General features: G+C 41.0%; 2 protein-coding genes across 2 annotated transcripts in view; both read right to left on the bottom strand.

Moving 5' to 3' along the window:
- Window positions 1-4,628: 4,628 nt before the first annotated feature.
- LOC140725556 (uncharacterized) lies at window positions 4,629-36,731 on the bottom strand. Its single transcript, XM_073041170.1, has 3 exons — window positions 36,635-36,731; window positions 19,787-22,391; window positions 4,629-4,768 (listed from the first exon to the last, which is right to left on the bottom strand). Exons 2-3 carry the CDS (start codon window positions 22,385-22,387, stop codon window positions 4,691-4,693), a joined length of 2,679 nt encoding a protein of 892 aa, XP_072897271.1. The 5' UTR covers window positions 22,388-22,391; window positions 36,635-36,731; the 3' UTR covers window positions 4,629-4,690.
- A 26,017-nt stretch (window positions 36,732-62,748) lies between these two features.
- The window catches only part of LOC140725557 (uncharacterized), a 9,880-nt gene continuing 539 nt past the window's right edge, over window positions 62,749-72,089 (bottom strand). Inside the window, exon 2 of the mRNA XM_073041171.1 lies at window positions 62,749-64,725. Within this exon, the coding sequence (XP_072897272.1) occupies window positions 63,117-64,721 (1,605 nt within the window). The 5' untranslated portion in view covers window positions 64,722-64,725 and the 3' untranslated portion in view covers window positions 62,749-63,116. The remainder of the gene's footprint in view (window positions 64,726-72,089) is intronic.

The raw sequence follows: 72,089 nt of genomic DNA on the forward strand, positions 1-72,089 counted from the left end.
ACAGCCTCACAAACCCAAATACATCACATCGTTATACCCTTAAGATCAAAGGGAATAGCAATACAATGTCAATAGCTGAAATGACATTGTTTACATCTATATCTTGGGTTGACATTTTTTCCTTTGAATTATGTATCTACAATGAGAGACACCTCTGTATGAGTAAACACCTTTGCTGGGAGAAACATAATTAGCACAGATAGTCTAAAATATTTCTGATCACAGAGATCCAAACACCCAAAATGGATGTGGTCAGGACTGTCCCTCAGTACACAAAAACTATAGATGGCCTATATTGCGACCATGTTTGAAATGCTAAGTGACATCAGTCTGGTATGCCAACTTGAACTCAGGTCACAGTGGTGCAAATTATATAGCCATATTCCTGGTTTGATGCAGACGAATTAACACAACCCAATTCCCTTATCGTTTGGCTCATGTATATGCAACAATCTCATCGTCACCATTTTGCAAACCATATCTCAGACTGCTGGCTTCGAACTTCATGCTTTCAATTTGCAATAAAAACTGAAGACTAACTGCGAGCTTCCTGAACATATTTGTATCTATAATAAGAACTGAAGCTTGGTTCTTGTTTTAATTAACATCTGATATATTCACATAATTCCAAAATACTCCCTTCTCTTGTCCCCTGGAGCAAAATCTATCCCAAGAAGACAAAACTTCAAAGATAATCTACTTAAGTAGGGCAGTAAAAATGCCCTTCCCTTCAGATACCTTTGCCAATTACTAACCTATCATATCCCTATGTGCATCCACATCTACACTACCAGCCTGAATAACTATCCTCAAGACTAAGCAGAAACGGCAATAAAGTTTTCCAAAAATTTGATCACATCCTCTTCTTAAACATGTTTGTCTCCTCGACTTCAACCAGTCTTTAAAATGCAGTTTTATCATTTGTGTGTTCGGCCTTGCTGGCCAGTTGCAGCTTAATCTCGCCCTTATCTTCACTCATTCAATATTTGATAGCTAAAACTCAGCAGTGGCTATCAGTAGTTATTCTGTGTCAGGGACGCCAGCAAGGTAAATTTGTTTCTGGTTCGCAGGCAATAGTTCACATGACATGAAACTGTCAGTATAATCTGACAACAACTCCCTCAGTCCCTTTGATTGAACAGCAAGAGGGTTTGAAATGGTCTGTATTAACTATAAGAACCTCACCCCAGTGGCACCCCCTCCTGGACTGCCCCTTCGATTGCTGGTCCAACTACTGCAAGGATCCGGCTCATTGGTGTTCACTGCCATTCAGGCTGAAGTGGCTGCCTTCAGCTGCTGTTTCTTCCCTTACTCTGTGTCCCTTGCTTTTGAAGTTGTGGAACTTGATGTCTCTGCCATAACTTGGAGCCCTTCCCATCCATTTTCCCATTACCTTTCCATTCTTATCTATATAACTAATCACCTATGTCCCAGAACCAGACTTCATTACAAAGTGCAGTTACAGTTATACTTTACTGTGCCATTCAGGGCTCACTGACATGATCACTGCATGTCTTCTTCATTCACGTTCCTACTCCTTCACCCGCAAGTCTGCTTCCATCAGGAATGGTCATGTGATGTACTTAGGTTCTCCGTAATGACTGTCAATGGGTGGACTTGATCCCTTGTTCTGTCTGTGAGGGCAACAAGAAGGTGAGTTATACAGTTTAACCTGAGTCCAGTGTTTCTACTGACAGGTGTCAGACATAGGTGTCAATTGTCACGAGCACCACCAGTGGGTCTGTCCACCTGGGAGTGAACCCTGCCGTTTCAGGCAGTTCCCTTACCGTGACTTGGTCACCCGTCTGTGGGAGGATTTTCTTCTCTCCCTCTGGCTCTCTCTGATCAGCAATGTATCTCTGCTGTTTTGCTCTGCTAAACCTGGTTACAATGGTCCTTCACATCTCTACATAATCTTACTAAATTTTCTCCAGTAGTTTCTTCCTCTACACTTTCATGTTGCCTCATGTTCCTTTCCTCTCCGTGCCCCGTGACTTGCAAACTCATTCCCTTTCTGATCCTTACTCTCCTCTTCCTGATGTGTCTCTACTTTAATTGCAGCTATCTTTGCAGGCATCCGCACTGCTTTTAACAGTTCTTCACTGTGTTTGGTCCCTACACTTGGCGAGTCCCTGGCATTATCCAATCTCCTATCTCATCTTGAGGCTGCTGTCTCTCTGTGGGCGATGTTAGCTCTGTTGATCATGTTCACTGTCACTGACTTGTCTGTGTTATTTCTCCCTTTCCTGAGTCTATGTACCTACCTTACTCAGTGTGTCTACCCTCGGACAATACCCGTATTGTTTGGACACACCCAAAAATCTCCAGGAAGCTGCACTTTCTCAATCTCAAGCACCCGGGGCTGACTTCTGTCTACTCTCATGGTTTCACCTCCTCCGCTGATAATGTAAATCGCCTCTCCAGTCGTGGGCAAGGTGGATCAGTTATCAAAGCTGATGACCCTCTGTTCACTAGCATATCATATTACTGGCCTCCTAATAAACCTCTTGTATGCATCCATGAATGGCTACTACTGACTATGGAGACTCCTACCTGTCATTTGTCTGACCTGGTTACTGTCCTGCCTAGCTCTAGGATCTAATAGGCAGTCAGATTGGGCAGAGAGGGCATCCCTGTGGTTTCTGCCTGTTTTGGTGGGTGTCTGTCACACATTCTTTCTTTTTAGAATACTGCCTCCATTTGTGGCCTGATAGGCCACAGTTTCACCTTTCGTCATCTGTTCTGACAATCCCTGGCTAGGTGGCTGGCACACAAGGCAAGTCTTCTGTGACATTGCAACAGCTACATCCACTTTACGACTTCTCTTCCCCCTCCGCTGATCTATCTCTCCAGCCCATTATGCTATCTCAGGGTTAGTCAATTCCACTGGCATCCCCAAGTCTAAAACTTTCTGGTGACCTGAGCTCAGACCAACCTTCAGCAATTTCAGGAAGACTAGATCATCCCTCCCTGGATTGTCCAACACTGAGTATTCCTCATATGGTCGAAATTTACACTTTGCTCAGTCTATGGCAGGCTCATCAGCTCTCTGAACCACTGACATTATCATTCTCCAATTACTCTCACCTCCCCCCCAGTGGCCTCCTCACTTCTCCCTTAAAGAAGTCATATCTCTCCTCATTAAAGGCATTCCCGCTAATTGCCTATGTACCATCCTGCACTCCCTGGGCCATACTGTCCCACACGTTTCTCAAACATTTTGTTTTCACCAACACGCATATATCTTTTGAGTGCTTCTGGTGAATTGCAATCATTTCTTCAGCTTATGCCAGAGTTCTGAATTCCCGCAAATGCCTTGAAGCGAGGGCAGCTCTGATGAAATGCTCTGCTTTTCCCTGGAGGAAGGGCTTCTGGATGGCGGTAATCAGCGTTAAGGCCTAGCTGGAGTCATCAGGATTCTCAGCCTACTATTGCCTGAACTCAATAGGTGCCATCCCAACAATACACCGGGGAACAACCTCTCCCTCAAATATTTCCACACTACTTCCCATACTAAGCAAAATATACAGGATCGATAAAAATTAAACAGTACATACTTAAAACCATAGAGTATGTACTCTGTAATCTTCCACTTCTGTGCCACTGAACTCATTATGCCTGTTGTGTTCACTTTCATATAAAAATCTGTTACTCCAGTTTCAAACTTATTCTTAAAACACACAAACAAGTATATTATTATACAGATTCACGGACATATATGTATGCACCCTTGTGTCCCAAACAGTTAGTCAGTAAACATCTTTCACAGTTGTTGGCCCTGTTTCACACAAGCGCGTGCACAGACACACACACTCTCTCTCTCTCTCTCCCCCCCCCCCCCACACATTTTTATGTCTATGATGCACCATCAATAACTCACGCCGAGACTTAGGAAGTGAGATATCGGCTTTTATTGACTGAAGAACAACACTACATCCTGGGGAAAATGAGCGAGAGCAGCAGGCCACAGTCGCCTTTATACAGGGGTCTGTGGGAGGAGCCACAGGGGTAGTCAGCAGGGTCTTGGGAGGAGCCACAGGAGCAGTCAGACAGGTATATCTAGTTCACCACAGTCTATCAGTTCAACTCTCTGCTGTGTCCTTCAATGCTTTGTGATCTTATGGTCTTTGACTTGAATATATCTAAGCATGGGTGCTACTCTTAAAAATACTCACCACCTTAGACTGTACGAGTCACTGGCCACACGATGGTTCAAATAACTTAGCCCATGTTGCCTTGATTTGATGCAGCCAATAAACACAACTCCATTGCCTTAAAGTTTGGCTTATGCATATGCAAATGTATTATGGCCAACATTTTGCAAACCACATCTTAGTCTGAGAAGTTTTAACTTCAATTTATTGCTTGCATTTTACAAAAAAAAACTGAAGAGTTGAAACATTTCAAGGGAATAAAATGCTAATAAAAAGGTAAGGTATAGATAAACAAAATAGGGTAAAATGAAGTGGATTCAATTCAAAAATTAATACCACGTCAATTCCAAAGTCCTTTGTAGGTGTCAGTTCTCTGATCTTCCATTAAACCAGAGCACCATCCAGTGGCCAACAGCAGCCAGCATTAAACTTAGTGAAAAGACTTTATTCCTGGACAGAGTTTCAGTGGAATGGTAAACAGCACTGAAGCAATGTTTTTTTCTACAAACGTTAGCATGTTACTGAATTACATCCATTTACACTAAATTACAAAGCTCCATTAAAATATGATATAAAAACAGAAAAAGCTGGAAGTTCAGCTGGTTTGGTAAAATCTGTGGAGAGAGAAAGAGAGTTAACGTTTCAGTTTACTGACCTCTAGTGTGAAAATGTCTTGGGTTGTTTGTATCATTTCAACAGACTTAAGCATGTGAATCATAACTGCCATTTTTTCTTTGCACAAGTTAAACATCAGCAAGCAATCTTTTTCATCAAACATAATCTGAAACAAAAATCTAAAGAGAGCAGAGAGATGTTTTTAACACACACAAAATGCTGGAGGAACTCAGCAGGCCAGCCAGCATCTATGATACAGAGTACAGTTGACATTTCGGGCTGAGACCCTTCAGCAGGTCTGGCCCAATACAGTGACCGTACTCTTTTCCATAGATGCTGCCTGGCCTGCTGAGTTCCTCGGCATTTTGTGTGCGTGTTGTTTGGATTTCCAGCATCTGCAGATTATCTCTTGTTTGTGACAGGAAGATGCTTTTTTCTGGCTCCAGTGGACAACCAGTAACTCAGTCGCATACTCATCTCTGCCGAGTCCTTTTCTGCTACATAGGATGGATTGTGAATCCATAAAAATACATGTTGTCCAATGCTGATTACTGGTGATTAAATTTAATCTTTGAATCATTGCCTCCATAGACTAGATAATTGTTGAAACAGCTATAAAGTGTAATAAAGATAACAACGGAACACTTGTATTATAAAAACAGATTTTACAAATAAAGGGATGTGTTGCGACAAATTATCACAAGATACAAGGGTCTGTTTGATGATTATTGCTGGTATGAAATTTACTGGCATTAGTGTAATGCAAGGTTAATCCTGAGTGTATGTTTGTGGTCCTTTGCCACTGTAATCCATCCATTTCAAGGTTTGACATTTTGTATGTTTAGAGTTGATCACTGTTGTAACATGTGGTTATCTGAGTTGCTGTTGCCTTTCTGTTGGCTTGAACCGGTCTGGCCATTCCCCTCTGACCTCGCTCATTAACAAGGCATTTTCGTCCACAGAGCTACCGCCCACTGGATGTCTTTTTTTGCTTTTCGCAAACTACTGTGCATGAAACTCCCAGGAGATCAGCAATTTCAGAGAAATTCAAGTTGACTTTGGCATCAACAAAATCACTTAGATCACATTTCTTTCCGATTCTGATGTCTGGTCTGAACAACAACCGAACCTGTTGATCATGTCTGCATGTTTACATGCAATGAGTTGCTGCCTCATGATTAGCTGATTAGATATTTGCATTAACGAGGTATGCCTAATAAATTGGCCACTGATTGATCTAAATATTCACTGAGGTTCAATTCTCTGAAAAAATATGATTTGAATTTAGAGCAATCTTCAAAATTAGTATTGCATCTGTGGATTAAAACTGATATGTTTTGTGACAGAGGTGTTGCAGAAGATGAGACTAGTGACATTGGACTTTTAATGTGCAAATCTTGTTGCTGGAGATGCCACTCCACTTTTTATAGAACATCAATAATTTCCAGAACTGACTTTCAGCAGAAGGAAGTGCGGTTTTGTTGTATTAAGAAGAGTTGAAATTGTGCCACGCCTTCCATAATAACCTCTGATCTTTCTTTGCAGACAATGAAGTTCTTCATTGTAAGGTAAGAAATGCATCAAACAATTTGATCAAGGCAACTTGCAAAGTAACACTGTGCAAACCTTGGTGATGATTAGTAGCTCGGCACAAAATAATGTTGTAAGTTTTCTCACATCCTACTGGGGGTAAATAAGGCTGCAGATTAACATTTCATCCAAAAGACCAGGAATTGTAGGAAGAAGAATCAAGGATGTGATTAGCAAGGGACCCGTGAGGGAATGAAGCATCTACAAAATCCACGGCTCTAGCAACATCAGCAAGTGAGTTGGAAGAAAATGCTCGAGTAGACATATTTAAAGGTACATTATTCCAATTCCTTGTTTTTTTCATCATTTAAAGAGGATTTTTTGCAATTGAATGAAAGAAATGGGCACCTTTAGAAGTGACTGTGGCTGCTCAAACAACTTCCAAAGTCCGCAGGAGGTGATGAAAGTAATATAGACACTTCTCCCTACAACATCTGCTCCTCTGTAGTCACACTACATTGGGCCTGGGATGTCCAAGGCAAACATATATCCTGTAGTGAATAAAGAATAACATAGACAGTGCAGCAGATGTTCACTAAGTATTTTCCTGGGATGAAGGGGCTGATGTGTGATGAAAGTTTGAGTAGGGTGAGCCAATGTTCACTGAAGGATGGAAGACTTGGAGGTGATATTACTGAATAATGTGAGGAAAATTTAGAGTCTGTATGGTCAGAGGACGTTCTCCTAGTAGAAGATGTAATTTTGGAATAAAGAGTTGTCCGTTTCAGATGAGATGAGGAGCATTGGCTAAAAGTAGCTTGAAGTCTTCTTCCAGCAATTCCAGCATAATGGAGGCTGGTGGGGTGGAAGGTCATTACTAGGCAACCTCATTATTGCTCTGTCCCAAAGGAGAGGGGCTAAGAGCAAAGGAGAATAAAAGGAATGAGATGTGGTCAAGAGCATTAGTTAACAATGGTAAAAAGGAAGCCATGTGGCCTTCTCTACTCTCATAGTGATTCTCAGTGGAAGCTTGAGGAATTACTCTCATAGTGATTCCCAGTGGAAGCTTGAGGAATATCAACTCAACTTCAGTTAGTGCACATGGACTTAATAATGAACTGTAACATTCAGTAAGTTGAACTGGCAATTTCTCAGTCTGTATCATTCATCTGTCAGTGGTATTGGCTTAAGTTCTTTTTTTTCTGTCTCTGAGAGTGAGGGACTTGCCCAACCTGACCTGCTGGGCTTATCCTTCCATTCTGCATTTCACAATTTCTGCATTCTTTGCTCTTGCTCTCTAACTGCTCCCATTCCCTCATTAACCAGTTTATATCTTATTCTCATGGTCACCCCCGTTTCACCCTATCAGAGACAATCCCTCCTTCCCTCATCTGTTTTGTAGCTCTTTAATCTTCTATTGTCTTCTTCAATCCTGATGAAGGAACTCCAAACTGAACCCTAGACTCTGTTTCTCTTCCCATGGATGTAGCCTGACCTGCTGAGTATTTCCAGCACTTTTATTTCTGTTTAAGTGATCCAGAGTTGTTGCTCCACCGTAAGCGTCAACTATTCTGAAACGGTCTCATGAAAGATCCCAAATGTATCTTGCATCAATTAGGCTGCCAGAAGTTTCATCTGCTGTCCTGAAATCAATAAGCAGTTGGCAGACACTGAAAGAATATTAGCAACTTAAAGAGCATCTTCCAGCATCTTGTCTTAACCCATGAAGTAGTTATCCAAACCATAGTCAAGATTCTGCAAATGTCTTTGTGACAAAAATAATCAGAACAGTTAATGAGGGCCATTCAGAATGAATAGAAGCAGCTCCATTGTATTTTTTTTACAGCACGGTCATTTCAGAGCTGAGAAGGATCTTTATGCAAGAAACTTCTACCGATACTTTTGATGGCCAATGCAAAGAACTTCACTGACAGGGAATGTGTCCACTTCTTCAAAGGGGTGCAGTGAAGCAAGTGGCAATTTGCATCTTTTGACTGTTTAATATAGGTAGAATTCTATGTGTTTGAGAGGAAAGCGATGTTGATAATTTTTTGAGAGATGAGGTTCTTTTAAAGGAAGCTGTGATTGTTTGCTTATCAACTCCCTCTAGTGGTTGAATTGCATCACAGAATCAAAATGGCAGTTTACCCTAAAGCACATGCTGGACTGCTAATCTGTAAGTGGTGTTTCCATTGAAAAGACAATGGCTTTATATTATGGCGTTTTATGTGTGTGTCAGAAATACAAGTGGTTCCTATGAAGATGACAACAAAGTATTTAGATTTTCACATTGAAGGAAGGAACAAGTTGTTGTCAACTGGAAACTACATAGGGGTTTGGAAATGTTGTAGAGCCAGTGAAGCTGGCCATTGTAACTCCTGATAATAGTGTGAAATAGTTGAGTCTAAAACTGGATCCATTGACCTGCTTTCATGAACTAATATATCTATTTTATTTTATAATATTTCATGAACTAATAAAAGTGTTCCATCTGCTCACATCATTTCTGGGTAAAAGCTCACCCAGTAGGAAATTGGCCAAGGCATTTCTGAGCACAATTCAACAATGTAGTATTCCTCCTTTATCCATGGGTATTAACATCAAAGCTTGTGTACCGCACATTTCCACCCCTAGTAACCTTAATCAGAGCTTTTTGGTGCAATTTATGACCTTTGTTGAACAGTCACAAAAAATGTAAACACATGCAACGTTGAGATCTCTGAAGAGGTGTTCAAAGTAGATTTAATGTCTAAGTACATATATCGGGTAGATGGAGCTCATCAGCCTGGGAAGGCAGTCCATCTAAGAGAGGGAAAACTCTGATTTCAACCTCCGCTGCCTTGTGGCTATACCCACTCATGGGAAAGGCTTCAGGAGTAAACCCTGAGGACAAATCCGGAGCTGGAGTCCCTAAAGGCAGTCTAACGTTGCCTTCAACCTCATTCTGGCAATGCCTGCGACGACACCGGTGCCAAGCTGTATCAGCCCTTACCCTTCCCTTGGACAACATCGGTGGCGTGGAGAGAGGAGACTTGCTGCATGGGCAACTGCCGGTCTTCCATACAACCTTGCCCAGGCCTGCGCCCTGGAGAGACTGAAGCAAGACTTTCCAGGCGCAGATCCGTGGTCTCGAGAGACTAACAGATGCCATCCATATGTCACCATATACAATGCTGAGATTTGTTTTCTTTCTGCATACTTAGTAAGTCCAATCACTCTCACAGAACCAAGGGAAGACTGCAGCAATAGGCTGGACAACCAGTGTGCAAAAGACAGCAAACTGAAAATACCAAAAGAAAGATGAAAGAAATAATAATAATAAATAAATAAGCAAGAAATATCAAGAACATGAGATGAAGAGTCTCATGCTTTGAGCAGCACACAGTTGAAGATCAGAAGCCTGAGAAGACGTAGTTCACTCATTTTCACCAACTGAATAGAAAAGGCAGTGACTTGCGGCAGTTTGCAGATTTGAGCAGCAGCCAATCAGCATTCGGGATTGAATGGCAAGAACAAATTAAAGTAAGGCAGGGGCAAGCAAGTAGTTAATGTCGGAGTGGGCAGAGTTGGAGTGGGAATATTGATGTTTTAGCTCTTCGAGGCTTCAGCGAGGAGAGGCTTCAGTGAGAGAAGGCATAAAAGTCGTAGGTAGATTGCCCCTCCCCCCCCCCCCCCCCACACACACACACACACACACACACACACACACACACACACACACACACACACACACACACACACACACACACACACAGAGTTTATCGTTCTTCCTTCTTTGTATTTGCTCAGTTAGAACAGTAGAGATGTCAGGCAGGAACGTGGAATGCCCCTCTTGTGGGATATTGGAAGGCAGGGCAATCTCCAGTGTCCCTGACAACCACACCTGCGGGAAGTGCATCCAGTTGCAGCTTCTAACACTCTGTGACAAGGAATTGGAGTGGGAAACATTCAGGAGACTGAAGGGGCGATAGATAGGACATATAGAGAGGAAATTACACCCAAGGTGCAGGACAAAGGAAACTAGGTGACATTCAGGAAGGGGAAAGGTGTTAGACAGCCACTGCAGAGTACCCCTGTGGCCACCCCCCTCAACAACAGGTATACCACTTTAGATGCTGTTGGGGGTGGTTGTCCTAGCAGAGGAAAGTCACAGCAATCAAACCCCTGGCACAAAGTCTGACTCTGTGACTCAGAAGGGAAGGGGGGAGAAGAGGCACACTGCAGTGATAGAGGACTTGTTAGTTAGGGGAACAGAAAGGAGGTTCTGTGGACAGCAATGTATTGCATCGAGTCCTCAGCATTTTTAAGTGGGAGGGTGAACAGCAGGAGGTCATGGTCTACATTAATACCAATGACATAGGGAGGATGAGCAGCAAGGTGTTGCAAAATGAGTTCAGGGAGTCAGGTGTTAAGTTAAAGGACTCGTCCTTCATGGTTGTTGTCTCAGGATTGCTACCTGTGCCACATACTAGTGAGGCCAGAAATAGAAAGATTATACTGTTTAACACCTGACTAAGGAGTTGGTGCAGGAGCAAGAGCGTAAGATTTTTGGATCATTGAGCTCTCTTCCAAGGAAGGTGGGACCTGAACAGAAGAGACTGTTTGCACCTGAACTGAAGGGAACTAATATCCGAGCAGGAAGGTTTGCTAATGCTGCACAGTGGGGTTTAAACTAGAGCTGCAGGTAGATGGGAACCAGAATGCCAATACAGTGGAGAGGCTGTGGGATCAGATGTTGGCAGGGCCTCAGACAAAATCAGGAACCAAAAGGTTGAGCATGGTGCGACTATTGTCCTGAGCTGCCTATATTGCAATGCACAAGTATTGTAGGAAAGGCGGATAAGCTCAGGGCATGGATCAACACTTGAAATGATGATGTTGTATCCATTAGTGAGACTTGGTTGAAGGAAGGGCAGGACTGGCAGCTCAATATTCTGGGGTTCAGTTGTTTTATTCATGGCAGAGCAAGAGAGATTAAAGGAGGAGGGGTGCTGTTACTAGTCAGGAACAATGTCAGCGTAGTGGTCTGTCAGGGTGGACTGGAGAACTCGTCTAGTGAGGTGGTAAGTGTGGAACAGAGAAATAAGAAAGGTATGACCACATTAATGGGCCTATATAACAGACCACTAAACAGTCCAGGGTATTTAGAGCAACAAATTTCTAGAGAGATCACAAACTGTTACAAGAAACATAAGATTGTTATAGCAGGTGATTTCAGCTTTCCACATATTGACTGGGGATCCCATATTGGAAAAGGACGAGATGGGATAGAGTTCGTCAAATGTGTTCAGGAAAGTTTTCTTCATCAGTACATAGAAGTCCCAATGACAGAGTGTGTGATACTGGATCTGCTATTAGGGAATGAGACAGGGCAGGTGACAGAAGGTTGTGTAGGGGAACATTTGCTTCCAGTGACCACAAGGCCATTAGTTTCAAAATAAATATGCAAAAAGATTGATCTGGTCCATGGATTGAGATTCTAAATGGGAGAAAGGCCAAAGTTGTTGGTATCAGAAATGATCTGGCAAGTGTGGCAAAAGTGTACTTGGTAAATGGGGGGTCTTCAAAAGTGAAATTTTGAGAGTACAAAACTTGAATGTGTCTGTGAGAATAGCAGGTGTAGGTTACCTTTGTTTTCAAGAGATATTGGGGTGCCAGTTAAGGAAAAAAGGAGGTGTATAGCAGGTATAACCAGGTAGGAACAAATGGAGTGCTTATGGATTAAAGAAATATAAGAGAACACGAAAGAAGGAAATCAGGGGGCTAAAGGAAGGCATGAGGTTGCCCTAGTAAACAAGGAGAAGGAGAATCCTAAAGGATTCTACAGATATGTTAAGAGCAAAGGGAATGCAAGGGGCAAAATGGGTCATCTGGAAGATCAGAATGGGTTACTGCTTCTACCATGGGGGAGGTGCAGGAGTGCTTACAGGACTGCTTTGAATCGGTGGACTGGACTGTATTCAGGGATTCATCTTCCAGTCTGAATGAGTATGCCACAGTTGTCACTGACTTCATTAAAACTGTGTGGATGAGTGTGTGCCTACGAGAGCTTCCTGTACGTACCCAAATTGAAAGCCATGGATGAACCAGGAGGTACATAGTCTGCTAAGGGTTAGCACTGTGGCATTCAAGTCTGGCAACCCAGATCTGTTCAGGAAAACCAGGTATGACTTGCAGAGGTCTATTTAAAGAGCTCAGGAACAAATCCAAGTGAAGTTGAATGCACGTCAACTCTGACAGGATTTACAGACTATTACTTCCTCCAAAGCGAAACCCAACATCATGAATGGCAGTGATGCTTAACTCCCAGATGAACTCAACATATTTTATGTTTGTTTTGAAAGGGAGAATAAAACTACAGCTATGAAGGCCCCTGCAGCAACCAGTGACCCTGTGATTTCTGGCTCGGAGGCCAATGTCAGGCTGACTTTCAAGAGGGTGAAACCTTGCAAGGCGACAGGCCCTGATGGAGTATCTTTTAATGCTCTGGAAACCTGAGCCAACCAACTGGCAGGGGTTTTCAAAGACATTTTCAATCTCTCATTGCTACAGTCAGAAGTTCCCATCTTCTTCAAAACGGCAACAATTATACCAGCACCCAAGAGCAGGGTGAGCTGTCATCTGTTAGTGCTCATATCTATGGTGATGGAGTGCTTTGAGAGGTTGGTTATGGCTAGAGTCAACACCTCTCTCAGGAAGGACCTGGACCCACTGCAATATGCCTATTGCCATAATGGGTCTATGGTGGACATGAACTCTCTGGCTCTTCACGCAGCCTTTGTTCACTTGGACAAAACAAATACTTACATCAAGGTTATTGACGACAGCATTTAACACAATCATTCCAACAACTCTGAGCGAAAACCTCTGTACACGCCTCTGCAATGGGATCCTCAAATTCCTCACCAGAAGACCACAATCTGTGCGGATTGGAAATAACATCTCCACCTCACTGACATTCAGCACTGGTGCACCTCAGGGATGTTTGCTTAGCCCACTGCTCTACTCCCTCTATGCTAGGCTCAGCCTAACTACCATCTATAAATTTGTTGACAATACAGCCATTGTTGGCAGAATCTCAAATATTGACGAGAGGACATATAGGAAGGAAATACACTAGCGAGCTGAGTGGTGTCTCTGCAAGAACCTTTCACTCATTGTCAGTAAGACCAAAGTACTGATTGTGGACTTCAGAAAAGGTAAGACGAGAGAGCACACCTCAATTCCTCACAGAAGGAACTGTTCAATTCTGGTCACCTCACTACAGGAAGGATGTGGATAGTATAGAGAGAGTGCAGAGGATATTTACAAGGATGTTACCTGGATTGAAGAGCGTACCTTATGAGAATAGGATGAGTAAACTTGGCCTTTTCTCCTTGGAGTGACGGAGGATGAGAGGTGACCTGATAGAGGTGTATAAGATGATGAGGGGCATTGATCGTGTGGATAGCCTGAGGCTTTTCCCAGGGCTGAAATAGCTAACACCAGAGGGCATAGTTTTAAGGTGCCTGGAAGTAGGTACAAGGGGGATGTCAGAGGTATGTTTTTCACACAGAGAGTGGTGGGTGTGTGGAATGCACTGCCAGCGACAGTGTTAGAGGTGGATACAATAGAGTCTTTTTAGAGATTCTTAGATACCAGTAGGTATATGGAGCTTAGAAAAATAGACGGCTATGTGGTAGAGAAATTCTAGACAGTTTCTAGAGTAGGTTACATGGTCAGCACAACATTGTGGGGTGAAGGGCCTGTAATGTGCTGTAGATTTCTATATTCTTCTATGAAGAATCAGAAGTGGAGAGAGAACAATTTCAAGCTCCTGGGTGTTAATGTCTTGAAGGACATAACCTGGACCCAACATTTCGATGCAGCTATAATGAAGGCAAGACAGCAGCTAGATTTCATTCAGAGTTTGAGAGATTTGGTATGTCACAAAAAACACTTGTAAATTTCTACAGATGTAGTCTGGAGAGCATTCTTACAGGCTGCATCAACATCTGGTATGGGAGCAGCTATTGTACAAGATCAAAGTACAGTTCAGAGAGTTGTGTAGATAAAAATCATGCAAAAACAGACATAATATATATTTAAAAAGTGAGGTAATATTCAATGGTTCAATGCCCATTTAGGAATCGGATGGCAGAGGGGAAGAAGCTGTTCCTGAATCACTGAAAGTGTGCCTTCAGGCTTCTGTATCTCCTAACTGATGGTAACAGTGAGAAAAGGGCATGCCCTGGGTGCTGGAGTTCCTTAATAATGGATGCTGCCTTTCTGAGACACTGCTCCTTGGAGAGGTCCTGGGTACTTTGTAGGCTAGTACTCAAGATGGACCCAACTAAATTTATAGCACTCTGCAGCCTCTTTCAGTCCTGTGCTTAGCACTCCCGCCCTATATCAGACAGTGATACATCCTGTCAGAATGCTCTCCACGGTACATCTATAAATGTTTTTGAGTGCTTTCGTTAACATACCAAATCTCTTCAAACTCTTAATGAAGTATAGTTACTGTCTTGCCCTCTTTATTACTGTATTGATAGAGTGAGATCAGTTTATGTCGTCAGAGATCTTGACTCCCAGAAAATTGAAGCTGCTCACTCTGTCTACTTCTGATCCCTCTATGAGGATTTGCATGTGTTGCTTCATCTTACTCTGAAGTCCAAAATCAGCTCTTCGGTCCTACTGATGTTGATTGCAAGGTTGTTGCTGCAACACCACTCCACTAGTTGGTATATCTTGCTCCTGTACACCCCCTCATCTCCATCTGAGGTTCTACCAACAATGGTTGTATCATCAGCAAATTTATAGATGGCATTTGAGCTATGCCTAGCCACACAGTCGTGTGTATACAGAGAGTAGAGCAGTGGGCTAAGCTCACACCCCTGAGGTGCGCCAGTGTTGATTGTCAGTGAAAATGGATGGCACTTAATTGCGAGGTATTACAGGTCTGGCGAGCAGAACTGGGATTTGTATACCAAGAGGAGTTGATCATGAGGCATACTCCTCTACCACTGCTTTTGAGAGACTCTATAGATCTAACCTGACGGTTTATAGTAAACCAAGAGAGGATCTAAAAATAAACCAGGAAATTATAGGCCGATGAGCCTGGCATTAGTAGTGGGAAAGTTATTGGAAGGTTTTCGGAGGGACTGGATACTCATGCATTTGGGTAGACATGGACTGATTAAGAATAATCAGCATGGCTTTGTGAATGATAGGTCATGTCTAACCAATCTTATTGAGTTTTACAAGGAAAATACCAGGGAAGTCGATGACTTTAGGTAAGGCATTTGACAAGGTTCCACATTGGAGGTTGGTCAAGAAGGTTCACAAGAGGAGGTAGTAAATTGGATTAGATATTGGCTTTGTGGGAGAAGCCAGAGAGTGGTAGCATATGGTTGCCTCTCTAACTGGAGCCCTGTGACTAGTGGAGTGCTTCAGAAGAGCTGGGTCTGTTGTTGTTTCCAACTATATCGACGATCTGGATGATAACACGGTTAACTGAGTTAGCAAATATGCAGGTGACACCAAGATTTAGGGGTAGTGGACAGCAAGGAAGGCTATCATAGCTTTCAGAAGGATCTGAACCGGATGAAAAAAATGGGCTGAAAAATGCCAGATGGAATCTAATTCAGACAAGTGCGAGGTATTGCACTTTGGGAGAACTAGCTAGGGTAGGTCTTACATAGTGAATGGTCAGAGATTGAGAAGTGTAGCAGAACAAATGGATTTGGGATTACAGATCCATAATTTATTGAAAGTGGCCTCACAGGTGGACAGGGCCGTAAAGAAAGCTTTGTCACATTGGCTTTCATAAATCCAAGTATTGAGTACAGGAGATGAAATGTTACATTGAAGTTGTATAAGTCAATGGTGAGGCCTAATTTGGAGTACTGTGTGCAGTTTTTATCACTTACCTATAGAAAAGATGTAAATAAGGTTGAAAGAGTACACAGAAAATTTACAAAGATGTTGCTTGGTCTGGAAGACCTGAGTTATAAGGGAAAATTGAATAGGTTAAAACTTTATTCCTTGGAAAGCAGAAGATTGAGAAGAGATTGGATAGAGGTGTACAAAATTATGAGGGGTATAGATAGGGTAAATGCAAGCAGGCTTTTCCCACTGAGAGTGGGTGGAACAACAACCAGAGGTCATGGGTTAAAGTGTGAAAGATGAAAAGTTTAAGGGGAACATGAGGGGAAACTTCTTCACTTCTTCATGAGAGAGTGGAATGACTTGCCCAGTGGTGCATGCAAGCTCAATTTCAACGATTAAGGGAAGTTTGGATAGGTTCATGGATAGTAGTGCTATAGAGGTGCAGGTCGATAGGAGCGGGCAGTTTAAATGGTTTGGCACAGACTAGATGGGCTGATGGGACTGTTTCTGAGCTGCACTTCTCTAAGACTCTATGAGTCCTTGAAGGTGAGTCCATAGGTTGCAGTGACAGTTCAGTGAGAGGGCAAGTAAGATTGAGTGAAGTGATGCCCTGTGTTTCAGGAGTCTGATGTTTGAGGAGGAATAACTGTCCCTGAACCTGGTGGTGTGAGCTCTGAGGCTCCTGTACCTTCTCCCAGATGGCAGCAGAGAGATTGTAAATTTTAATGCTGCCTGTCCCATCATTTGCCTTCAAAATTCTCAATCTTGCCTTTGCATTGTCAATCCTGTTTCTATACCCCTAATTTAGTATCTCCTTATCCTCCTGTAAACCTGTCCAGCCTTCCACTGGAAACTCCTCAAACTCATCCTCCTCCTCCTCCAGCAAACCCAGGTCTACCAGTACCTTTCAACACATGGACAATATGTTGGCTATTGCCACGAAACTGTAGTCCGTCCATCCCAGTACCTTCATCTCAGTCTCATCCTCGGGTATGCCCCATTTTTGCATTTTGCAAAACATAGCACTCATTATACTAAATCCTGTTCATGATGCCCATCTTGTAACAGAACATTATTTTAAAATTCGGTATGTGTTCTTTCCTTATTCAGCTCAGAGTATTTGCATATACAGCTGCAAACAACGAAGAGACCACATGTTAAACCACAAAATAACATTTTATTAGAATTAGCACAGATGCAACACAGAAAGAAAAACAAATGTCTACAGTAGAAGCAGTACAGAAATCAAAATAATACTTATCCACTAAACAAGCCTTTCTCTGCAATGTTGGAAAGTCACAGATTTAACAATCTTTCTTGCAGCCTGTTTTCCTTCTCTCTCTCTTTCTCTCTTTCTTTCTTTCTCTCTCTCTTTCTCTCTCTCTTTCTCTCTTTCTTTCTTTCTCTCTCTTTCTTCCCTTTCTCTCTCATTCCCTACCCCTCTCTCTTTTTCTTTCTCTCTAAATCTTTCTGTGACTCAACATACTGTTCCCTATCTTGCACTAGCACCGCCCATGATGTAGCCCAAGCCAAACTTCCCCAATTGCACAGAAAGTGCCCCTTTTTATACTCTTCATAACCCCTTACTTTTCCATCCTTTGGTGGTACAGTCTGCACCCTCTTATCTCTTATTATGTTCAGCCCAGAAAAAAGAGTTTTTCACCAATTTTCAGTATTATCGCTGCAGACTTGTGCTTCCTTGACTTCCTCCAAACATTGCCGTGGACTGGTTCTCTTGCACTTTCTCAAAACCATCCCACTCCAAACTAACACCATTTTGTCTGACAGATGTCCATTTTATTTTAGCATATACGAAGGAGGAATCACATTGAACTCTATTTTTACACCAGGGGAACGGAGCACTGATGCATGACTGTTCCTCGTTTCTTGACTTCTCCTTTTTTGCTTATCAAGAACTTTCAGGTTTCAGGCAAAGAAGTGATTGTTTGCATTTTCTTTAACAAGCACTGGAAGCCAATATTTCTTTACAAGGAAGTACTGGAATGATATTGTTTGCATTTAATGTTTAGCTAGAGATAGTTAACCGACAAGTAATTCCTCAACTACTGACCTGTGGCTTTATAGATTTGACGTTGTCTATTTTGTTAAACATTCATCATTATAGTAATTATTAATTCTGTATTTCACTTTCATTCATTCATATGATACTTTTAAGGCTGAGAGAACTACACTCAATGGTGGAGCTTTGGAGGACGATGGCACCTAACGGCGACTCCTTTGCTTGCATCTTCGGAAACGGCTCTATTTCTATCTTTAACATCTCTATTTAAGCAGTGAGCTGGCTGCTGGCTGTGTGCCCAGAGACCCGAGTTCTTTGGGCACGGAGCTCGGAAAAAGTGACGCAACTGTCTTTTAACATCGTAAATCAACGTTGTTTGTTATGTCTCCCCTCTCACTGTGAAACAGGGACACTTCTTTTTCCTTTATTAGGGAGAGAGAGTTGTTGAATACTAAGTTCTTTAGGGTACTGCAAGTCTGTTTCTTTATTGATGCTTTGCTGTACACTTGAGTGCTCGGTGGGGGTACCATTGCTTTTTTTTGCTGGTGGGGTAGAGGAGTCGTCGCTTTGCTGCTACTTATGCATGGGAGGGAAGCTGGGGTGTCTTTGGAGTTCTAACATTTAACTGTCATTCATTCTTTGGGGCACTCCTGTTTTCGTGGATGGTTCTGAAGAAAAAGAATTTCAGGATGTATATTGTATGCATTTCTCTGATATTAAATGTACCTTTGAAACTCAACAAAACTTTGGGACCAGACAACTATAATACAAAAAGACCTCTGCTCCACAACATTTAATGGGCTGGGTGGCAGTACAATTGCAATATTGGCATATGTCTAGTCATGTGTAAAATTGTGTTCTTTACAAAGAAGGAGGCCAAATCCAACTTGACTAAATATCATGCAATGTTTTGGACCAAGTAAAATAGACTACTACTAATTAAATAGAATTTCAAAGAGTATGTCATTATTCACTCCATTATCAAATGTTATCTTCTTGAAAATTTAATTAGTTTAATCAAAGTCTGCTTTTTCTTTTCATAAAAAAGAGATTTGTAAAGTCTCCAAATGTAGTATAGTAGCGTGGTTGTCAAGATTATTTGGAACAATAGAAGTATTAGAGATAATATTGTAAGTATCATACAGTTTCCCATTTCATGGGGAGCCCATGTTTCTCTTCGAGAAGAAAATGCATTTATATTCTTTGGACTTGATGTTTGTACAGAAGTAGAAAAGAATTCTGGTATAGAGGTGTTTTCAGTTGGTATTTCTGAAGTATATTTAGTAAGAATTACTGAATTGAAGATCACCTGCAGAAATAATATGTAGGACATTATCTTTATAGTTGAAGTTTATCTTTGAAGTTTTGTAACTTCAAAACTTTAAATTAATTCAAAGAAACACTCGTAAGTCCAAAAATACGGGTGTAGTCCAAGTTTACTTTAAGCAAGGCACATACGAGTCATGTGATAGCATGATGACACATCAAAAAATAAATTATTATATATATAGCCCATAATTAACTATTTAAATAATCAAGAATGTTTAACCAATGAACATATATAAGATTACTGAAATAATAAATGCACAACATTTACCTTTGTGCTTGTTACTTTAGCCATTGGTGTCATCCAAGTTATTGAGGATGTCCAATGCATGTGAGATGCTTGTTCGGTTGTCATACTATGAGTTGTAGAAATTTTGGTTGTGGCTATACTCATAATTTTAGTCGTAGTTGAAACTTCTGGAGTGGTGGTCTGTTCCATTAATTCAGTTGTACTGGGAGAAGATAACTCTGTAGTCAAAGTAGGTGTTGAAATTTCTGGTGTGGTAGACTGTTCTGTTAGTTCGGTTGTACTGGGAGAAGATAACTCTGTAGTCAAAGTAGGTGTTGAAATTTCTGGTGTGGTAGACTGTTCTGTTAGTACAGTTGTACTGGGAGAAGATAACTCTGTAGTCAAAGTAGGTGTTGAAATTTCTGGTGTGGTAGACTGTTCTGTTAGTTCGGTTGTACTGGGAGAAGATAACTCTGTAGTCAAAGTAGGTGTTGAAATTTCTGGTGTGGTAGACTGTTCTGTTAGTTCGGTTGTACTGGGAGAAGATAACTCTGTAGTCAAAGTAGGTGTTGAAATTTCTGGTGTGGTAGACTGTTCTGTTAGTACAGTTGTACTGGGAGAAGATAACTCTGTAGTCAAAGTAGGTGTTGAAATTTCTGGTGTGGTAGACTGTTCTGTTAGTTCGGTTGTACTGGGAGAAGATAACTCTGTAGTCAAAGTAGGTGTTGAAATTTCTGGTGTGGTAGACTGTTCTGTTAGTTCGGTTGTACTGGGAGAAGATAACTCTGTAGTCAAAGTAGGTGTTGAAATTTCTGGTGTGGTAGACTGTTCTGTTAGTTCGGTTGTACTGGGAGAAGATAACTCTGTAGTCAAAGTAGGTGTTGAAATTTCTGGTGTGGTAGACTGTTCTGTTAGTTCAGTTGTACTGGGAGTAGATAACTCCGCAGTCAAAGTAGGTGTTGAAATTTCTGCTGTAGTAGACTGTTCTGTTAGTTCAGTTGTACTGGGAGTAGATAACTCCGTAGTCAAACTAGGTGTTGAAATTTCTGGTGTGGTTGTCTGTTCTGTAGTCTTTGTGGTACAGGGAGTAGATAACACTGTAGTTGTAATATGTGTTGAAATGCCAGATGTGGATGTCTGTTCTGTTGTGAGTTCTGTTGTACTGGGAGTAGGTAACACTGTAGTCACAATAGGATTTGAAGTTTCTGGTGTGATAATTCCTTCTGTTGTAAAGGTATTCACGGCAGTTAATAATGTAATCATCAAAGTTGAAACTTGTGGAATAGTAGTTAGTGCCGTTGTAGTTAAAGAGATAAATTCTTCCTCTTTTAAAGTTAGAATAGGCTTTCCAGCTTTATCAACAGGACTGTCACATAACAATTTACTCGCTGATTTTACTCTCCTTTCATCTGCCTTCATCCACTTTCTCAGGTATATTAATTGACTGCCGCAAACAAAGGTGTTATTCTGTAGGTCGAGTCCACGGGAAGAAAGAAATGGCAAATTATTAAAGGTTCCATTAGGTATATTAGACAACTGATTATTGGCAAGATTCAGCTTTTTCAACTTGGATAATTCTTCAAAAACTTCATTGTCCAACGTGCTAATATTGTTTCCTTGCAGCTGAAGATCACTCAATTGTTTAAGGCCACTGAAAGCTTTCTTTCCAATAGTTGAGATCTGGTTCTTGCTCAGTCGAAGTTTAGTCAGGTTAGACAGTTTACTGAACACATTATCAGGAAGAGTGAGAAGTTTGTTTTCTGTCAAGGAAAGTTCAATGAGTTTTGGAGTGAATTCAAATACATTAGCAGGAAGACTGGAGATCATGTTAGAGTCCAGTTTCAGGCGAGATAATTTTGTCAAATTGTTCAAAATCCCTTCAGGAAGTTCTGTGATGGAGTTTGACTCCAAAAACAACTTTTCTAACATAATAAGTTTAGAAAAAATGTCAGATGGGAGATGTGAAATACTATTCCTACCCAAAGAAAGCTCAGTGAGTTCTGAGAGATGGTCAAAAATACCTGTTGTGAGATTAGCAATCTGATTATTGTGAAGTCGAAGAACTTTGAGTTTTCTAACATTATCAAATATTCGTGGAGGAAGATTCTTTATCTGATTTCCTCCTATATGCAATTTTTGAAGCTGTGAAAGTTTGTCAAATATTCCACTTGGAATCTCGCGTAAGCTATTGTCAAACAAACGCAGTTCCTCTAATTTCAGAAGTTTATCAAATAATCCCTTTTCTAGATTCTTAATACGATTTGTCGTCAGGAAGAGATTCTTCAGTTGTGGAAGGTTGTCAAAAACCCCAGCATTCAATGTTTCCAGTGGGCTACCATCTACCTCAAGATGAGTGAGATTACTGAGACCATCCAGGGCCCCAATTTCTATTGTCGATATTAAATTATTCATAAAATCAATCCTCTTCACTGTTGCAGGATAATTGTGAAAGGCTCCAGATCTTAATGTGCTAATATTAGTATTCATCACGTGTATTTCAGTTACATTGGAAGGTATATTCACTGGCATTTCCTTCATGGATCTTTTGTTACAAACAAAGACTTGTTTTTGGAATTCACAATCACAAGAGCAAGTCGCAAAAGTGCACAGAGTCAGAATACCCCAAAACCATTTGGAAATCATGTTCCTGTGAAGTAAAAAGACAGGCATGATTAGAAAATAAGTACTTCATATTTATGGAGTGGACTGCTATTAGAATATAATGTCTGTTTTAATTATATATCAGTTTCTTAAATAATAATACAGATTAAATTTCTTCAGACTCTAGGCACATTTCCTCTTTTATTCCTCATCAGACCTATCATCACTGTTCTTCATGTATGTATATCATGCCTTGTTGGTTTCTTTAATCATACTCACTGAGGCCTTCAAATATTCCCTTATCGTTGTTCTAATTCCCTTCTTAAGCACATTCCTGGCCACCATATAACTCCTCAGAGCCGTGTCTGATCTATGCTTCCTAAACCTTAGGTATGTTTCTTTCTTCTTCTTCACTAGATGTTCCATATCTCTTGTCAGCCATGGTTACTTCACCATAATATCATTTCCCTGCCTCAATGAGGCAAACCTATCCTGAACCACAGACAAGAACCCTATAAGAGAAACAATAAATTAGCAACAAGTTTCCAATAGGGCAGTTGTGAATCATTAGATTTGTGCTGTTGGAGGGGAGATTGGGAGTCAAAAACCAAAAAATTCCACTCATGTTCACTCTGGATCTGCAAGAAAACCCAGTTGTCCCCCTTTCCCGATCTCTCTCTGTAAAATCAAATTCTTTTAACCTCCAAAATGACATTCATTTCCCTGTTGTGCAATATGATTGAATCTCCATTCATTCCTCCCTCTGACTCCACGTCACAGATCCCAACTACTCAACGCACACTGACACTTTTCCTCATGTCAGTTTGGTTCTTCTGCTGTTCAGCTTTTTCATTCAGATTCTTGACCGTCATTGTGATTTGTGTAAATTCTCTCTGTCCTTTCTGTCCAGAATTCATATAATTTTAAATTTTACTATGGATTGCTCAACCCTCACTGTTCTATGAAGAATGAATGCAACTTCTCCACTACACACAAAGCAACCAGCATCCTTCTTCACTGGAATGATTCCAGTACATTGCAGTTTTTTAAAAATTTATTTTTTTATTGAAGTTCATCATCAAACAAACATTTCCATAAGATATATTTCAGACATTGTGCATATATATCATATAATCATATATGTCACAAATCTCGACAAAGTATTTATCTGAGGTATACGCTTATAGAAAAGAGCGGAAGGAAAAAACAAGCAAAAGGAAAAAACTAGGTACAAGTAGGGAGTGATCTTTTTTTTCACAACAGATTCATTGATTTGTGAGAATAAAATCAGGCCTATGAGGCATTATGTAGTTAAACCATTTTTCCCAGTATGAATCAAATTGTTCCAGCTTATGATTAACAGATGCTGCTATCTTCTCCATTTTGTAAATGTCCATTGTAATTTCCTTTTTTTTGTAATTTTTTTTATTTGTTACAAATGTGGAGCAACTCTGATGGGCAGAAGGGTACAGAATCACCAATGCCCCCTCCCCTTTTGGAGAATAGTAAATCGCTACTATTCCAATGCTGTTATCAAAGGAAATGAGAGCGATAAACAGCTCATACAAATTTATGAGAGAGAGGCACAGCTCAGGTTGGAATGTCTCCTATTGACAAAAAGAGAGATTACTGCTATTGTCTCTTGGAGAAGGAATTGTGTATTGAGTACTGTACTATTCATTGAAACCCCTCAGGGGACAACCAGAGTGGGCTGGTTGAGGGATTGCATCATCCCAACCTGATTGACATCTGAGACCCCGTGAGTGAGGATAAGAGAGTCTGGGGAACACCCCTTTAGACACACCAGGAGAAACGTATGAGACCAGTGGGGGCTTGTGTGTGTGTCCATCCTTGCCTGGGTGACAAGTCCTCCACAGAACGGCCTCGCTAAAGGACGGATACGGATCAAGATTGTAACAAGGAAAGCCGGCAAGTTTTTCTATTTCTCTCTCTCTCCAACAATTGCAACAAAGCGATCAACAACGGCTGCAGCCTGTATGAACTGAAATGAACTTTAGATTTTCCATCGGACAATTCATTATCCCCTAGACAATGATAGAGCTTATTTCTTATTGATTATTATTATACCCACACTTTTAGGTTTAGTATTGATGACATATATTATCTGTATATTTGCATTGATATTATTTTTGTGTATTTTTACTAATGAATACTGTTACAAATAGTATCATCAGACTTCAACGGACCTCTCTATCTTTGCTGGTAAGTAACCCAGTTACGGGGTTCGTAACATATTGAAGTTCATCAAACAAACATTTCCATAAGATGTATTTCAGACATTGTACATATATATCATATAATCATATATGTCACAAATCTCGACAAAGTATTTATCTGAGGTATACACTTATAGAAAAGAATGAAAAGAAAAAACAAGCAAAAGGAAAGAACTACGTACAAGTAGGGAGTGATCTTTTTTTTTACAACAGATTCATTGATTTGTGAGAATAAACTCAGGCCTATGAGGCATTATGTAGTTAAACCATTTTTCCCAGTATGAATCAAATTGTTCCAGCTTATGATTAACAGATGCTGCTATCTTCTCCATTTCGTAAATGTCCATTGTAATTTCCATCCATGTATTTAAATTTGGGCTCTCCTGTGATAACCATTTCCTAGTAAGAGTCTTTTTACCAGCCACCAACAGTATATTCATTAAATATTTATCTCTTTTCAACCATTCTTGAAGTATATATCCAAAATATATGGTCTTACTCTCCAAGGGTATTTCACATTTAAAGATGTCTTGTAGGGCAATGTGTATCCCCCTCCAATAGTTTTTGATAACAGTGCAGTCCCAAAACATATGATAATGATTTGAATTTTGATTTCCACAATTTCTCCAGCTAACAAAGAGGTTACTATCATAATGGGATTTCTGAGAGGGTGTAATAAAATATCTTATCAAGTTTTTACATCCAAACTCTCTCCATTTCTGTGAACTGGTACACTTCCATTGATATCTACATATTGTTGTCCATTCTTCCTCAAATATAATTATCCCTCCTTCCTTCTCCCATTTTGTTTTAAGATTTGACAACCCCTTATACATGCTTGAAATTATTCTACTACCATTATCTGAATTATATGCTTTTCTAAAGAGCTCTATCAAGCATGTTATTTGACTTGGTAACATTTTTAAGCATTTTATTAACATATTGTCGCATCTGTAAATACCGATAAAAATCTTGTTTTTCTAATAAGTGTTTCTCTTTAATCATTTCAAAACTGAACAGTGTTCCTTCTTTCATTATGTTGCAAAGAACTGTTATTCCTTTAGCTGTCCAGTCCTTAAATCTAGCATCCAATTTATTTGGTGTAAAATCCGAGTCATATGCACACCATTTAAGAATTGCAATATCTCCCTCTAGATTATATTCTTTTATAGTAGTTTTCCATATTTTAAGAATCAATTTTACCCATGGGTTATCAATAGTATTTATGTACCTTTGCAGGTTGTTGTCAGCCAAAATTGCTTGTATGGGGATGGGAAGTACCCACTCCTCAATGTTTTTCCATTGAGTGTCATATGATGGGTTGCACCAACATATCACAGCTCTCAACTGTGCTGCAAAATAATAATCTCTAAGAGAAGGTAAGCCCCAATCCCCCCTTTTCCTTTGCTAACTGCAAAGTTTTGAGACAAACTCTAGGCCTTTTACCCTGCCAAATATACCTTGATAGCATCTTGTTCCATTCATTGAATTGATTTTGATTAATCTCTATTGGTAGGGTCTGAAAGAGATATAACAGTCTGGGGAGTATATTCATTTTAATAGACTCAATCCTTGAACTGAGACTGAAAAAAGGAATTAGGTTCCATCTTGCCACATCTTCCTTAATTTTTTTTTATATAAAGGCCGATAATTACATTCTGATAATTTTGCCAAATCTTCTGGCATAGTAATGCCCAAATATTTGAAAGACTCTGTGTGCCAAGCCCAGGGGTATCTACTTTCAATTTCTCTTGGTGGGCTACAGTAATATGAAAGTAATTGGGTTTTATCTATGTTGATCTTGCACCCTGATAATTGACCATATTTTTCAAAGGATTACATCAATTTAGGTAAAGAGTATGTTGGTTGCCCTAGACAGATCAAAATGTCATCCGCGTAACAAGCCAATTTATGCTCTGTCCCTTTAATAGTAATTCTCCTGATATCTTCATTTTGTCTGATGTATTGAGCTAATGGTTCCAGATAATGGTTCCAGGTTCCGCGTCGGTGCGGGCAGCGGAGCGGGAGTAAGGAGTGCTCGTGATTGACAGACGACTGGAGATCAAAGGATCAGCCGTTGTAGGTAGGCCGAGAACCTCGGACCTACCTGGAGAATACCTGAGGAGGAAGGTAAAGCTGCGCAAGCGCGGGTGATGTCAGCGGTGAGCGCGGGCTTTAAAAAGCGGCCCACTTTAAAAAGCGACCCACTTTCAGGAGCGGGCAGCGGAGTGCACAGGAGCAGAGTGCTGGGCTTCGGCTCAGCGGGCTTCGGCACAAGAGGACTTCGGCAAGAAGCCTGCTTTTCATTTATTCTGACTAATCTGGGATCAGGTAATGGGGGAGACAATTAGAGCAGTGGTGTGCTCCGTATGCAGTATGTGGGAGGTCAGGGTCAACACAGTTGTCCCTGATGACCACACCTGCAATAGGTGCATCCAGCTGCAGCTCCTATCAGACCGAGTTAGGGAATTGGAGCAGGAGCTGGATGAACTACGGATCATTCGGGAGGCAGAGGCAGAGATAGATAAGAGTTATCGGGAGGTAGTCACACCAAAAAGACAGGAGGTAGGCAAATGGGTGACAGTCAAGAGAGGCAGGGGGAGCAGACAGAGAGAGAAGAACACCCCTATGGCCATTCCCATCAAAAATAAGTATACCGTTTTGGATACCGTTGGTGGGGATGACCTACCAGGAACAAGCTGCAGTAGTCCTATCTCTGGCACTGAGGTTGGACCCTCGACTAGGAAGGGGAGGAGGGAAGAGAAGAGAGCGGTATTGATAGGGGATTCTATAGTCAGAGGGGTGGATAGGAGATTTTGTGGGGAAGATCGGGAGTCTCGGATGGTATGTTGCTTCCCTGGTGCCGGGGTCCAAGACATCTCAGATCGGGTGCAGGTTATTCTCGAGAGGGAGGGCAAGAATCCAGATGTTGTGGTCCATGTAGGGACCAATGATGTGGGTAGGATGAGTGAGGGGGTCCTGCGTAGGGAGTTCAGGGAGTTAGGTGCGAAGCTGAAGAGCAGGACCTCCAGGGTAACAATCTCAGGATTGCTACCTGTGCAACGTGCAAGTGAGGGAAGGAACAGAAAGATTATAAAGATTAATACATGGCTGAGAGGATGGTGCAGGAGGGAGGGCTTCAGGTTTGTAGATAATTGGGCTTTGTTCCAGGGAAGGTGGGATCTGTTCCGAAGGGACGGTTTACACCTGAACTGGAGCGGTACTAACATTCTTGCAGGGAGGTTTGCTAGTGCTTCTTGGGGGGGGGGGGGGGGTTAAACTAAATTTGCAGGGGGCGGGGATCCAGAATGTGAGAGAGGATAGTGAGAGGAAGAATAAAGGACAGGTGGGGACTACACGGTTCCGGAATATTAAGTGTGTAGTAGAGAAAGGTGAGGCGGAACAAGTGATAAGGAGGACACATGTACAGAGGGATGGTCTGACGGAAAATGGAGTTAAATGTGCAGAAAGAATAAGTAAATTTAGGAAGGACAACAAAATTCTAGGGGCGTATAGCCCAATGGGAGTTCGGGGAGCTGGGTTAAGCACAATAGGCAGCGATTCAAACAGAGAGAGGAGAAATGGGCTAAAAATTCTATATCTGAATGCACGAAGTGTCAGAAATAAGGCGGATGAGCTTGAAGCTCAGGTGCGAATGGGTAACTATGATGTTGTTGGGATAACGGAGACATGGCTGCAGGGAGATCAGACCTGGGAAATGAATGTACAAGGGCATACGTGCTATCACAGGGACAGAAATGTGGGCAGAGGGGGTGGGGTGGCCCTGTTGGTGAGGAATGAGATTCAGTCCTTTGCAAGGGGGGACATAGGGTCAGGAGAAGTAGAGTCTGTGTGGATAGAACTGAGGAACAGTAAGGGCAAAAGGACCCAAATGGGTGTTGTCTACAGGCCACCAAACAGTAGCATGGATATTGGGTGCAAGTTGAATAGGGAGTTAACACTGGCATGTGGCAAAGGTAATGTCGCAGTAGTTATGGGGGATTTCAACATGCAGGTGAACTGGGAGAATCAGGTTGGTGCTGGACCCCAGGATAGGGAGTTTGTAGAGTGCCTACGGGATGCATTCTTGGAACAGCTTGTACGAGAGCTGAGCAGGGACAAGACTATTCTGGATTTAGTGTTATGTAATGAACAGAATTTGATAAGCGATCTTGCAGTAAAGGAGCCATTAGGAGGTAGTGATCATAATATGATAAGTTTTTATCTGCAATTTGAGAAGGATATGGGCAGCTCAGAGGTGTCAGTGTTGCAGTTGAATGGGGGAAACTATGGAGCCATGAGGGAGGAGCTGGCCAAAGTTGAATGGACAGATAGCCTAGCAGAAAAGACAGTGGAACAGCAATGGCAGGTATTCTTGGGAATAATGCACAAGGTGCAAAATCAGTTCATCCCCCAGAGAAGGAAGGATTCAAAGGGGGGAAAGGGGCCACAGTGGTTGACAAAGGAAGTCAGAGATTACATAGCATTAAAAAAAAGTAAGTATGACAGAGCTAAGGTGAGTGGGAGGACAGATGATTGGGAAGTTTTTAAGGAACAACAGAACTTAACTAAAAAGGCAATACTGGGAGAAAAAATGAGGTATGAACGCAAGCTAGCCAGGAACATAAAGGAAGATAGCAAAAGCTTTTTTAGGTATGTGAAGAGAAAGAAGATAGTTAAGAACAATGTTGGGCCCTTGAAGAATTAATTGGGTGAAATTGTTATGGGAAACAGAGAAATGGCAGAAGAATTTAATGAGTACTTTAGATCTGTTTTCACTAAGGAAGACACAAGCAATCTCCCAGATGTATGGATGGGCCAAGGACATAGGGTAACAGAGGAAATGAAACAGATTGACATTAGGAAGGAAACGGTGATGAGTAGACTGATGGGACTGAAGGCTGACAAATCCCCAGGTCCAGATGGTCTGCATCCTAGGGTACTAAAGGAGGTGGCCCTGGAAATTGCAGATGCATTGGTAATCATTTTCCAATGTTCCTTAGATTCAGGATTGGAGAATGGCTAATGTTATCCCACTTTTTAAGAAAGGAGGGAGGGAGAAAACAGAGAACTATCAACCTGTCAGCCTGACATCGGTGGTGGGGAAGATGCTAGAGTCCATTATTAAGGATGAATTAGTGACATATCTAGATAGCAGTGATAGGATTGGGCCAAGCCAGCATGGATTTACCAAGGGTAAATCATACTTGACTAATCTATTGGAGTTTTTCGAGGATGTAACCAGGAAGTTAGACAAGGGAGATCCAGTGGATGTAGTGTACCTCGATTTTCAGGCATTTGATAAGGTCCCACATAGGAGATTGGTGGTTAAAATCAATGCTCAGGGCATCAGGGGGAAGACATTGACATGGATAGAAAACTGGTTGGCAGATAGAAAGCAAAGGGTAGCGGTGAATGGGTGTTTCTCGGAATGGCAGGTGGTGACTAGTTGGGTGCCACAGGGTTCGGTATTGGCACTACAGCTGTTTACGATTTACGTCAACAATTTAGATGAAGGCATTGAGAATAACATCAGCAAATTTGCTGATGATGCTAAGCTGGGTGGCAGTGTGACATGTGATGAGGATGTTAGGAGAATTCAGGGTGACTTGGATAGGCTGGGTGAGTGGGCAGATACTTGGCAGATGGCGTTTAATGTGAACAAGTGTGAGGTTATCCACTTTGGGAGTAAGAACAGGAAGGCAGATTATTATCTGAACGGTATAGAGTTGGGTAAGGGAGTAATACAAAGAGATTTCGGAGTCCTTGTTCATCAGTCACTGAAGGTGAATGAGCAAGTGCAGCAGGCAGTGAAGAAGGCTAATGGAATGTTGGCCTTTATTACAAAGGGAATTGAGTATAAGAGCAAGGAAATCCTCTTGCATTTGTACAGAGCCCTGGTGAGACCACACCTGGAGTATTGTGTACAGTTTTGGTCTCCAGGGTTAAGGAAGGACATCCTGGCTGTAGAGGAAGTGCAGCATAGATTCACGAGGTTAATTCCTGGGATGTCTGGACTGTCTTACGCAGAGAGGTTAGAGAGACTGGGCTTGTACACGCTGGAATTAAGGAGATTGAGAGGGGATCTGATTGCAACATATAAGATTATTAAGGGATTGGACAAGATAGAGGCAGGAAATATGTTCCAGATGCTGGGAGAGTCCAGTACCAGAGGGCATGGTTTGAGAATAAGGGGTAGGTCATTTAGGACAGAGTTAAGGAAAAACTTCTTCTCCCAGAGAGTTGTGGGGGTCTGGAATGCACTGCCTCAGAAGGTAGTGGAGGCCAATTCTCTGGATGCTTTCAAGAAGGAGCTAGATAGGTATCTTATTGATAGGGGAATCAAGGGATATGGGGACAAGGCAGGAACCGGGTATTGATAGTAGTTGATCAGTCATGATCTCAAAATGGCGGTGCAGGCTCGAAGGGCCAAATGGTCTACTTCTGCACCTATTGTCTACTGTCTATTGTCTATATAATGCGAAGAGTAGCAGTGACCATGCTCAACCCTGTGTCGTGCCCCTTTCTAGGATAAGACTATTTGATAAATATCCATTGATTTTAATACTAGCAGTCGGGTTGTCATATAGTGTCTGTATAGTTTTAATAATTGTGTCTTGGAAACCAAATGTATGTAAAACTCTGTAAAGAAAATTCCAATTAACCAAATCAAATGCTTTTTCAGCCACCACACTCACCACTATTGCTTCGATTTTATTTTTTTGTATATGATCCATAATAGATAGATAGATAGATAGATAGATAGATAGATAGATAGATACTTTATTCATCCCCATGGGGAAATTCAACATTTTTCCAATGTCCCATACACTTGTTGTAGCAAAAACTCATTACATACAATACTTAACTCAGTAATAATATGATATGCATCTAAATCACTAACTCAAAAGCATTAATAATAGCTTTAAAAAAGTTCTTAAGTCCTGGCAGTTGAATTGTAAAGCCTAACGGCATTGGGGAGTATTGACCTCTTCATCCTGTCTGAGGAGAATTGCATCGACAGTAACCTGTCGCTGAAACTGCTTCTCTGTCTCTGGATGGTGCTATGTAGAGGATGTTCAGGGTTTTCCATAATTGACCGTAGCCTACTCAGCGCCCTTCGCTCAGCTACCGATGTTAAACTCTCCAGTACTTTGCCCACGACAGAGCCCGCCTTCCTTATCAGCTTATTAAGACGTGAGGCGTCCTTCTTCTTAATGCTTCCTCCCCAACACGCCACCACAAAGAAGAGGGCGCTCTCAACAACTGACCTATAGAACATCTTCAGCATCTCACTGCAGACATTGAATGACGCCAACCTTCTAAGGAAGTACAGTCGACTCTGTGCCTTCCTGCACAAGGCATCTGTGTTGGCAGTCCAGTCTAGCTTCTCGTCCAACTGTACTCCCAGATACTTGTAGGTCTTAACCTGCTCCACACTTCTCCATTAATGTGAAGTGTCCTTTGTATATTGTCTTGTGTTTGGCGTTGTCGTATAAAACCTGTCTGATTGTTGTGTATCAGGATGGGTAGAAACTCCTCTAATCGTTTGGCCATGATGGAGGTAAATGATCTATAATCTACATTAAGAATGGATATTGGTCTAAATGACCTGCATTCCATTTTATCCTTGCCCTCTTTCGGTATAGCTGAGATTATCGCTTCCTTCCAACTGGGTGGCATTTGTGCATTTTTTTAGAGCCCAGTTCAGTGTGGGGAGTAAAACAGGAATTAACTCATTTTTAAATTCTTTGTACCACTCTGCCATATACCCATCTGATCCTGGTGACTTGCTTAATTTAAGCCTACTAATTGCAGCTTTTAATTCAACTTCAGTTATGTCAGCAGTCATCGTTCTATTTTGTTCTTCACTTAAAGTGGGTAACTCTAGAGAATTCAAGAAGGTGTCAATTTGGGTTATGCTTCTCCCTGGAACTTTGGAATATAAAGTATTGTAAAACACTTCAAAAGCTTCTTGAATTTCACTTAGCTTATTTTTTATCATTTTCATTCTTGGGTCCTTAATTCTATGAATTGTATTTTCTGCTATCATTTTTTTTCAGTTTTCACGCCAGTACTTTCATAGATTTTGATCCATTTTCATAATGTCTCTGTTTCAGAAACATTAAATTTTTCCTGATTTCTTACATAGCCAAACTTATAATTTCATTCATAATTTTTCTAATTTCCCCTAATGTATCCTGTGCCAAATTCAATTTGTTTTTTCTCAAGTTCCTTTAGCCTATTTTGTAATTCCTCTAATGTTTTATTTTTTTCTTATATGAAGATATCACTATGATTTTCCCTCTGAAGACAGCCTTCAGAGTATCCCATAAAATGGGAGGTGAAACCTCTCCATTATCATTAAATTCTAAGTAGAGACCAATTTCTTTTTAAATTTGTTCCTTAAAGTACGGATCATTGAGTAGACTCGAATTTAGTTTCCAAATAGTATTCTTCGGTTGTAGGTCAAAATCAACAGATAAATATATAGGTGCATGGTCACTTACATCTATTATCCCAATTCCACAGGTGTTTATTTTGTCTTTGTCTTTTCCAAATGTTATGAAATAGTCTATTCTTGTATATACAGAATGGGAAGCAGAATAATGAGTGTAATCCCTTCTGTCGGGAAAAAGGTCCCTCCATATATCAATTAAACCAACATCCTCAAAAAGTGTATTAACTTTCTTATGTAAAGATTTTGTTTCATAGGTTTTTCTATTGGAAGGGTCTAAGTTTGGTTGTAATTGTAAATTTAAGTCTCCCCCACATATCAGGAGTCCTTCTGTTTCCGCTACCATAATATCAGTAATTTTCTAAAAGAAACTAATATCACTTCCCGGAGGTGCGTATATATTCAATGTAAATTTAAGTCTCCCCCACATATCAGGAGACCTTCTGTTTCCGCTACCATAATATCAGTAATTTTCTGAAAGAAACTATTATCACTTCCCGGAGGTGCGTATATATTCAATAGAGTAACTGAATTTCTGTCTATAATCTCCCTTACCAGAATATATCTGCCCTCCTTATCTCCCATTTCGAATACTTTTTCAAAATTTAGCTTACTTGAGATAAGAATAGCAACTCCTCTCCTATTCCTGATTTATATGAGGAGAAAAAGAAATTAGTGAAGCCCATTCTCTTTAGTTTTCTATGCTCGTTATCACATAAATGAGTTTCCTGTAAATATACTACATGGGCTTGTTCTTTTTTCATTTTAGATAAAGTTCTATTACGTTTGATTGGATTTAATAGCCCATTGACATTAAAAGAAATGAATTTTAATTTGTCCTTAGCCATCTGTATTTATCTGTCAATGTATCATTGAAATTAGCAGAATAAAACTTAATCGATCTATTCCCTGAACAAATAAGAACCAGGAAATTTAAATAATAACAAAAATGGCAACGAATGTGTGATTCCAAGGCTGAGGTCTCTGGTAGATGACCCTGTATTGAGCTAGAGGAAATGTCTAGCTGTGGGGGATAACCCCTCCTACTTGCAAGTTGAGGGCCCCCCATTGCAGTATTCATAAAAGTCAGTGACCAAATCCATTACACAGAAAAGATTTCCCTGTGTACTCCTCATATATATACACAGACACATAAATATATATATATGAGTTACATACATACACATATATGCACACATATATATATATTTTCATTTTGGTGGGGAAAAAGGAGTAAGTGAGCAAATAAAGAATAACAACTAAGTAATATAGAATCCACATTATAATAAGTATTTCTCGAGATAGGCCTATCACCATCTACTTTTGCTTCCGTTTAGCTTCTTAACATGTGTGAAGTTAGCCAAACCTTATGGCTCTTCTGGAGAGGGTGAGGGCTGTCTTTGGAAAACTCCCAGTCGCATCCTAATATACTTCTCTCGGCCTCATCCCGTCTCCTGCCTTCTTGATTCTCGCACTATTTCTCAAGGGGAGCGGGATAATTCCTCTGCCAGGCTTTCCCTCGGATTGATCACGCTGATGGGCAACCCTCTGGCCTTCATGTCTGATGGGCAACCCTTCATGCCTCTTCCGCTGCCTGATACAGTTGGATCCCATCTCGATAAAACACTTGATGTTTAGCAGGGTACAGAGTTTGAAATCTAATCCTTTCTTGCTTTAGTATTCACTTTACTTCAGATTATTCTTTACGTTTCTGCAGGACGGCGGGGGGAGCGGGTAATTTTGGTCGAAATATATTAATTTATCATCTAAAAACACCCTCTTCTTACCCCAGGCCCTTGGTAGAATCTCCACCTTGGTACTGTACCGAAGGAACTTAATTATTATTGAGCGTGGCTTCTCTGCTCTATCTCGGGTAGGCTTCGGGACAGGCGCACGATGTGCTCTCTCAGTTTCCAGCTCCATAGTTGAGGGAAGTTCGAACGCATCCCGCAGCAACCTTCTGACAAACGCCGTCATGGACAAGCCCTCCGCTCCTTCGGGAACATTGTATATTCTGATATTTTTCCGCTGTGATCTTCCCTCCAGGTCAAGCAGTTTACCGTCTTGGTGATTTAATATTTTTATCATCTTACTCAGTATCCATTCCACGTTTTGAACGCGATCTTCCTCCTTCCCAATTCAAGTCTCTGCCACCGCTATTTTCTGATTGACGTTGGTGAGCTCTGACTTAATATCATGTAGCTGCTGCTTTATATCTTTCTGGAACTCCCTTATCGCTTTCAGAATTTCGATCATATTCACTGCTTCACCTGAACGAGGCCCAGCGTCCGCCTCGCTGGCACGCGGTCGGGTAGGAGAGCCGCTCGCTGCAGGCTCCGCAGTGTCACCTTTTTAATTTCCATTCTTTTTCCCCATTCTTCCCCCCTCTTATCCGTTCAAATATTTTCAAAAAATATTATATTTGATGGGTTAACGGAGCTTAATACTCATTTTTCTGGAGGAGCTAGTGACTTAAGCTGCCATTCTCGACGATGACGTCCCAGTACATTTCATCTTCTGAGTATATCTCATTGAAGGTGAATCTCGTTGTGAGTATCAGGCCAGGAAAGCATCTAATTAGAGGAACATCTGCAGGTGATGGTGATCCCTCATCTCTGCTACCTTTGTTGAGGCTTTGAAAGGTGCTATCAGAGTATTCCAGGCAGGTAACGCTGGGGATTTTGGAGATGGTATGCACTGAAACCACTGAATGCTGGCTGTGCAGAATGACCCTTTAGAGTGCTGAATGAAGGCAAGAGTGGGCTGATTTGCCCAGGATGCTCTTGACTTGTTTGTAGCTGCTTCAGACATGTGGGGAGTGTTTAAAGATCAATTTCACAGAGCACAGGAAATGTGTGTTCCTGTTAGATGGAAGGACAGGGATAGGAAGATAAGAGATGTCCAGAAAGGAAATATATGTAAAGCTTCAGAAGTTAGGATCAAATGAAGAGCACATGAGGAGTTTAAAGAAGCCAGAAAAGAACCAAAGAAGAGAATAAGGAAAGCGGGAGGGGTCATGAAAAGACATAACTCTTTGTAGCGGCATTCTTCCAGATAGGTGAAGACTCCTCCACTCCTGACCTGTGGCAGTAGTTTATCAAAAGAGTTTGGAACATCATAAGGTGAGTTATTCACTGTTGAATACAAAGTCATTCTGTGCAACTAGGAAATGAATGAATTCTTGCAGCCACTGCCAGACAAATTTAGTTAATCCATCTCCCAACAGAGAATCTCACTTTTGGACTGCAATTCTTTTTTAAAACCATCTTCCTTCCCCTATATCTAAGATTTCTGCTCACACAAAGCAACGACTAATAAATAAGTGTTCACAATCATTTCATAAGTGAAAAAATATCTGTATATGTCAGCACTTAACAAATCTATTGAATGGATTCATAAATTGCATAAAACTCTATGTTTAACATTCAAAATAATTGGAGAGGTTTACCAACTTAGAGTTCATTTCAATCTAAAAAATAATTAATTATCTTTCAACCAAAACATAAAGACATAATTTTTTATTACCTACACATTTTTAAGATAAACCCTCAAAAGTCTTAAAATAACAATTGGTATATTCAGTTATGTAGTTACCTTATGAGTGAGCAAAAACCAGAAGAAAGGAATTTAACAACCTTGTCACAATTTACTTCTACACAACTGGGAAAGGCACAGCTCCTCTGCTTCTGAAAACTCTTGATAAGGTTGTTTACCCCATTACTGTGTTTCCTACTATACTTCATTTGATAAGCACCATAGCAACTAAAGATCATTTCAAAACCTGCTAGTGAAATGATTGGCTGGAACATGGGCGTCAAAGTTTCTTCTCTTCTCCTGAGATATTGACCACTGTAGAGGGCATACAATTTGGTATCCTTCCTTGGTATGAGACAGGAACAATTCTCAGGTTTTAGTGCACACAAGAAATTCTACAGGCGCTGGAAATCTTGAGGAATGCAAACAAATTGCTGGAGGAACTCAGCAAGTCGGGCATCATCAATGGAAGGAAATAACCAGTCGATGTTCCAGGCTGAAACGCTTCATCATGAGTCCTGTATCTTGGAGATTTAGTACCATTTCTTCAGGATGACTGTGGACTTCTTGCCACAACGCCAAACCTGAAATGCCTGCGTGCATGATGCTCACAGTTCAGAATGACAGTCATTCTCAACCATCTCAACTGACCAACACAACCATGTGCTTGCATTGAATTAGAATGCAAATTCTTCCATGAATGCTCATCTTTACTTTTAAGTCTTAAATAACATGTTGCACACTTAATTCAATTTTTTTCAATGGTATTAGTGCAGAACTTGTCTGCCAAATGTTAGCAGGAATAGAATTTAGTCAATATCAAACTAATCTCTTCTATATCTCCTGTATGGTTACTTCTAACTAGATAACTACAATAAGTTTGTGGCCTAAGGTAGAAGGAGTCAATTTTAGAAAACCTAGCACATTTATTTTTCCAGATAGTCCCCTCCTACATGTACACACTTAGTCCAGCGGTCGTGGACCATAAGAACCTTGGACCTCCAGGAAGCGTCCACAGAAGGGGTGATTGATAAGGTCGTGGCCTAAGGTAGAAGGAGATGAGTTATACAGCTCTCGTTACATGCACATGCAGGTCAACTCTTTGAGAGATTATGCAGAAAGTTTGAAGTTAATAACTCATCTCCTTCTATCTTAGGCCATGAACTTATCAATCCCCCCAATGAGTTATTTACTAAATATTTAGTTTTACAAAGAAGGAATCCATATGTTTCAAAACTGCTGGACTAAGTTGAAAAATAAATGTGCTAGGTTTTCTAAAATTGACTCCTTCTACCTTAGGCCATGAATTTATCAATCACCTCTTGTATTTGTTCTGTTATGTTAGAGCTGGATCAGATAATTTATACGATCTGCCCACCAAATATTTTCAAGTTATATCAATGTATTTCTAAGAGCTATCACTAAAAGATTTGCAAAATTGCGGCATTTGTTTCCCCAGCTCTTGATATTTGGGAGGGTAGTGATGAGGGAACATTTTACTACCTTAGTTCTACTCCATTTTTTTGCTTTCTTGGTGGAACAATGGTTCACATTGTCAGTTTTCTCCAAAGACAGTGCTTCAATTAAACAGTCATTGGTGGGACCATCAATACTGAATTGAATTGAGTTGACTTTCAACCTTCATGTACATGAGGAATAAAAATCTTTACGTTACATCTCCATCTAAATGTGCAATGTGCAATTTATAGTAATTTATAATAAGTAGTATTACAACAGGATAGTCAATATAACATAGAAATACACTTGGGTCAGCACGAATTAGGCAGTCTGATGGCCTGGTGGAAGAAGCTGTCCCAGAACCAGTTGGTCCTGGTTTTGATGCTGCAGTACCGTTTTCCAGATGATAGCAGCTGCAACAGTTTGAGGTTGAGGTATCTCCGGTCCCCAGTGATCCTTCAGGACCTTTTTACATACCTGTCTTTGTCACTGTCCTGAATATTGGAAAATTCACATCAACAGATTCGCTGAGCTATCCGCACCACTCTCTGCAGAGTCCTGCGATTGAGTGAAGTACAGTCCCCATACCAAGCAGCGATGCAGCCAGTCAGGATGCTCTCAATTGTACCTCTAGAGAAAGTTCATAGAATTTGGGGGCCTATACCGAACTTCTTCAACTGTCCGAGGTGAAAGAGGTGCTGTTGTGCAGAGCACGTGAGATCCTCGGTGATGTTTATGCCAAGGAACTTAAAGCTGTTTGCCCTCTCAACCCCAGATCCATTGATGTCAATAGGGGCTAGTCTGTCTCCATTCCTCCTGTAATCCACAACCAGCTCCTTTGTTTTTGTGACATTGAAGGAGAGGGTGAAGGCCAAGGTCTCTGAGCTTCATATCGGGCTGGGGGGAATTATGGTGTTGAATGCTGAACTGTAGTCCAAGAACAGCATTCTCATGTAAGCATCCTTCTTCTCCAGATGTGTAAGGACAGTATGTAGAGCAGTGGCTATTGGGTCATCTGTCGATCACTTGCATCAGTAGGTGAATTGTAGGGGGCCTAATGAGGGTGGTAGCATGCTGCAGATGTAGTCCTTGACTGGCCTCTCAAAGCATTTGCTTATTATTGAGGTGAATGCGACAGGATGCCAGTCGTTCGGACATGTTACCTTGGTCTCTTTAGGTACCGGAACAATGGTGAATGATCTGAAGCAGGAGGGCACTCTACACTGAGAGAGGGAGAAGTTAAAAATGTCTGTGAACACACCTGCCAGTTGTGCCACGCACATCCTGAATACCCGCCCCGGGATGCCGTCCAGTCCCGCAACCTTGTGACTGCCCACTCGTTGGAAACACCCTGTGTACTTCAGCCTCAGAGATGGCCACGGTGCAGGTCACTATGCTAGATTGACCAAGCTGTGAACGTTTTCAGCAAAATGGTTCTCAGTGGTGTCTAAAACCTTGGCAAAATCTAAGTTACCGTAAACATAATACTGACTTGCAAATATATCACTATTCCTTCCTGATCCATGGTTTAAAATCCAAAAGCACTTTCACTGCAAGACTGCTGTAGTTGAAGAACAAGGCTCCCCACAAAATTTTCTGGTCTTTGAGGTATGGCCAAGAGGAACTGATAATCCCAGAGACACAGAAAATAACACAAATTTTGCTCTGTGCTATTTCCTTTGTCCCAGTTAGTGAACAAGGTCAATTTAAACTAATGCAGGTTTTCATTTAATATCTGTAATTTCTATTCTATTTTGCATTTTTATTGTTTTAACAATACTTATCCAAACAAATTAAGTCATCTGCCAGCTATGTGAGGAATGAGGAGTTTAGAGAGACGATAATTGAAACTCTGAAATATCAATGAACTAGAATCATAAAAATTTCTTTATAAAATCTGAACTTTTCAGTTGTTAAGATTGGTAATAGTGGTGAAGGAAAAGAAAGACTGTGGGTTCTGTGCAATTTACATACACTGACCAGTAGCCAACACACCCACCACGTAGGCAAAGATCATACTGGAGGTTATTTTACTGTTTCCCTCTTATCTTACTTCTACAGTCATCCTGTTGCATTTCTATTTCACCAGCCCTAAATTATCTGCAGTATAAAACATAAAGCTTAAGGAGTTATATTCTGGCACAACAAGACAGCTCTAATTTTTGGACAAAGTGGGTATGCTGATATGAGAACACTTAAAAGTTTTCATCTTTATCTTATTCAATTGAGCCAAAAGATAGTAACGCTTCATAATTATTCTTCTCCATTCAATGGAGTAGTGATACTCTGGGCCTGTAGTCCTCTGTGTAACTACGGCTGCCTGATGAGAAAGCTGTACTCTGCTGCTGAATGCCAGCATGAATGGCCAGCAAGGTTACCTCGCCACAAACCGCAGTAGTTCTTCTGGTGACGGGATTCCCACCGTGCTACGGGGGATAGAATTCCATCATTTAAATCTAACAAGATCAATCTAACTCCTACTACACAGTTCACTGTTTTTTCTATCATCCATGTGCCTATTTATGAGTCTTTAAATGCTCCTAATGCATCTGTAACAACCCTCGACATTATCTACAATATCATCACTCTTCGATTCCTCTGCAAATTTGCTAACGCACCCTTCACTTTCTTATTCAAGCCATTTATAAAAATTACAAAAAGCAGGCATCTCAGAATATCATCACTAGTTGCTGACCTCCAGGTAGAATATGCTCCATCTACTTCCAACCTCTGCCTTTTGTGGGCAAGACAACTCTGAATCCCATGCTCTCTAATGTTCTGAATGAGCCTATCATCAGGAACTTTGCCAAATGCCTTACTGAAGTCTATATACACCATGTCCACTGCACTACCTTCATCAATTTGTTTTGTTGCTTTCTCAAAAACTCTGCTCAGGCTCGTGAGGCATGAACAGCCCATTACAAAGCCATGCTGGTAATCCCTAATCACACTATGCTTCTCCAAATGCTTGTAGATCCTGTCTCTGAGTATCTTCTCCAATAGTCTGCCCAGCACTGATGTAGACAATGGGTCCATAATTCCCAGGGTTATCCTTATTACCTTTGCTGAATAAAGGAATATTTGCCACCCTCCAATCTACTGGTACTATTCCTATGCAAAGATCATAAACAAAGGTGCAGTAGTCACTTCTCTCACTTCCTGTAGTAACCAGACATACGTCTCGTCTAGCCCAGGTGACTTAACTATTCTAATGTTATTCAAACTTTTACAACATGATCCTCTTTCTTATGTTGTCATGTTGCGGTATATCAGTCTGTTTCACACTGTCCTCATGTTCCTCAAGCTCCCTCTGAATGCTGAATACTGAAGAAAAGTATTTATTAAAGAACTCTACCTCATCCAACTCCAGACACTGACCCTCTATTTATTTCAGATTGCTCCTACCATTACTCTAGCCATTTTTCTTCTTCACGTAGAATGCCTTAGGGATTTCCTTAATCCTACCTTGCCAAGGCCTTCTCATGTCCCCATCCAACTCTCCAAAGCTCCTTCTTAAGCACCTTCCTGACTACCTTATAATTCCCCAGATCTCTGTTCTGATCCTTGCTTCTGAATCCTTAAGTATGCATCCTTCCTCCTCTTCACTAGATGTTCCAATATCACTTGTCAACCATGGTTCCTTCACCATACTATCATTTCCTTGCCTCAATGGGACAAACCTATCCAGAACCAAGGACGAGAACCCAATGAGAAAAACAATAAACTAGCAATACTTTTCCATTAAGGCAGCTGGCAATCATTAGATTTGTGCTGCTGGAGGAGAGATCGGGAGTCACAAAATCGTAAAAATCCAGTAAGGTTCACCCTGGCTCTGTAGGAGATGACAGTTAGCCCCTCTCCAGAGCTCACTCCATAGAAATGATTTCATTAGCATCCTAAAAGTCATCCATTTCCCTGTTGTGCAATATGACTGAATCTCCATTCATTCCTCCCTCTGACTCCACGTCGCAGATCCCAACTACTCAATGCACACTGACACTTTTCCTCATGTCAGTTTGGTTCTTCTGCCATTCAGCTTTTCCATTCAGATTCTTGACCGTCGTCATGATTTGAGTAAATTCTCTCTGTCCTTTCTGTCTAGAATGTGTAAAATTTTAAATGTTACTGTGGATTGCTCAACCCTCTCTGTTCTGTGAAGAATGAATGCAACTTCTCCACTATACACAATGCAGCTAGCATCCTCCCTCACTGGATTGATTCCAGTACGTTTCATATTATGAGCAAATCTCATTGTAAGTGAATCTCGTTGTGAGTATCAGGCCAGGAAAGCATCTAATTAGAGGAACATCTGCAGGTGATGGTGATCCCAATCTCTGCTACCTTTGTTGAGGCTTTGAAAGGTGCTATCAGAGTATTCCAGGCAGGTAACGCTGGGGATTTTGGAGATGGTACGCACTGAAACCACTGAATGCTGGCTGTGCAGAATGACCCTTTAGAGTGCTGAATGAAGGCAAGAGTGGGCTGATTTGCCCAGGATGCTCTTGACTTGTTTGTAGCTGCTTCAGACATGTGGGGAGTGTTTAAAGATCAATTTCACAGAGCACAGGAAAGGTGCGTTCCTGTTAGATGGATGGACAGGGATGGAAAGATACAAGAACCTTAGGTGCCCAGAAAGGTGATATATTTAGTAAAGAAGTTGTGGTAAACTATGTATACCTGTCTGGACACGCCCCCTGCTGACTGCTCCTGTGGCTCCTCCCACAGACCCCTGTATAAAGGCAATTGGGGCACTGCTCCTCCCTCAGTCTCCGAGATGTTGTGCTCCCTTTTTGCTGCTAGTAGAAGCCTATCGTTCACTTCCTGTCTCCGAGAGTTATTGATGGTGCATCAGAATTAAAAGGAAATATCTGGAAAGCTTCAGAAGTTAGGATCAAACAAGCACATGAGGAAAGTAAAGAAGCTCTAAAACAATTAAAGAAGGGAATTAGGAATACCAGGAGGGACCACATAAAGTCCTCGGCAAGTAGAATTACTTCATCTCCTCCCGCTTCAGGTCAGGTTTCACCTACCACCTTGTGTTTCTCTCTCCCCTCCCCTCACCTTTTAAATCAACTCCTCAGCTTTTTTTTTTCTCCAGTCCTGCCGAAGGTTTTCGGACCAAAATGTCGACTGCACTCTTTTCTTAGATGCTGCCTGGCCTGATGAGTTCATGCAGCATTTTGTATGTGTGTGTTGCTAGGATTAAGGTCAATCCCAAGACATTCTATACATACTTCAAGCGCAAAAAGATAACCTGGGGGAGTTTCAGACCACTCGAGGATAAAGGTGTGAACATTCGCTTGGATGCAGAGAATGAGTAATTTACTTCAGTATTTACCAAGGAAAAGGACATGGAGGACCAGGAGATCAGTGCTGAGTGTATAAATATGTTAAGGCATTTACAGGTCAAGGTAAAGGAAGTGTTGGGTCTCCTAATGAGTATGAAGGTGGATAAGTCTCCAGGGCCTGATGGGATTTACCCCAGGTTATTGAAGGAGGCAAGAGACAAGGTTGCTAGGCATTTGACCAGTATCCCTCTGTTATCTCTAGCCACAGGTGAGTCCCCGAAGGACAAGCCTGTGGCAAATGTTGCACCTCTATTTAAGAAGCGAACAAGGGAAAATCCTAGCAACCATAAACAAGTGAGTCTCACATCAAATGTAGGGAAATTACTGGAGAATATTATTAAGAATGGGATATATGAGCATTTGGAAACCCATTGCATAATTAGGTAGGTCCAGATGGCTTTGTGCGGGGCCGGTCTTGCCTCACCAGGTGGATTAGGTTTATTGACACCTTGACAAGAGATTCATGTGAGATTGGGAGGCAGTGAATGCTGTCTATATGGATTTTAGTAAAGTCCATCATGGGAGGCTAATCTAAAACATTAAGATGCATGGGGTCCACAGCAAATCAGCTGTTTGGATTCAGAACTGGCATTGACATAGAAGATAGAGGGTAGTGTTTGAGGGGACTTAGTCAAGCTGGAGATCAGTAATTGGTGGTGTTCCGCAGGGATCTGTGCTGAGACCTCAGCTGTTGTGATGTATACAGTATAAATGACCTGGATGAAAATGAAGATGGGTGGGTTAGTAAATTTGTAGAAATTTGTATAATGTAGAAAACTGCCAAAGAATGTAGCACAATATAGACCAGTTTCAGATCTGGGCTGAGAAATAGCAGATGGAATTTAACCCAGATAAGTGTGAAGTGTTGCACCTTGGTAGGACTAAAGCAAGAAGACAGTTCACTGTTAAGGGCAAGATCATTGACAGTGTTGCTGAGCAGAGAGATCCTGGGATCCAAGTTCATGGCTCTTTGAAAGTGGCTACACAGGTCGATATTGTGGTCAAGAAGGCCAATGGAATGCTTATTTTTATTAGTGGAGGCAATGAGTTCAAAAGTCAGGAGGTATTGTTACCACTTTATAAAACGTTTGTTCAACCACATCTGGAGTATTACATATAGTTCAGGTTGTCCCACTACAGGAAGGTTTTTGAAGCTTTGGTGGGGGTACAGAAGAGGTTTGCCAGGACGCTGCCTGGTTTAGAGGGCATGTGCTATCATGAGAGTCTGGTAAACTTGGGCTGTTATCTCTGGAGCATCACAGGATGAGGGGAGATCTGAAAGAGATTTACAAGGTTAGCAGAGGCATAATAGAGTGGACAGAGTGTATCTGTTTCCCAGGGTTTCAAGTATCTAATGTCAGAGGACATGCATTAAGGGTGAGAGGTGGCAGGTTCAAGGGAATTATAAGGTGTAAGTTTTTCACTCAGAGATGCCTTGAATGTGCTGCCTGGTATGGTGTCAGAGGCAAATACATTAGAGGATTTTAAGGATGTTTTGATAGGCACACAGATGTAAGAAAGATGGAGGAATATGGACATAGTGTAGGTAGGGGGGATTAGTGTTTGGGGCTTTTCAATTTACTTCTTAGCTGGTTCTGTACAACACTGTGGGCTGAATGGCCTGTGTTTTACTGTTTTATGTTCTATATTCATCAAGACAGGTGAAGACTATTCCACTCTTGACTTGCGGCAGTTTGGGTCATCATAAGGAGAGTTATTCACTGTTGGATACAAAGTCATGCTGCAGAGCGGGAACTGGATGAATTCTCCCAGCCATACCCCGGCAAATTTACTTAACCCATCTCCTGATAGCAATAGTGAACCTCACTGGTGGACTTTACTTCCTTCTTAAAATTATCTTCCTTTTCTAATATCGAAGATCTCCGGTCACACAAAGCAATGACTAATAAATAACTGTTCACAAAGATTCCAAGGTTCAAAGTTTCATTTTATTATCAAAGTATGTATGCAGAGTACGGAATAGAACACTGAGATTTATCATCTCTAAATGTTCATGAAATACAGAAAAACCATGCAGCTGTGAAAGAAAAGACATCAACCCTCATCCCCACATGAAAAAGAAAAAGAAACAGATTCTCGCAAACCCCAAAACCCCATCTCCTCACTTGCAAAAACGTAACATGTCACGCCCAAGGAAAAACAATAGCAACAGTAACATCAAACCCCCCGACCCCCTTTGTTGCACACAACAAACTAACAGATCGCCCACATGAAAAACACCACCCAAAAATAACAGAGCCCAAGTCCCCAACTGTTCACTCGCACAAGGACTAACATATCGCCCTGAAGGACATCAAAGCCCCAAACCTCCAACCCGCCAGTCGGCAACAAGAAAGAAAACACAAAAAACTGAAGGAGACCAATATAAACTACGGCCCACATCAATAATCATGTGTAACATGCTGTAGGGTTTCACTGATAATGTAATGGTTTCTCTGTAGCAGCAATGTTTGTGTTACGACTAGAGATAACGGGGTTTGGAATGCTGTTGTTTCTTCTTCTGAGCTGGAAGAGACATTTTCACGATCTTTTTGGCCAGGGAGAGATGAGGAAAGAGACGTGAATGGAGAGATTTGTTAGACCACCGGACAGGGTGAACTTGGAGCGTGGGTCTGAAGGGCAGTGACAATCGGAGGAGGCCAATGGTGGACAATCGATTTATCAATGGGCTCTAACTTTGTGCAACAGACTGTTTGATAAGATTGGGCACTTTTATTTTGTTTCTTTACTAACCATATAGTCAAAGTAAGAATTATAAAGCGGAATCATTTGATCATATATTGTGTATTGTTTGTTATTTTGGGGTACTGCTTTGTAACAGGGGCACATCACGCAGCATCCACCCAAATGAGATTTCTTATGTTTGGCCGGGCCAGGGATTATCACCCCCATGTTAAACCGCTAGCCAAAGCGAGAGTTAGAATTGTGGGGGCTATGTTCAGGATTGATTCCATTGAATGCTGTGTGATTACCCTGAGCAATGAACCAGTGGGGCAGATATTTGTACTCCAGAGCTGGGGCGAAGATTTCAAAGACAGGGTTCTATCATTTCTGAGAAGTGAGGGGAAAGAGTGGTGGGATTTGGAACGTCTAATTAGTCCACATCCCCGATGAAGAGTGAGAATTCTGAGAAAGTATCCCCCTTATTTCTCTGGTGAATAAATGGAAAAATCAGATTCAAAGTCCCAGCTATGGCAGGCTCCGCCTATTCTCTGGAATAACGCCCACCCTAAAGGGGAGGAGGAGTAAGCGACTTTGGCGGAGTGGACCTCTCAGTTGTTAGATGCGTGGCAGTGCTCTGATGATGAAAAGTGATGCACCATCAATAACTCTCGGAGACGTGAGTCAAGATAGGCTTTTATTAGCTGGAAGAAAGCACCATCAGCAGCGTCAGCAGCAAGAGACCACCACACTGCATCCTGGAGATTGAGGGAGGAGCAGTGCCTCCAATCGCCTTTATACAGGGGTCTGTGGGAGGAGCCACAGGAGCAGTTAGCGGGGTGGGGGGGGGGGGGTGTGCGTGTCCAGACAGGTATATGTAGTTCACCACAAAAAGCGACAGAGATTGGTTGGAAATTGGAATGGGTGGGCCGCTGACGTTGTGAGAACTGTCAGGTTGAAATCTCCTGTAGCGACAGCTGTCAATGATCTACAAGCACTGGACAATGTTTTTGGTCTGACTGGAAGCCCAATGGAGCTCACGTTGGGGTTTCAGAACATGCAGAAGGAGAAGGGGGAGAAGCTTTCTGCTTACATTTTTCGGTCAGAGAGGCAGCTAAATTGCCTGCAGCGCAGAGGGGTCATTCAAATGGCTGAGGTGGGTCAGTTAAGAATGGACCAGATAGCCAGGAGTGCCCAGTCCCATGACCTGATTATTTGGCGTCTCCAACAGTCTCGTAAGACGCGCCCCCCTCCATCTTTTGTTGAGCTGATCAGAGAGGTACGGGAAGAGAAGAACGTGGCAGAAGCACGGGAGGACTCAGTCAGCAGGGTACAGTCCTCGGTAGTGGTCCCCTGCGGTGAAGTGACCCCGGGGAGCAGTAGAGGAGATTGTGGCAGAGTTGAGAACTGAGATACGTCAGCTGTTATCAGTGGGTGTGACCCCCCCCCCCATATGATGGAGCTGTTGTGGGGGGGGGGGTGGATTCCCCAAGGGGGCAAACAATGTGGAGGGCTGCTGGCAGCAGGTGTCATGCCAGAAGGAGAGTCAGCCCCTGGGTACCTCAGCAGAGAGAGTCATTGGGAAAACTTCGAGGAGATCCAGTGAGGGAACGGCCTGGTGTCTCTGGGGGAGCACAATCCCAGCAATGTACCAAGGAACTCCCGAAAGCGGAAGAGCCTATTCCTGAAGGCTTAGTGAGTCCATGCTCCAGTGTGTCGCTACAAACAGAGGGTGTTTATGCTAAAGCCATACTCAACACCAGGTCTCAGGTCACGTTGTTGTACCATTCATTTTACAACCTGTATCTGAAGCGTTTACCACTGACCCCATTCAGGGTACTGCAGATTTGGGGTCCCAGTGCTAGTGGTTATCCATACAATGGTTATTTGTCAGTGAAGTTGGAGCTCTCGGAGCCCAATGTGGGAGTGCCTGAGGTCCTTGATACATTGGTGCTGGTTTTTCCGGAACTTGTTGAGAAGGGCGGTGTTTCAATTCTGGTGGGACCAACACCCCTCTTGCGAGGAGGCTCATTGGGGCCTGCAAGCAGAAGGCTGGAGAGAGCTTTTGGGGGACATTGTCCTTCACCCGGAGTTCTGAGCTGCATTTGAGGAAGTGCGTGGCAGCACTGGGCCAGATACCAAATTTAAACGAGGGACTGTGTGGTTCACCCAGTCGAAGCCAATGGTGGTACGGCACGGAGAAGTAGCGAGAGTGATGGGGACCCCTAAATTTCCCAGAGTGCCTGAGGACAAAGCCCTCTTAGTGGACACTCCAGACAACCACAAGGCAGAGTTTGGATTTCCTGCTGGGGTACCAGTGAGGCCCGAATTGCAGAAGCCCTCTGTTGTACAGGCGAGCAGGATGGCAGTGATTGTCAGGAACACTACGAAGAGGGAGGTCACCTTCAAGCGGGGGATACCCTGGCACATTTGTTCCCAGTGGCGGTAATGTCTAGTGCCCCCGTGAGGCACACCAGGGAGAAACTATTGGAAAAGGGGAAAATTGACCACTGTGTCATTCAACTTCAGGGACTCCCTGGTGCCGCCAGGTTGGAAGAGGAGGCTGGTAGAGAAGATGTTGAAGCTGGAAGGTGTCTTTTCCACTGACGAGTTTGATGTGGCCAAGAGCACGCGTCACACTATCCAGGTGACTGAGGACACCCCGTTCAGAGAGAGGTCACAGCGACTGGCCCCTGCAGAGGTGGAGGACGTTCGGCAGCAGTTGGGTAAATTGAAGGAAGCTGAGATCATCATCGAGTCCTGAAGCCCCTTTGTGTCCCCAGTAGTAGTGGCCCAAAAGAAGAACGGGAAGGTACGGATGTGTGTGGACTATAGAACTCCGAGCAGGTGCAACGTCCCTGACCAGTATAGTGTCCCGAGGATCGAAGACACGCTGGCCTGCCTGAGTGGTGCGAAATGGTTCAGTGTGCTGGACTTGTGGAGTGGATATGACCAGCTCCCCATGAGTAGGCCGACAAAGAGAAGAGGGCATTTTATTTCCTCTGGGATTTTTCCAGTTTGAAAGGATACCCCAGGACATATCAGGAGCCCCTGCAACCTTCCAGTGGGTCATGGAGAAGACGGTGAGGGATAGGAACTTGCTTGAGGTAGGTATTGGTATATCTGGATGACCTCATAGTGTTTGGATCCACCTTGGAAGAACATGAAGTGAGGCTGCTGAAGGTGCGGGGTTGCCTGAAACTGAAGGGTTAAAACTTTCCCTGGACAAGTGCCAGTCCTGCCAAATGTCTGTTAGCTATGTCGGACACATAATCTCATGGGATGGAGTAGCAACAAACCCCGTTAAGATAGAAGCGGTGATCACTTGGCCAAGGCCCCAGACTGTGAGGACTCTGCACTCGTTCCTCGGGTTCTGTGGTTATTATTGGAGATTCATGAAGGGCTATGCCAAAGTGAGTCACCCCTTGATAAGCTTCTGTGTGGTTACCCTCCCTTGTGGAAGAAAGGGGCAGGAAGGTGGAGAGTATCTTAGCCTGTCTGAGCACTTTGGACCGAGGTGAAGAGGTAAAATGTGAAGAGGTCTTTCAGTCGCTGAAGGAGCTGCTGACCCAGGCGCCGGTGCTGGCTTTTCCGGATTCCCGATTGCTGTACGTACTGCACACGGATACCTGCTGAGAGGGCTTAGGGGGCATCCTGTTTCAGAATCAGGGCACTGGGTTGAGGCCTGTTGCGTTTGTCAGCCGGAGTCTGTTGCCCTCCGAGAAAGCTATCCCACGCACAAGTTGGAATTTCTGGCATTGCAATGGGCAGTGGTGGATAAGCTGAGTGACTACCCCTACGAGACCAAGTTTGAGGTGAGAATGGACAACAACCCCTTGACTTATATCCTGACCACAGTGAAACTGGATGCCACAGGCCATCGGTGGTTGGCAGCGTTGTCTGTCTATGATTTCAGCCCGAAGTACCGGCCGGGGAGCCGGAACATTGATGCGGATGCTTTGCCCTGACGGGTGCATGAGGGACTGGTCAGGGATGAGGTGTGGGAGAATGTTCCTGCCCCTGGGGTGAAGGCCATGTGTCAGTTTGCCATCACTGTGAAGGCAGAGGGAAAGCAGGGGCAGGGTCAAGCAGTGGATCAATTGGGGGCTTCTGATGATGCCATTCCCCAAGTTTACTGTAACCTGACTGCTGTGAAGACAAATCAGCTGCCGGAATTGAGTTCTGGGGAAGTGGCAGCTGCTCAGCGAGATGATCCGGCCATTGGCACCATTTGGTCTGCAGTCGAAAAGGGAGACATGGCTCAGGCGTAGGAGCCGAAACATGCTTCAGTGCCTCCATTACTGAAAGAATGGCCTCGGTTGGAGTTGAAGAACCAGGTCTTATACCAGGTCACGTCACCCCCAGACCAACCCCGGCGTTGCCAGCTGGTTCTGCCCGAGAAGTATTGGAGGTTGGCATTGAAATCACTTCATGATGATTCGGGACATTTGGGGGTGGAAAAGACCTATAGATTGCTCAGAGACCGGTTTTACTGTCCCTGGATGAAGTCGGAGGTCGAAGAATACTGCAAGTCATGCATTCGACGCATATGGCGGAAGACACTGCCTAGGCAGGCAGCTCCCTTGTCCCACCTTCAGAGTGCGGGGCCTCTGGACCTGGTGTGTTTGGATTTCCTGTCAATAGAACCTGAAGCCAGCAACACGGCAAATGTCTTAGTCATCACGGACCACTACACCAGATATGCTCAGGCTTTTTCAAGGCTCCAAGGGTAGTCAGAGCCGAAGGGTGGTAGTGGGGACAAGTTCCCACTGCTAAACAAATGCTCTTCATGGTGTGCATCGCAAACAGCCTCTGACAGCCAAGTCCAACTCCTGACCCTCACGTGTGGCGTAGTTCTTATGCCCGGTGGAGCTGTTCTCACTGACAGGAGAAGGGGCAAAAGCGGGCCACTGGCATCTTAAAACCAGTTGCTCCGGGCAGATGGGGCTTGTTATCCACGGACGGTAGTTCATCTAGGAGAGGGAGAACTCCGATTTCAAACCTCCGCTGCCCTGCGGCTGTAGCCGCTCACGGGAAAGGCTTTGGGAGTTAACCCCGAGGAAAAATCCGGAGTCAGTATCCCGAAGGCAGCTGACTGCTGTATCCAGCACTGGCACAGCAACTCCTGCGATGCTGCTGGCACCAAACTGTATCGACTTCCGTCATTCCTTTAGACCTGTCATCAGCATGGAGAGAGGGGTCCCACTGCATGGGCAACAGACGGATCTCCATATCAACTTTGCCCTGGCTTGCGCCCTGGAGAAGCCACTCCCAGTGACTACCAGAGGCACAGTACCCATGGTCAACCATGACCAACGGAGCCCAACTAACTAACTTTCCGACCAAGGACCAGAGGGCATCTACGGTGACAAGTGTGTTTTGGGAGTATTTCATTTAATATTGCCTTCCCAGGTGAATACATAGTGATCAGGGACGGGACTTTGAGAGCAGACTCATGCGTGAGTTACTGGGCATGCTTGGAGTCGAGAAGTCGAGGACCACACCCTGATCCCCAGGCAGAGAGGTTTAACTGGACCTTGCTAGACATGCCTGGAGATCAGCAAGAAGAGCAGGTGGAGTCAACATATTGGGCATCTGGTTCACCATTATAATGTGCGCTGTTACGAAGGATGAACAGCTCTGATGGGCAGAAGGGTGCAAGGTTGCCCATGTCCCCCTCCCCGGAGAGAATAACAAACTGTTACTGTTACCACGCTGCTCATGAGAGTGAATGAGAGAGAGACACAGATAAGAGGAAAACAAGTTGGAACATCTGCTGCTGATAACACCGGGGGGGAGAGAGACCATATTATGACTCCTGTAAGACTTACGGCTCTGGAGAAATCTGTTTACTTGGTACCATTCTGTTCATTAAAATTCCTCAGTGGACAGCCGGAGTGGGCTGGTTTGATGGGCTAAGCCATTCAAAACTGAGTGACACCTGAAACCCCGTGAGTAGGGATAAAAGTGAGGTCTGGGGAGACACCCCTCAGACGCACCAAGAGACACACTAGTGAGCACTGTTTAAGGATTGGAACCCACGACAAAGTGTGGGGGCATCGGAGACCGAACGAAGGATCGGTCAATTTTAACTCATAGTGTTTATCGCGAGGCCGGTGGGGGCTTGTGTGTGTGTCCACCCTTGCCTGGGTGACGAGTCCACCATAGAAGAACAGTCTAGCTCAGGGGTGGGCAAACTTTTTGACTTGTGGGCCACAAAGGGTTCTAAAATTTGACAGGGGAGCCGGACCAGGAGCAGATGGATGAAGTGTTTTGGTAATACACCTCATAAGAGAAAATAAAATATCATGGGATATGTAGAAAACATGTGCTTTAATTTCAATTGAAAATGAACAAATGTATTACAACAAAATATCTGTCTTTGAAGTCCCATGGTATTTAGCTATTTATTGAAATGACTTTTAAAACACTGAAAATTAAATGAATAAAATACAGCTTTTTTTAATAGTAACAGTTATTATTTTAAAGCACTGAAAATTCTGTTATCCTTCAAGATATTATCATCATCATTCTCCTCCTGACTGTCTTTATTTCAAAAACGGTAGGAGATGCAGGTCTACTTGTCCTGCTCCTTCTTATTCAATTGTCCCCTGTGCCAAAACTCAACAACGACCAGCACAAGGACAGAACAGTGACAGCGCGCCAGTATGCGGAGCGCGTTATTTGATCTGGAGCGCATTTTTTATTTTGAGAACGTACGTGCACCTGCGCACTACTCATGTCCATCACTTAACAGAAATGACATGTAACATGTAAGGCTTATTGAAAAAAATATTTTCAAATGCATTTTTTACATAACACAACGAAGAAACTTATTTTTAATTTCAGTGGGAACAGTGTTGTTGGTCTCCCTTTTTAGCCAGCGCATCAAAGTCTGGATTTAGTTTTGTTGTGGCGAAAATGCCAGAATTGCGGGGAAAAAAACGTTAACAAGGTTTATTAATATAATTTCATCAAGTTCTGCGGGCCGGATTAAAAAGCTTAACGTGCCGCATATGGCCCCCGGGCCGTAGTTTGCCCAAGCCTGGTCTAGCTACAGGACAGAGGGGTCATACCTGAATGGCCACAACAACACATCGACGGATCAAGAAAGTAAAGGAAGTTTTGCAAGACAATAGCTGTTACTGTTTGCTCTCTCTCTCTCTCTCTCTCTCTCTCTCTCTCTCTCTCTCTCTCTCTCTCTCTCTCTCTCTCTCTCTCTCTCTCTCTCTCTCTCTCTCTCTCTCTCCAATGGTTGCAACAAAAGAACCAACAACTACCTCAGCCTACATGAACTGAACTGAACTTTATACTTTCCCATGATAATTCCTTATCCCCTAGACAACGATAGAGCTTGTTCATTATTGATTATTATTATACCCACACTTTTAGGTTTAGTATTGCTAACGTATATTATCTGTATATTTGCATTGTTGATATTTATTTGTATATTTTACTAATAAACACTGTTTTGAAAGCAGTACCAGACTCCAACGGATACTTCTATCTTTGCTGGTAAGACACCCAGTTACGGGGTACGTAACTGCGCGAAATGAAGCTACTGGGTACTGGCCGTATTATCTGATGTTTGGGCGCGAGGCAAGGTTGCCCATTGACCTTTGTTTTGCAACTGACGAGGGTGACTTACCACCGAAGACTTATCTGAAGTATGTGTCTGACATGAGAAGAGAGTTGAAAAGGGCTTATGAATTAGCTGGGCTCGCGGGTGCCCAGCAGAATCAAGGGAATAAGAGAAGGTATGATCAAAGGGTGAGGTGTTCTCAACTCCTGCTGGGAGACAGAGTCCCCATAAGGTATTTGGGGCTACCTGGAAAGCATAAGTTGCCTGAACGCTGGGCGGCTCCGGCCTATATAGTGGAGAGTCAGATGCCAAACGTACCAGTTTTCCGGGTGAAACCAGAGGATGGGAATGGGCCTGTCAAAATTATCCATCAGAACCACCTGTTGCCCCTGAGAGGAGCAAGTAGACCCAAAGCCCGATTTGGAGCCTACGCCTAGTAAGAGGGCTCCTCAGAAACACAGGGTGGTTACCAGGCCACCAGCAGGCAAGGTTAGGCCAGCCCCCACCCCTGAGAGGGATACTGATTCAGAGGATGAGGACCTGGATGTGTGGTGTATGCTGCCTTTCGCTAACTCCCCAGTGATTGAGGAAGAGACTCCCGGCCCCTTCCCATTGAATCAGGTGAAATGGGGGGGTAGGGCTATCTGTGGGCAGCCTGGGTTGCAGTGGGAGGCAGCGGGGTTTGATCACAGGACAGAGGGCTCCAAGTTGTAGGTGGGCACGAGTGATAGATCGGGGGAAGCCTCACCAGGAAGACCAGAAGTATCCCCAGTAGAGTCGGAACATGAAGAGTTAGATGAGGGGGTGCAGAGGTCTCAGAGAATTAGGAGATGTTACATACCAGCAGCAACAGATCACAAGTGAGTCGGGTTTTAACATTAAAACCACTATCTTTATTAGTACCTACTTATAATATAGTAACTTAAATGAAATAAACAGAAGTTAACAGTGTTATGCGTATATATGTGTGTGTGGCTCTCAAATGATCAAGTTTAGGAACAATTCTTAAAGTCTTAAGAAAGTAAAGGAGAAAAGTTCAGTAATCCCTGAAGTAAATGATGGGAGAGAGATTTGTGATCCAGGATATGATATAGAGAGAAGGCTACTACATCAATTTCCACAAGTTCCCCGCTGGGTAAACGGAATGACAGTCGTCAAAGATCCTGTCTGGCGAGTCGTTCCGAAATCCACATAGAAATAGGTGCCATGAAATGGAAATATCCCTTCTTCCAAGTGGTAACACACCCAAATTCAGGCAAGGGTTAACGAAAGTGGTTCCACAGGATACTCCACAACAGAAATCCACGTATGGATAATAGGAAGTGACAGTCACACATTCAAGTCATTAAATAACCCACACTTTTGGGCTTGGGTAAGTAGCCGACTTTACCCATATTATTGCAAACTGCTCCAGCAGCTTGCAGTCTAAGCTTGTTCATTTGTGTTTCTCTCTCTCTCTCTCTCTCTCTCTCTCTCTCTCTCTCTCTCTCTCTCTCTCTCTCTCTCTCTCTCTCTCTCTCTCCTCCTCCTCCTCCTCCTCCTCCTCCTCCTCCTCCTCCTCCTCCTCCTCCTCCTCCTCCTCCTCCCCCAACCCCGCAGCAGGCTGCCGCAGCTTATGACTGACATCATAGTCCCACCTCACTCAGGCGCTCTTAAAGTACCATTTACAGTACGAGCTTGCATCTCTTGAATTAGGAGACCACCGGATAGTTTGGCCTACTTAGCACCAATGGAACAGAGTGTGACCCCTACTGTGTTGGGCAGCTACATCACTGCCTTTGACTCCTGGATTGGGCTTTCTGTTTTGCAGAAAGGGTTGGCAAATTATCTCAATGTCATGAGGGCATAACTAAATTTGGTGGGGGAGAGAGTGTAACATGCTGTAAGGTTTCACTGATAATGTAATGGTTTCTCTGTAGCAGCAATGTTTGGGTTATGACTAGAGATAATGGGGTTAGGAATGCTGTTGTTCTTTCTTGTGAGCTGGAAGAAAGATTTTCGCGATCTTTTTAGCCGAGGAGAGAAGACGCAAATGGAGAGAACTGGTGGACCACCAGACGGGGTGGACTTGGAGCGACGGTCCCAAGGGCAGCAACGATCGGAGGAGGCCGATAGTGGACAATCAATTTATCAGTGAGCTCCAAGTTTGTGCAACAGACTGTTTGATAAGATTGGGCCCTTTTGTTTTGTTTCATTACTAACCACATAGTCAAAGTAAGAATTATAAAGCTGAATCGTTTAATTGCATATTGCATATTGTTTGTTATTTTGGGGTACTGGTTTGTAACGGGACACATCGCGCAGCATCCACCCAAACGAGATTTCTTATGTTTGGCCGGGCCGGGGGTTATCACTCCCTGTGTTAAGCTGCTAGCCAAAGCAAGAATTACACACATAACCCTCAGAATTTTGAAAACATTCTTCATCAGCATCGAGGATAGTGAAGGCTCGAACTCAGTCCCTCCATGGAGAGCAACCACCGACCCGCACCCTGCAACCATTTCAGAAGAGAAAAAATCTGTCAGCCCTTAACAAATCGTATTCACTTGGTTATGGATCAGACAGATTAAACGATCTGACCACTGAATATCTTCAAGTTACATCGATGTGTTTCTATCAAGAGTACAATTACTACATTACAGCTCCTGTTTCCATATCTGTTGGTATTTGGTAGGGTAGTGATGGGGAGACATTTTGCCAGCTTAATTATACTCTGTTTTTTCTTGGCCGAACACTTGTTCATAATGTCATTGTTCTTGTAGCTACACAGATAAATTCTTCCTATTTTAAAGATAGAATAGTCAATCCAACTCTGTCAACAGGACTGTCACATAACAATTTACTTGCTGACTTCATTTTCAATATTTTTTATTGATTTAAAAGAATAAAGATAAATACAAGTCAGAGAAGAAGTTATCTCAAATACATATTTCAATAATAGTACAAACAAAGGAATATACACTGTCAAAATCTTACATAGTTTTACGCTAATATAAAGGAAAATAAAAGAACCACATCTCCTCTTAACAATTCATAGAAAAAAAGACTCTAAAATGTCTGTTATTGAGAGGAAAAAGAAGACTAAACTAACCTAAAACAAAAAAAAGGGGGGGACAGGGCAGTCCATTTTGAGGATACAATTATAAAAAAGGAACAATCCTTCTGGTCAAATCCAAAACTTCTCAGAGGAGAAAAAAAAGATTAACTGAAAAAGTAAAAAGAATTGGATCATATGAAAATATTGAATAAAATGTCACCACGTTTGCTCAAATTTCAAAGATGTATCAAATGTCCGACTCCTAATTTTCTCCAAACTTAAACACGACATAATGGAGGAGAGCCAGAAAAAACAGTAGGTGGATTAGGATCCTCCCAGTACAATGGAATAGCTCTCCTAGCCAATAAAGTTGAGAAAGCCATCATGCGTTGAATGGAAGCAGAAACATTTCCTGCTTCCTTTGGAATAATCCTAAAGATTGCCGTGAATGAATTGGGTTGTAGGTCCAAAGCTATGACTTTTGACAACGTTCTAAAAACATCTCTCCAAAAATTATTTAACTCTATGCAGGACCAAAATATATGAGTTAAGGTAGCCACCTCAGTGTTGCATCTGTCACAAGTGGGATTTATATTAGAAAAAATATGCGCTAGATTATCTTTTGACATATGCGCCCTGTGTACTACCTTGAACTGAATCTAGGAGTGATGGACGCAGATAGATGAATTGTTAACTAAATTACAAATTTTATTCCATTGATCATTTGAAAGTGACTCTTGAAGTTCCAATTCCCAAGTACATTTAACCTTATCATTAGACATCATTCGTAAATTCAATAGCCATTTATATATAATGGCTATCAATCCTTTTTGAAATTGGTTAAGCTGATAGATAACATCTATCATATTTGGTAAATGCGCAAATGGTAACAGATCACGTACAAAATTCCTGACTTGTAAATATCTAAAAAATTGTGCATTAGATATATCATATTTCTCCACTAGCTGAGAAAAAGACATTAAACAATCCTCTAAAAACAAATCTAAAGAAGTTTTTATTCCCTTAGTTTTCCATTTTTAAAAGTCCTTATCTAAAATTGATAGTTGAAAAAAATAGTTAAGGTGGATATTACTAGAAAGAACAAAATTATTTAAGTCAAAAAATCTGTGAAACTGAAACCAAATTTTTAACATATGTCTAACAATGGGACTAAGATCTTGTCTACCAATCCCAGAAAACAAAAAGGGAAGAGGAGCTCCCAGTAAAGAAGCCAAAGAGAACACCCTTACCGAGTTCTCCTCAAGTCCAACCATGAAGGACAGTCCTGGTTATATATACAGTGAATCCAAAAAGTAATATAATGAATATTAATTGTCCAGTAATAAAATCTGAAGTTTGGTAAAGCCAAGCCTCCATCTTTTTTCAATTTTTGCAATAAAAGTTTACTCACACTAGAACTCTTATTATTCCATATATATGACTGGATTATAAAATCTATTTTATCAAAAAACATTTTTGGGGCAAAGGATGGAACAGCTTGAAACATGTATAAAAATTTCGGTAAAATTGTCATTTTTATAGCACTTATTCGACCAATTAACAACATCGTCATAGGCGACCATTTGGAAAGCATTTGTTGTGTATATTCAATTAAAGGAAGAAAATTATATTTATATAGATCTTTAAAATTTTTAGTTATTTTAAACAAGATAGGTAAAATAATTTTAGCAATATAAAAAGGTATTTGATCATAATGATCAGATTAATTATTAATAGGAAATAATTCACATTTATATCCAGAGAAAGTACTAAATTCAGTAAATATGGATAACATAGAGGGAATAGATTTCCTAGGGTCTGAAATGTAAACTAATAAATCATCTGCGTATAATGAAACCTTATGTACTTTATCCCCTCTCTTAATACCCGGAACAGAGTTGGAATCCCTAAGAGCAATAGCAAGTGGTTCTAAAACCAAATTAAATAATAAAGGACTAAGAGGACAACCCTGACAGGTTCCACTATATAGTCTAAAATAAGGAGATTTTTGATTGTTAGTTATAACTGCAGCCATCGGGGCTTTTAGATCAGTTTGATACAGGAAATAAATCCCAGACCAAAATTAAATCTCTCCAAAACCTGAAATAACTAAGTCCATTCCACCCTATCAAAAGCTTTCTCTGCATCGAGAGAAACAATACATTCAGATTCTTTAACTGAGGGAGAATAAATAATATTTAACAATCTTCAAATATTAAAACATGAATACCTATTTTTAATAAATCCAGTTTGATCATTTGAAATAACAGTGAGCAAATTATTCTCAAGCCTATTGGCCAGAATCTTAGGGAGAATTTTAAGATCCACATTCAATAAGGAAATTGGTCTATAGGAGGCACATTCAGATCGATCTTTTCCTTTTTTAGGAATCAATGAAATTGATGCCTCATAAAAAGTTTTTGGAAGATTCCCAAAGGATATAGAATCAGTGAAAGTTTGACAAAGATGTGATGTAAGCATTTCAGTAAAGGTCTTATAAAATTCCATTGTATATCCATCTGGTCCTGGAGCTTTCTCTAGTTGCATAGAGGATATAGCCCTAGTTATTTCCTCTTGTTTAATAGGAACATCTAGTGTATTAATATCTTGAATAAAAATTTTAGGTACATTTAATTTTTGCAAAAATCTATTAATAATGATAGTATTATCAGAGAATTCAGATTTATAAAGATTAGAATAGAAATCCATAAATATCTTATTAATTTCATGAGGGTCTAATGTTTCAGTTCTATCTGGTCTACGTATTTTCAAAATCTGTCTTCTGACCATATTTGCCTTCAACTGATCAGTCAGCAATTTACCTGATTTATCACCAGGTATACAAAATGACCTTTGGAATTAAAAATTTGCTGCTCAATGGGGAAGGTCAGATGCAGATCATGCTGTGTTTCGAGTTCAACCCTTTCCTTATATAGATCTTCACTAGGTCTTACTGATGACGCTTTATCTATCTCTCTAATTTTATTTGTAATCACTAAAAGTTCCGCTTTGATTTTCCTTCTTAAACCTGCTGAATATGAAATTATCTGTCCCCTAAGAAAGGATTTCATTGTATCCCATATAACCAAATTTGACATACCTTCCGTTGTATTAAGTTCAAAGAATAAAGAAATTTGCTGCTTGATAAAACTAACAAAAGTTGGATCTTGTAACAATACGGGATTCAATCTCCAGTGTGACATTTTCAAAATGTTATCAAAGAGCCTCAAAGTTAATTTCAAAGGTACGTGATCCAACCGCGCAATGACGTCATATGCACAATCAGCAACGGAATACAACAATCGTGTATCTAGAAAAAAATAATCAATTCTTGAATTATTTTTTTATTTTTTTATTAGTTTTTCAAAACATTTTACAAAATTAAAAACCCCAAATCCCAGTGAGGAGCATTAATACAGAGCAAGGTTAAGCATACAATAACAATATGCTACAAAGGAAGAGAATTTAACAAAAAAGCACCTAAATTAAAGACAAAATTCTTGAATATTTTTGATGAATGTGTGAAGAAAAAGAAAAATCTTTGTCATTGGGGTGTTTATATCTCCAGCTATTGACCAAGCCGTATTCTGATAGAAAGGAATATTTTTATAGGAATATTTGCTTTATTAGAAAGCAACGAATTGGTTGATGACCTGTCAATCGATGGGTTAAGACAACAGTTAAAGTCACTGCCTATAATCAACTTATATTCATTTAGATCTGGGAGCGTGAAAAATAGCTTCTTAAGAATTTCAGGACTGTCTGAACTAGGTGCATAAACTCACACCAAAGCTATCTTTTCGCTGCATAATAAACCAGTGACAATTAAATATCTTCCAATCAAATCAGTAACAGTATAAAAATGTACAAAAGGGATTTGAGAGTTAACAAAAATAGATACCCCTCTAACTTTATTTATTGATAAAGAATGAATAAAGGGCCCTTCCAGAATTAAAAAACCTATCCCCGTACATGAGTTTCTTGTGCAAAAGTAATATCCGCATGAAGAGTTTTTAATTTCTTAAAAATCTTTTTACACTTAATAGGATGATTCATGCCATTCAAATTCCAAGAAATTATATTAATGTTATTAGCATCCATGTTTAAGAATTAATTTAAAATTTTATAGAGAAAGCTATTGCGCAAACGCAAACTAGATCCAAAGGAAAGCAACAGCACTGACTTGACCAGAAGTAACGACATGATTGATACAAAATATAACCTCTCAGAACTGCCCAGTCAAGAAAAAAACTATTCTAATAGCCCCACCCCTCTCCCCCAAAGCCCGAGAAGCGATCCAATAGGAAGATCGCATGCTAAACCTATGACCTTTAACCTCAGTCTCCATTTTGCAGCTGTATTAACAAAGTTATATGTTTACTGCACCGATCTTAGACATAATAAAAGAGATGAACAAATTTCAAATGTTGTAATGTTATGTCTAACAATAGTTAAAACATAACTGGCGACAGCCATCTTAAATTCATCTAAAGTATATTAATCATGTATTCAGAAAAGAATAAAGCCAAGCAAATAATATATTACAACTGAAGTTTTTTTTTAAAGACTTACAACTTATGCAAAAAATAAGTATGTGTATATATATATATCAAACCCAAAGCTATATTAATATTAAGGCAAGTGAGAGAAAAAAACTAAATAAACCAGGTCCTGTGTGGACATATAAAATGTGGAACAGATTTTCTTCAAAGTAACTGTAAATATATACTAATTATTAAAAAATCAAAAAAATTAAATCAGCCAAGTCCTGTATGGACATACATAAAGCATAAAACAGACTTTCCTCAAAGCATCTATAAACATCTCCCAGCTCGGAATTACCTATTCAAGTTACATTCAGCAAAGATTTAAATCCTTTAATAAATTCCCAGCCTTTGTCTGGAGGTTTAATCTTTTGTGGCTGAGAGTCAGGCGGAAAAATTATTAGACGTGCCTGATAACGTACGACGGGCGACATTTTCTTTTATATAATTCAACCATCAATTCCCGGTATTTCCTTCTTTCGGCAAAAATCTCAGGAGCAAAGTCCTCCACTATACGAATTTCTGTTGTATTGTAGATTAGCTTACCCCTTTTCCTTGCCTCTTGGAGTATAGCTTCTTTGGTTGTAAAATAGTGCAAGCAAAGTATGAGTGGTTGTGGACGTAATTTGGTTGAGGGTCTAGATCTTGGAATTCGATGAGATCTATTGAGTACAGGGTTTGCTTCAAGAATCTCATTAAAAAGTGAATATAGTATATCTGAAAGGAACCTTTAACAGGTCACCAGTTTCAGTATTTTCAGGCAAGCCCAATATACATAAATTCCTCCTGCGCATTCTACTGTCTAAATCAATTGTTTTTTTCTTCGTTCTTGATAGCTCCAAAGTAACATCATTAATTTTCTTTTCCATAGATGACATCTTCAATTCTTGCTCGTTAATAGTTTGCCTGAATGATTCCTGTTCCTTCTCAATTCGATAAGTAGTCTGTTTGAGCGTCTGAAATTGAAAATCCAAATTCTTCAAAGATTCTTGAACAGTAGAGAAGGATTTTTCAAGTTTTCTGTTAGCATCTGTCAGTTTATCAATCTTAGTGTTAAGCGAACCAAATTCAAGTTTCATATCTTGTATTCAAGAGAGTATTTTTTCTAAAGTAAAAAGTTCCTCCTATTTCTTTATTTGTTCCGTTTGTTCCGTTTTGGGAAGGGTCTTGGCACCTCTCAATTCAATACAGGATTGACTTCCTGCCATCGTAGTTAAGTCATAAATCCTTCAACAAAAATAGTAAATCTTCAAACTTAAAACGGATCGATCAGTGGAACGTAAGGTATAAAAAGTAGAGCTGCAGTGAAAACGCAACTCACTCCATTCGCTGCAAAATGGAGCAAGAAGTTTTTTTTTAGTCAAGGAAAGTTCAACGATCTTTGAAGTGCATTCAAATGCATTAGCAGGAAGACTGGAGATCATGTTAGAGTCCAGTTTCAAGCGAGTTATTTTTGTCAAATTGTTCAAAATCCCTTCAGGCAGTTCAAAAGGGAGCTGTGAAATACTATTTTGCATTTACCACCCTCTAGTCTTTTGGTACTATTCCTATGCAAGTGAGGATGCAAAGATCATCACCAGAGGTGCAGAAATATCTTCTCTCACTTCCTATAGTAACCTAGCGTACACACTGTTTGACCCGAAGGACTCACCTATTACGTGTTGAAATGCCAGATATTGTTGTCTGTTCTGTTAGTTCCACCGGGAGTAGATAACTCCGTAGTCAGACTAGGTGTTGAAATTTCTGGTGTGGTAGACTGTTCTGTTAGCTCCGTTGTACTGGGAGTGGATAACTCCATAGTCAAACTAGGTGTTGAAATTTCTGGTTTGGTGCTCTGTTCTGTTAGTTCAGTTGTACCGGGAGTAGCTAACTCCATAATCAAACTAGGTGTTTAAGTTTCTGGAGTGGTGGTCTGTTCTGTAGTCTTTGTGGTACAGGGAGTAAATAACACTGTAGTCATAATATGTGTTGAAATGCCGGATGTGGATGTCTGTTCTGTTGTGAGTTCTGTTGTACTGGGAGTAGATAACACTGTAGTCACAATAGGATTTGAAGTTTCTGTTGTGATAATTCCTTCTGTTGTAAAGGTATTCACGGCAGTTAATAAAGTAGTCATCAAAGTTGAAACTTGTGGAATAGTAGTTAGTGCCGTTGTAGTTAAACAGATAAATTCTTCCTCTTTTAAAAATAGAATAGTCAATTCAGCTCTAGCAACAGGACTGTCACATAACAATTTACTCGCTGATTTTACTCTCCTTTCATTTGCCTTCATCCACTTTCTCAGGTATATTAATTGACAGTCGCAAACAAAGGGGTTATTCTGCAGGTTGAGTCCACGGGGAGAAAGAGACCGCAAATTATTAAAGGTTCCATTAGGTATATTAGACAACTGATTATTGGCAAGATTCAGCTTTTTCAACTTGGATAATTCTTCAAAAACTTCATTGTCCAACGTGCTAATATTGTTTCCTTGCAGCTGAAGATCACTCAATTGTTTAAGGCCACTGAAAGCTTTCTTTCCAATAGTTGAGATCTGGTTCTTGCTCAGTCGAAGTTTAGTCAGGTTAGACAGTTTACTGAACACATTATCAGGAAGAGTGAGAAGTTTGTTTTCTGTCAAGGAAAGTTCAATGAGTTTTGGAGTGAATTCAAATGCATTAGCAGGAAGACTGGAGATCATGTTAGAGTCCAGTTTCAGGCGAGATAATTTTGTCAAATTGTTCAAAATCCCTTCAGGAAGTTCTGTGATGGAGTTTGACTCCAAAAACAACTTTTCTAACATAATAAGTTTAGAAAAAATGTCAGATGGGAGATGTGAAATACTATTCCTACTCAAAGAAAGCTCAGTGAGTTCTGAGAGATGGTCAAAAATACCTGTTGTAAGATTAGCAATCTGATTATTGTGAAGTCGAAGAACTTTGAGTTTTCTAACGTTATCAAATATTCGTGCAGGAAGATTCTTTATCTCATTTCCTCCCATATGCAATTTTTGAAGCTGTGAAAGTTTGTCAAATATTCCACTTGGAATCTCACGTAAGCTATTGTCAAACAAACGCAGTTCCTCTAATTTCAGAAGTTTATCAAATAATCCCTTTTCTAGATTCTTAATACGATTTGTTGTCAGGAAGAGATTCTTCAGTTGTGGAAGGTTGTCAAAAACCCCAGCATTCAATGTTTCCAGTGGGCTACCGTCTACCTCAAGATGAGTGAGATTACTGAGACCATCCAGGGCCCCAATTTCTATTGTCGATATTAAATTATTCATAAAATCAATCCTCGTCACTGTTGCAGGATAATTGTTAAAGGCTCCAGATCTTAATGTGCTAATATTAGTATTCATCACGTGTATTTCTGTTACATTGGAAGGTATATTCGCTGGCATTTCCTTCATGGATCTTTTGTTACAAACAAAGACTTCTTTTTGGAATTCACAATCAGAAGAGCAAGTCGCAAAAGTGCACAGAGTCAGAATACCCAAAAACCATTTGGAAGTCATGTTCCTGTGAAGTAAAAAGACAAGCATGTTTAGAAAATAAGTACTTCATATTTATGGAGTGGACTGATATTAGAATATAATGTCTGTTTTAATTTTATATCAGTTTCTTAAATAATAATACAGATTAAATTTCTTCAGACTCTAGGCACATTTCCTCTTTTATTCCTCATCAGACCTATCATCACTGTTCTTCATGTATGTATATCATCCTATCATCACTGTTCTTCATGTATGTATATCATGCCTTGTTGGTTTCTTTAATCATACTCACTGAGGCCTTCAAATATTCCTTTATCGTTGTCCTAATTCCCTTCTTAAACACCTTCCTGGCCACCTTATAACTCCTCAGAGCCCTGTCTGATCTATGCTTCCTAAACCTTAAGTACGGTTCTTTCTTCTTCTTCACTAGATGTTCCATATCTCTTGTCAGCCATGGTTATTTCACCATAATATCATTTCCCTGCCTCAATGAGGCAAACCTATCCTGAACCACGGACGAGAACCCTATAAGAGAAACAATAAATTAGCAACAAGTTTCCAATAGGGCAGTTGCGAATCATTAGATTTGTGCTGTTGGAGGGAAGATTGGGAGTCAAAAACCAAAAAAATTCCACTCATGTTCACTCTGGATCTGCAAGAAAACCCAGTTGTCCCCCTTTCCCGATCTCTCTCTGTAAAATCGAATTCTTTTAACCTCCAAAATGACATTCATTTCCCTGTTGTGCAATATGATTGAATCTCCATTTATTCTTCCCTCTGACTCCACGTCGCAGATCCCAACTACTCAATGCACACTGACACTTTTCCTCATGTCAGTTTGGTTCTTCTGCTGTTCAGCTTTTTCATTCAGATTCTTGACCGTCGTTGTGATTTGAGTAAATTCTCTCTGTCCTTTCTGTCCAGACTTCGTATAATTTTAAATTTTACTATGGATTGCTCAACCCTCACTGTTCTATGAAGAATGAATGCAACTTCTCCACTACACACAAAAGCAACCAGCATCCTTCTACACTGGAATGATTCCAGTACATTTCAGGTTTTTTTTTAATTTATTTTTTTATTGAAGTTCATCATCAAACAAACATTTCTATAAAATGTATTTCAGACATTGTGCATATATATCATATAATCATATATGTCACAAATCTCCACAAAGTATTTATCTGAGGTATAGACTTATAGAAAAGAGCGGAAGGAAAAAACAAGCACAAGGAAAGAACTATGTACAAGTAGGGAGTGATTCTTTTCTTTTTAACAACAGATTCATTGATTTGTCAGAATAAAATCAGGCCTATGAGGCATTATGTAGTTAAACCATTTTTCCCAGTATGAATCAAATTGTTCCAGCTTATGATTAACAGATGCTGCTATCTTCTCCATTTTGTAAATGTCCATTGTAATTTCCATCCATGTATTTAAATTTGGGCTCTCCTGTGATAACCATTTCCTAGTAAGAGTCTTTTTACCAGCCACCAACAGTATATTCATTAAATATTTATCTCTTTTCAACCATTCGAGGTATATATCCAAAATATATGGTCTTACTCTCCAAGGGTATTTCACATTTAAAGATGTCTTGTAGGGCATTGTGTATCCCCCTCCAATAGTTTTTGATAACAGTGCAGTCCCAAAACATATGATAATGATTTGAATTTTGATTTCCACAATTTCTCCAGCTAACAAGGAGGTTACTATCATAATGGGATTTCTGAGAGGGTGTAATAAAATATCTTATCAAGTTTTTCCATCCAAACTCTCTCCATTTCCGTGAACTGGTACACTTCCATTGATATCTCCATATTATTGCCCATTCTTCCTCAGATATAATTATCCCTCCTTCCTTCTCCCATTTTGTTTTAAAATATAAAGTCAAATGCGTTTTAAGATTTGACAACCCCTTATACATGCTTGAAATGATTCTACTACCATTATCTGAATTATATGCTTTTCTAAAGAGCTCTATCAAGCATGTTATTTGCCTTGGTTACATTTTTAAGCGTCTTATTAACATATTGTCGCATCTGTAAATACCGATAAAAATCTTGTTTTTCTAATAAGTGTTTCTCTTTAAGCATTTCAAACCTGAACAGTGTTCCTTCTTTCATTATGTTGCAAAGAACTGTTATTCCTTTAGCTGTCCAGTCCTTAAATCTAGCATCCAATTTATTTGGTGTAAAATCTGAGTCATATGCACACCATTTAAGAATTGCAATATCGTCCTCTAGATTATATTCTTTTATACTAGTTTTCCATATTTTAAGTGTCAATTTTACCCATGGGTTATCAATAGTATTTATGTACCTTTGCTGTTTGTTATCAGCTAAAATTGCTTGTATGGGGATGGGAAGTACCCACTCCTCAATGTTTTTCCATTGAGCGTCATATGATGGGTTGCACCAACATATCACAGCTCTCAACTGGGCTGCAAAATAATAATCTCTAAGAGAAGGTAAGCCCCATCCCCCCTTTTCCTTTGCTAACTGCAAAGTTTTGAGACAAACTCTAGGCCTTTTACCCTGCCAAATATACCTTGATAGCATCTTGTTCCATTCATTGAATTGATTTTGATTAATCTCTATTGGTAGGGTCTGAAAGAGATATAACAGTCTGGGCAGTACATTCATTTTAATAGACTCAATCCTTGAACTGAGACTGAAAAAAGGAATTAGGTTCCATCTTGCTACATCTTCCTTAATTTTTTTATATAAAGGCCGATAATTACATTCTGATAATTTTGCCAAATCTTTTGGCATAATAATGCCCAAATATTTGAAAGACTGTGTGCTAAGCCCAGGGGTATCTACTTTCAATTTCTCTTGGTGGGCTATAGTAATATGAAAGTAATTGGGTTTTATCTATGTTGATCTTGCATCCTGATAATTGACCATATTGTTCAAAGGATTGCATCAATTTAGGTAAAGAGTATGTTGGTTGCCCTAGACAGATCAAAATGTCATCTGCGTAACAAGCCAATTTATGCTCTGTCCCTTTAATAGTAATTCCCTGATATCTTCATTTTGTCTGATGTATTGAGCTAATGGTTCCAGATATAATGCGAAGAGTAGCGGTGACCATGCACAACCCTGTCTCATGCCCCTTTCTAGGGTAAGATTATTTGATAAATATCCATTGATTTTAATACTAGCAGTCAGGTTGTCATATAATGTCTGTAGTTTTAATAATTGTGTCTTGGAAACCAAATGTATGTAAAACTCTGTAAAGAAAATTCCAATTAACCAAATCAAATGCCTTTTCAGTGTCCACACTCACCACTATTGCTTCGATTTTATTTTTTTGTATATGATCCATAATGTGAAGTGTCCTTCGTATATTGTCTTGTGTTTGGCGTTGTCGTATAAAACCTGTCTGATCATTGTGTATCAGGATGGGTAGAAACTCCTCTAATCGTTTGGCCATGATGGAGGTAAATGATCTATAATCTACATTAAGAACAGATATTGGTCCAAATGACCTGCATTCCATTTTATCCTTGCCCTCTTTCGGTATAGCTGAGATTATCGCTTCCTTCCAACTGGGTGGCATTTGTGCCTTTTTTAGAGCCCAGTTCAGTGTGGGGAGTAAAACAGGAATTAACTCATTTTTAAATTCTTTGTACCACTCTGCCATATACCCATCTGATCCTGGTGGCTTGCTTAATTTAAGCCTACTAATTGCAGCTTTTAATTCAACTTCAGTTATGTCAGCAGTCATCGTTCTATTTTGTTCTTCACTTAAAGTGGGTAACTCTAGAGAATTCAAGAAGGTGTCAATTTGGGTTATGCTTCTCCCTGGAACTTTGGAATATAAAGTTTTGTAAAATACTTCAAAAGCTTCTTGAATTTCACTTAGCTTATTTTTTATCATTTTCGTTCTTGGGTCCTTAATTCTGTGAATTGTATTTTCTGCTATCATTTTTTTCCAGTTTTCATGCCAGTACTTTCATAGATTTTGATCCATTTTCATAATGTCTCTGTTTCAGAAACATTAAATTTTTCCTGATTTCTTATGTAGCCAAACTATTAATTTCATTCCTAATTTTTCTAATTTCCTCTAATGTATCCTGTGCCAAATTCAATTTGTGTTTTGTAAGTTCCTTCAGCCTATTTTGTAATTCCTCTGTTTTATTTTTTTCTTATATGAAGATATCGCTATAATTTTCCCTCTGAAGACAGCCTTCAGAGTATCCCATAAAATGGGAGGTGAAACCTCTCCATTATCATTAAATTCTAAGTAGAGACCAATTTCTTTTTTAATTTGTTCCTTAAAGTACAGATCATTGAGTAGACTTGAATTTAGTTTCCAAATAGTATTCTTTGGTTGTAGGTCAAAATCAATAGATAGATATATAGGTGCATAGTCACTTACATCTATTGTCCTAATTCCACAGGTGTTCATTTTGTCTTTGTCTTTTCCAAATGTTATGAAATATTCTATTCTTGTATATACAGAATGGGGAGCAGAATAATGAGTGTAATCCCTTCTGTCGGGAAAAAGGTCCCTCCATATATCAATTATACCAACATCCTCAAAAAGTGTATTAACTTTCTTATGTAAGGATTTTGTTTCATAGGTTTTTCTATTGGAAGGGTCTAAGTTTGGTTGCAATTGTAAATTTAAGTCTCCCCCACATATCAGGAGACCTTCTGTTTCCGCTACCATAATATCAGTAATTTTCTGAAAGAAACTAATATCACTTCCCGGGGGGGGGGGGTGTATATATTCAACAGAGTAACTGAATTTCTGTCTATATTCCCCCTTACCAGAATATATCTGCCCTCCTTATCTCCCATTTCAAATACTTTTTCAAAATTTAGCTTACTTGAGATAAGAATAGCAACTCCTCTCCTATTCCTGATTTATATGAGGAGAAAAAGAAATTAGTGAAGCCCATTCTCTTTAGTTTTCTATGCTCATTATCACTTAAATGAGTTTCCTGTAAATATACTACATGGGCTTGTTCTTTTTTCATTTTTGGATAAAATTCTATCATGTTTGATTGGATTTAATAGCCCTTTGACATTAAAAGAAATGAATTTTAAATTGTCCTTAGCCATCTGTATTTATCTGTCAATGTATCATTGAAATTAGCAGAATAAAACTTAATCGATCTACTCCCTGAACAAATAAGAACCAGGAAATGCAAATAATAACAAAAATGGCAACGAATGTGTGATTCCAAGGCTGAGGTCTCTAGTAGATGACCCTGCGTTGAGATAGAGGAAATGTCTAGCTGTGGGGGATAACCCCTCCTACTTGCGAGTTGAGGGCCCCCATTGCAGTATTCATAAAAGTCAGTGACCAAATCCATTACACAGACAAGATTTCCCTGTGTACTCCTCATATATATATATATACACACACACACATAAATATATATAAATATGTTACATACATACACATATATGCATACATATATATATTTTCATTTTGGTGGGGGAAAAGGAGTAAGTAAGTGAATAAAGAATAACAACTAAGTAATATAGAATCCACATTATAATAAGTATTTCTCGAGATAGGTATATCACCGTCTACTTTTGCTTCCGTTTAGCTTCTCAACATGTTTAAAGTTAGCCAAACCTTATGGCTCTTCTGGAGGGGGTGAGGACTGTCTTTGGAAAACTCCCAGTCTCTTTCTGATATATTTCTCTCGGCCTCCTCCCGTCTCCTGCCTTCTCGATTCTCACACTATTTCCCAAGCGGAGCGGGATAATTCCTCTGCCAGGCTTTCCCTCGGTATGATCACACTGACGGGCAACCCTCTGGCCTTCATATCTGTAGTCGCCTCTTCCACTGTCTGATACAGTTGGATCCCATCTCGATAAAACACTTGATGTTTAGCAGGGTACGGAGTTTGAAATCTAATCCTTTCTTGCTTTAGTATTCGCTTTACTTCAGAGTATTCTTTACGTTTCTGCAGGACCATGGGGAAGGGGGTAATCTTGGTCGAAATATATTAATTTATCATCTAAAAACACCCTCTTCTTACCCCAGGCCCTTCATAGAATCTCCACCTTGGTACTGTACCAAATGAATTTAATTATTATTGAGCGTGGCTTCTCTGCTCTATCTCGGGTAGGCTTCGGGACGAGCGCGCAATGCGCTCTCTCAATTTCCAGTTCCATAGTCGAGGGAAGCTCCAGTGCGTCCCGCAGCAACTTTCCGACAAACTCTGTCATAGACAAGCCCTCCGCTCCTTCGGGAACGTTGTAGATTCTGATATTTTTCCGCAGTGATCTTCCCTCCAGGTCAAGCAGTTTACCGACTTGGTGATTTAATATTTTTATCATCCATTCCACGTTTTGAACGCGATCTTCCTCCTTCCCAATTCGAGTCTCTGCCACCGCTATTTTCTGATTGACGTTGGTGAGCTCTGACTTAATATCATGTAGCTGCTGCTTTATATCTTTCTGGAACTCCCTTATCGCTTTCAGAATTTCGATCATATTCACTGCTTCACCTGAACGAGGCCCAGCGTCCGCCTCGCTGGCACGCGGTCGGGTAGGAGAGCCGCTCGCTGCACTCCTCTCATCAGCAGGCTCCGCAGTGTCGCTTTTTTAATTTCCATTCTTTTTCCCCATTCTTGCCCCTCTTATCCGTTCAAATATTTTCAAAAAATGTTATATTTGATGGGTTAACGGAGCTTAATACTCATTTTTCTGGAGGAGCTAGTGACTTAAGCTGCCATTCTCAACGATGACGTCGCAGTACATTTCATCTTCTGAGTATATCTCATTGAAGGTGAATCTCGTTGTAAGTATCAGGCCAGGAAAGCATCTAATTAGAGGAACATCTGCAGGTGATGGTGATCCCTCATCTCTGCTACCTTTGTTGAGGCTTTGAAAGGTGCTATCAGAGTATTCCAGGCAGGTAACGCTGGGGATTTTGGAGATGGTACGCACGGAAACCACTGAATGCTGGTTGTACAGAATGACCCTTTAGAGTGCTGAATGAAGGCAAGAGTGGGCTGATTTGCCCAGGATGCTCTTGAATTGTTTGTAGCTGCTTCAGACATGTGGAGAGTGTTTAAAGATCAATTTCACAGAGCACAGGAAAGGTGCGTTCCTGTTAGATGGAAGGACAGGGATAGTAAGATAAGAGATGTCCAGAGAGGAAATATTTGTAAAGCTTCAGAAGTTAGGATCAAATGAAGAGCACATGAGGAGTTTAAAGAAGCCTGAAAAGAACCAAAGAAGAGAATAAGGAAAGCAGAAGGGGTCATGAAAAGACATAACTCTTTGTAGCGGCATTCTTCCAGACAGGTGAAGACTCCTCCACTCCTGACCTGTGGCAGTAGTTTATCGAAAGAGTTTGGATCATCATAAGGTGAGTTATTCACTGCTGAATACAAAGTCATTCTGTGCAACTAGG

This window comes from Hemitrygon akajei, chromosome 3 (assembly GCF_048418815.1).
Source record: "Hemitrygon akajei chromosome 3, sHemAka1.3, whole genome shotgun sequence".
Lineage (NCBI taxonomy): Eukaryota > Metazoa > Chordata > Chondrichthyes > Myliobatiformes > Dasyatidae > Hemitrygon > Hemitrygon akajei.

Coding starts and splice junctions, on each gene's coding strand:
- LOC140725556 (XM_073041170.1), bottom strand. CDS start 22,387: ATGATTTCCAAATGGTTTTGGGGTATTCTGACTCTGTGCACTTTTGCG. Junction 4,769..19,786: donor CTAAAGTAACAAGCACAAAG/GTAAATGTTGTG, acceptor CTCTCTCCACAG/ATTTTACCAAACCAGCTGAA.